Source organism: Coffea arabica, chromosome 6e (assembly GCF_036785885.1).
Source record: "Coffea arabica cultivar ET-39 chromosome 6e, Coffea Arabica ET-39 HiFi, whole genome shotgun sequence".
Classification (NCBI taxonomy): Eukaryota; Viridiplantae; Streptophyta; class Magnoliopsida; order Gentianales; family Rubiaceae; genus Coffea; species Coffea arabica.
This window is the reverse complement of record NC_092321.1, coordinates 28229614-28301702: the sequence shown is the minus strand read 5'-3', so window position 1 is coordinate 28301702 and position 72089 is coordinate 28229614. Positions and strand designations below refer to the sequence as shown.

General features: G+C 39.7%; 3 protein-coding genes, 1 non-coding gene and 1 pseudogene across 4 annotated transcripts; 1 reads left to right on the top strand and 4 right to left on the bottom strand.

Moving 5' to 3' along the window:
* Positions 1-24126: 24126 nt before the first annotated feature.
* LOC113697658 (small nucleolar RNA U3) lies at positions 24127-24350 on the bottom strand. Its single transcript, XR_003449942.1, has one exon. It is a non-coding gene; the product is annotated as a small nucleolar RNA U3 (small nucleolar RNA).
* Positions 24351-28121: 3771 nt separating this feature from the next.
* Positions 28122-29157, bottom strand: LOC113696681 (uncharacterized). Its single transcript, XM_027216059.1, has 2 exons — positions 28994-29157; positions 28122-28449 (listed from the first exon to the last, which is right to left on the bottom strand). The coding sequence occupies exons 1-2, from the start codon at positions 29155-29157 to the stop codon at positions 28122-28124; spliced, it is 492 nt and encodes a 163-aa protein (XP_027071860.1).
* A 7434-nt stretch (positions 29158-36591) lies between these two features.
* On the bottom strand, positions 36592-42277 carry LOC140009833 (uncharacterized). The gene is made up of 7 exons (XM_072056169.1): positions 41951-42277; positions 38639-38782; positions 38074-38556; positions 37404-37571; positions 37197-37286; positions 36858-37088; positions 36592-36615 (listed from the first exon to the last, which is right to left on the bottom strand). The coding sequence occupies exons 1-7, from the start codon at positions 42275-42277 to the stop codon at positions 36592-36594; spliced, it is 1467 nt and encodes a 488-aa protein (XP_071912270.1).
* A 6093-nt stretch (positions 42278-48370) lies between these two features.
* Positions 48371-50467, top strand: LOC113696680 (shaggy-related protein kinase eta-like; annotated as a pseudogene).
* Positions 50468-51004: 537 nt separating this feature from the next.
* LOC140009832 (uncharacterized) lies at positions 51005-52084 on the bottom strand. The gene is made up of 2 exons (XM_072056168.1): positions 51672-52084; positions 51005-51068 (listed from the first exon to the last, which is right to left on the bottom strand). Exons 1-2 carry the CDS (start codon positions 52082-52084, stop codon positions 51005-51007), a joined length of 477 nt encoding a protein of 158 aa, XP_071912269.1.
* Between the last annotated feature and the right edge of the window lie 20005 nt (positions 52085-72089).

The following is a 72089-nucleotide window of genomic DNA, read 5'->3' as shown; positions in this document are numbered from 1 at the left end:
ACGGCCGACAGCTACTTGGGTTAGGCGGCTCAGTGAGACAGGGAAGGGCGAACGGCTCAGGGAGCCAAATACATGAAGAAAGGTATACTGTAGAGCTCTCACTGCTTGACTGCTTCACTGCTATAGTGAAGCTCTTACTGCCTCTCGTGAGAGAGATCCTTGAGTGGAACCGAGGCCGCTGGAAGTTGTTAGCTAATCAACTTGCTTGCAAAGCGGCGTGAAAGCGCGAAGCCCCTTTTTTAGCCGGCCGGTAACTAAACGGCTAGCATGGCTTTCTAACCGGCCTTCTCTTTAATAGAAATTTCAAGGAAAACGACCATCACGTATTGCCGGTGATACGGCAGAAGGATTTTCGGTTACCTTTCTTTGCAACTGTCCAAGAGGGACCTTTCTTTGTTACCGCGGTATGCATCAGAACGGGAGAATAAGAATGAATCCCGCGTCCCTTTAGAAGACGGTCGATTACAGAGACAGGACAGGGGCAATAGTGTAGGATAGATGGAAGAGCCTTAGGACGAAGTAGGGTCTTGTTCCCCGGAAGCAAGTACTGAATCTCTTTAAAGAGAGTAGATTCGTTCAATATCCAAGTGAGAGCACTGAGACTCGGTTGACAAGCTCATTGGCAAGACCGGAGGGGCTAGGTCGGGGGTGGTTGCACCTTGCTTTGTATTTAAAGCAGTGTGCGGCCTCTTTGCAGAAGGCCTATGCTGGCGATAAGGTGAAACCCGCCAGTGCCAGTGTCTCTCACTAGGAGCGCCTCGTCTCATCCCATCTTTCCATAGAAGATTGAGATTACGGAAGGATGACAGAGCTGATATTTTTGTGCAATTGTATTTGTCGTTCTTCTCCTTGTCTAAGATTATTGTCTTAGCCAAGCGAGTCCGAAAATCGACTTTGACATCCCCTGTTGATGATATCGAAGCCGTGACAGAGGTGGTCTCGGGCATGTTAGGGTGTCTGAAGGATCTAATGTTGCGGTATGTACCGCGGGTCAGGGATATTCCGTTGTACCAAGGGATGTCTTTTGATCCGACTTGGCCCTACGCATCGTTTGACGAGAGCAGAAGCGGGCCAAACAACCAAAGTCGAAGGTTGTAGCCTTGCGATCTTGCTTCACTTCTTTCGCTTATGAGCTGGGTGCTTGGGCAGAACTTGTTCAGTTCACGCACTCACGTGGGGAGCAATGGAGTCAAGGTGCTCTGTGGCCGAAGTTTACTCGCTTCGCCCTTACCTACCAGTGCTGGAGCCTCTCCTGCTGATGTCACCACTGGTTCAGGTACTTTCACCAGTACTTGAGTCAGCACCTAGCTATGCCCATGTCGTAGCTTCTGCTGGATCAATGGGATCCCAATCTCAATTTCCTAGGTATGCTTGCCCTGTAGCCGGAATAGATAGATTCAAGGGGCGAAGGAAAGAGAGTTCTTTGAGTGACAGAGATGGAGATTCAACTTCCCCGTGGAAGAGCTCTATGCTATTTATGGAATAGCGGTCAGTGCTGCTTGATTGACTGCTTTCAAGTTTGAACCAAGTCTTGGATTCGGAAGAGAAGTAGGCGTAGAGGATATTGGGAAAGATCCCACATCTGGTTAACTGCTTTAGGAGTGCCGGCTCCAGGCTCGAGAGACCTTCAACAAAGTAGATCCGGCTGCCTTCAACGCAAGGAATGAGAGAGAGGTCGAAGTCTTTCATTAGAGGCCCTTTCTCCTCTTATTCTTTTTCGATCCCAACCTATGTGACACGAGCCAATAAAGTCAATCAGCAGGCCTTTTATCTTCTAAGGGAAGAGAACTCCCGTTTTCGAGGAACTCAACATCTCTTCGAGCTTGGTCTGGACGAGAGCTGGTTCAGATTCGGGTTAAGAGGTCGGAGGGATGCTGGAGAATTCCATTGGTTTTGGCTTTTCGAACCGGTATTTGCTTCTTTTGATTCACGGTCACGAAATCCGCTCAGAGGAAGCTAAGAAAAGAAGCGACATAGGCGGTGGTGACAACGCACCTTTCCTTACTAGAATCGTTGAGAGCGGTGAGTCAGATCTGAAGGTGGAGGAAAGTCAGGCAAATCTGGCTTCTTTGACGAAGAGTGGGGGAAAGCCCGATCCAGATCACCCTTCTCTAATAGGGGCAGTGTCATTTGTTTAGGCCATCGTGGTTGGGCGGGATCCCAGGCTTTCTTTCAATCCTTATTATTAGGTTAGGCGGAAACCCGATCAATCAGAGTTGCTGTCCGGGGCCGGGAAAACGCACTCGAAATCCTTAGGACGACCGGATTGGTTGAAGGCCGCACCAGTCATCTTAATGGCATTGACATGTGCTTCCTTATTCTAATCGGCTAGCGGGCACATAAACTCTTAATCCCTTCCTTGCTTGCGCGTAGTTTGACTAGCACAGGGAATGCCTCTGTCATCCTAATTGAGTGAAGTTCCGTTGAGAGCCTTCGTTCCCACACGGATTGAGAGTAAAGTCAAGGACTTCGGGGCCCTTGCTTGAGGATTCTTCCTAGGGTTCGGTCTCATTTATCAACATTTCAGTGGACTGAATGCAACAAAGCAGAATACGAAGAAAAGCGTCTGAGATGAACAGATAACCAGGGAGGCCGATGGAAGGAAGTAGAGAACCGTGAAACATCAGCACCTGAGAGAGGGGCAGAGGCACAGACGAATGACCAAGCGTGGAACTAGTCCTAGCTTTGAGCCTGACTCCTAGGTTTGACCTGGGACATGGGACAAGGCTGTGCGTTCACAGGGGATGGATGTGATTGATCCTTTGCCCTTCTCTTTTGGTTTGAACTTATCGACGACTCGGCTACCTTTTCCTCTTGTTGACTTTGCGCTTGTGGATGAGACTTGAACCTTCTCGTCTACTCCTCCCCCTTTGAGACGGAGGTGCGCGGACTCTCTACTATCTAATCACTACTTTCGTTGCCAGCCTATCTTGGCATGAGCACTAGCAGCTACTCCTTCTGCCTATGGCCCAAAGCACGAACTCGGTTCTAATTGCATAAGATGAGTTCCTGGTTTTGGACTTGAGTGGGATAAGGAAGGAGTTTAGAGAGCTTTCACGGACCGTTCTTACCTTTTCTCGTACCCTGCCCGCACCCCCAAAGGATGTCAGTCGCTCTCCCTTCTATTTAGGTTCTTCTAGAAACCCGGTAACAAAAGAAGCAGTTTTCCTTTTGGATTATTTTCCATTTCGGAACGCTAAAGCTCGTTGATCCTCTGATGTTACAGATGATGAGTATCTTGCCTTCCTGTTATACTGGTTGTACCGTCACCTTCTGTGCGTGTCTAAAGTCCGGATCACCCCTTTTCTTCCTTATCTAAAGATTTTAGGCTCGGGTAGGATCGTAAACTCATCTGCGAACACCTAACTGCTGAGGTTGGTTCCGAGCCTTAGAGAGAACAGAGGGGCTACACGGGTAAAGAGTATCTTGGTATATGTGTTCCAGAACGACTAGTTAGATTACTTACGGAGGAGCGGAGCCTTGTTATACAGTCGAATACCCTTCCCGTTCAGGACAGAACACTACTATACCTACGGACATTCGCTCTCCCCAGACTATGTATGCCCCCCCATACCAGTAAGCCATTACCTATATTATACCATTACCAAAGCAGCAAACGAAGCTACATACGAGATGCTTCCATCACGTCCGGGCCGCCGCCTGAAGCCGGAGTAAGAGTTGCCCTAAGTCCCATGTCTCGTAGACCCGCGCGCAATCAATATGGAAAGACCCGGCGGATCGTAGCATATGTTCTGCGAGCAACCAAGTCAGTCAGTGGTTGGGAGAAGCGAGATACTAGTAAGGAACAACCACCTTTCGTCGGGCAGGGCAGCCAGCCAAGAAGAATCGTCTTTCCCTCCTATTGACGATAATACAGAGAGAGATGGGGGGGGCTGACATATAAGGCATAAAATATCTTATCTTCTTTTTATATGGTTTTATACTAAACCAACTAGCAAGCCACACCCCTCTCTTGCTAGGAGAGAAATCCTTGTATGTATGAAGTCAATCTATTCAATGGCCATTACGATGCGCATCTCGTTCGATCAGTTGCACGACGAAAAATTACCCACTGATGTACAAGGAGAGTCTCTGGGCTCAAGCATCTAACTCAATTTGAAATCTTCGATCTTTCCATTTTACCCAGTTCATATCTTTCTTTCGTGTGTTCCCGCGAGGAATTGGATCTCTTCAATCTCGGGATTACGGTATCACATCCTCATTTAATAGGTTATTTTTATCATCCCGGTGATAAAGAAGGCATGCAGATTCAAAGTATTGATCTAAACAGACATGAAATGAACAGCTCTATGAGGCCAAATTCCGAGTCAAAGGTGAATTATAAGTAACGAGAAGATCAAAACTCTTGAACAGAAAAGTCCTAGCGCGCTTAGCACTCTGTGCCAGCAAGACCTTGCATGCGTGGAGCTGTAAAATGGTCAGACACTGACATCGATTTCTGGGGAATTGGTCAGGAAGAAAAAGGGGTAAGAGGAAGTCAATTGGTTTAGATTTTTCTCAATCAAAAAGCGGATTTCCGACAACGGATTGTCCGCTGCTGATAGAATGCTTTTTCCAGCTCAAAGGCGATAACTAGTAGATCCGGGGGTACCTAGAAAGCCACTTGCGTTAGGCTTTCAAGCTAACTAGACAGGTAGGCAATCTCCAACGCAGATTCAAGTAAGCCAAGCAACCGTCTTCTCTATTACGCGCATTGGGGCGATTTCCCTAGCCAATGCTCTTCTTCTTTGAGCTTCCCTCGCCGGTGAATGTTCTCGATTCGAAGATAGAGTAGTCGCCCCTTTATTATTAAGATTAAGATTCAGTCGCCAAAGGCCTTCCCTAGAAAAAAGAAACCCAGCGTCCTTAGTTTTTTGGGTATTTATTTCAGAAAAACTGAAACAACTTAAGTTCTTTCGACGTCTGTGTAAGCGTATGATTCCTAAAAACTACCTACCTATACTGGTGATGAAAATCATTCCTTCCCCGCCCTAAGCTAAGGGATGGCAGCCTCATTTGAATACGGTTGCATCTACTTGTGCTGCCGCTTTGACTTTGACGAATGAAAGATCGACCCCCTCACTCAATCGCCGGGAGCCTGTACTGGGAAAGGGAATTTGAACTTTCTTGCAATGAGAAGGAATTACGAATCGAAGGGAAGCTGCAATGGATGGAACAGAGCTCGAACTCGCTCCCAGGGCGAAGAAGTACAACTGGATAAGCTTGTACTGCAAACAAATACGATATGCTTGCTATAGGACTTGTTAAGATTTTCTCACACGGGAGAAGGCGATGTAACAGAACTGGTACTATAGAAACTCCTCCCTCAAAGGGACTGGGATTGGTTCACAACCGAACCCAAAGGAGACAAGAAGGCTATACTGGAACATATCCCTTGTTTCCTTAAACACAGAAGGAAGCCTACTAGCGCTAGACGGAATGACACTAGGGCCTTACCCAATGGTAAACTGGTGAAAGATTAGGAAATCCTACCCCCCCGTGTAACTGAGAGGGAATCATACTACGATCGTCAAATCCTATTCAGTCAAATCTTACGCTGTCAATATAGAACCGTCGGGAGATTTTGGCTATGTTAGGATGGGAAATGAAGTCTCATGCAAAGTTGTTGGCATGGGAGATATTTACTTGGATACGGCTACCGCTTGCTATTGCTACTCTGACTACGAGAGCTAGAAGCCCCACATCTAATAAGGCCGCTGCTTTCATGCTTTTCACTGACTGGCGTTGCTATTACAACTACTGCTAGCTGATCCATTCATGATTTGAATACTCTTATTTTACTACCCAACAGCCCTTGCAGCTCTCGCTGCGCCATCTGTTGTCCGCAGCTTGGCTTGTTAGGGTTTAACCCTTTTCTTGATCTATGATATTGGAAGAGATTGATTGTGATCTCTTAAAGGCGTAAGCGCAACAGTTAGAATTGAATCAAGCTTTTCTCTCTTGTAAGGGTTCCCTTAACAGGAAGAGGTGCCGTCGTAGACTAAACAATGGAATCTTAGTTTGAAAGGAATAAAGGCCAAGACTTCTTTTATTGATTTACCCTTAGCCTGGCATTGAGCCACAGAAAGATATAAGTTTATGGTAGGAGATAGGTCCGTTCGTTCTTTCATTTCTTTCCTCCTTCTCAGTTCCCGGTCCCCTACGAACTAGAATAAGAGAAGAAAAAGATGGCAATAATGAACAGCCCCAATATCACTTCAGACAGATTTGATTTAAACAAGAAAATCCAGTAAGCCAAGGAGAAACCCGAGCTATTAGCTTATCTTCTCTTAGAAATCCTGTCTTCTCCAACTCGAATTGACAGAGTTAGCAAACGTCCCCTCTAAGCTTCTGAAATACGAAAAACTGCGGATTCCGGATGAAATGCTTCTTTTTTTCTTGGTGTGTCTGGATGCGCTTGAAGTCAAGTAGTATAAAACTTGTTCAAACTAAGATGAAAGAAGGCCATTAGGAAAAGGCTTAACCCGTTGAGAGGTGTCCCTTAGTGGATTCTAAACCTTGCGTCTTGCTACTGCTACTGCTTCTGTAGCACTAAGATTAGCAGGGGATTCAATAGCAATAGCAGCTCCTTCTGGGCATCTTCCTTATTTAGCTGCGGGAACGAGTGCTGTGCTTGCCCCGACCGATATCACCATTCATTACCGTGAACCGGCCTTGCCTTGGCCTTCACTTCAAAGTCAGATGAGTCCTCTGATGAACTTGGGTCCATACACTAGTGAAAAAAGGAAATTAGGCTTCTCTTTCCGCTTCTTAACTTCTATCCTTTTTCGTGCTTCGCCCTTCTTTGGCATCCTTCCCTATAAATCTCTCAATCTCGGGAGTTCCTGCCGATTGGTTAGTCCCTCGCGTTTTCTTCTTTCCTTTCTTTTTCACTCTTGTTAGGTTAGGAAGGAGCAAGCCTTTTAGACTATGGAAGGCAAGCCAGCTGAAGAAGTCAATCAAGCCTGCAGAGCAGTCACAAAGAATAGGTTGTATTCACTGGAACAAGAGTCACCTTCATCTCCTCGGGTCAAGCCACTGCCCTTCCATAGTGAAGACTCTTTCCAGGCCTACCGATAAGATTCCCTGGTAGAGCTCCAGATATTATAAGAGAGACATTTCTTTATCTGGTGGGGACAAACCTATAAGTATAAGATCATGGTAATAGGCTATAAGATAGCTAGAAAATAGACTATTCTAATAGTTACTGACTCTAATAATAGTAATAGCCGTTCAAAGGGCAAGCTCACCCCAGTCACTGCTTTCTTCCCCTATCCCTAAACAAATAGTCAGAATAGTGACTAGTCTCAGTCCTACTTACATCCATTGCTCCTTCCTCTCCTTGCTTAGGGCGACTTCGTTCCCCGCTAGCCAGTTTCCTGTAAGCTGAACTATATCTTAGTCATACTCTAAGCCCGTGGCAGTTCCATTCCATCCCGCCTAGTGCCCAGTCATGCATTTTGAGTCTTAAGCTAAGCGCTTTCCATTCCTTCTGCCAGCCATCCAGTTCTAAGGTCAGCCCTGCCCTTTTTGTTGGGTTAGAGCGAGTATGAAGTCAGGGAGGAAGAAGAAGAGAGGGAATGCCTGGCTGGGAAGGAAGTTTACTGGTTCGCTAGAGCCAGGGAACGAGCACTCAGGGATTTGCATAGAAATGGAAGGCAGAACGAATGACAGTGCTTAAGACTTCCACAAGCGGGAATTACACTAGCAACTCCTGCTTCAATGGGACTCGGGGTGGTCTATGCTGCATTATACTTGGTGGTCTTCTTTTTTTTTTCATAACTAATACCACCTCTTTCAAGAAAAATCCTAAGAGAAGAAAAGCATTCTATCTCTTTTGTGTCTTTCTTCTAGGCTGAGCTCCCGCCGCCTTAGTCTTGGTCAGGGAATCGAAGGTCTCTCCCTTTCTTGGCGACTGGTTAAATTAAGAAAGTGTTCATTGTTCCATTTGTGTCTAATGTTCGGCTTAGCGGAATAAGCTTAGTCGATATTGGGTTAGCGTTCAGTGTACTACGGTATAAGATCGAAAAGAATACATTGCTGTTTTTCTCTGCCATATTCTTTTCATAAGCAGAAAGGCAAAGAGGTGGAGAGAACAATCAGTTGGAGCACCCATAAAGCTTGGGAAATTCCTTTTCTTTTGCCGCATTTCGCTCAAAGGGTTGAAGGGAGATAGTGCAGCAAGCTGTTCGCAAGGGCCAACTTGATCCCCTTCCCCAGGGATCTCAGATGAGGGAACCCTGGGAGAGCCGCCGACTCCAACTACCGTCCATGTACGATCCATACTAGATCTGACCAACTGCCCATCCTACCTCCTCTACGTTCTTGACAGCCTATCTTTGTCTCAGTAGAGTCTTTCAGTGGCATGTTTCGGTCCTCTTCCCCATTACTTAGAAAAAGTGAGCCACCAGTTCAGGTACAAGATACTATCATTACCGCCTGGACAATTAGACATCCAACCCGTAATCGCAACGACCCAATTGCAAGGGCGGAGCTCTACCAACTGAGCTATATCCCCCGAGCCGAGTGGAGCATGCATGAAGTAGTCAGATGCTTCTTCTATTCTTTTCCCTGGCGCAGCTGGGCCATCCTGGACTTGAACCAGAGACCTCGCCCGTGAAGTAAATCATCGCACCTACGGTCCAACCAATTGGGAGAGAATCAATAGATTCCTTTTCGGCTCATACATAAAGGCCATCCTTGAGTTCGCTGCTAAACGAAGACGGGAAGGGATTCGGCTCTCAGGTCCATCAACCTTGCAACACTAACCCCTGGGGGGAAGCGTGTAACTGATCCAGATCGGAAGGAGATTCTACCAGGGAGGCCTGAAGCGAAGGATAGGCTGAAACATGGCAGGATTGATTGTAGTTCGCTTCGGATGCCATTTGACAACAAATCGGTAAGTCGTAGATCCCGCTTCGGATGCCATTTGGATGGCCTCCTCGCTAAAGGTTGGAGTGACTGTACCTATTCGTTTCGTTTACGTGGCCTCTGCTATGAGGGAATCCCCGCCTTCTTTTGATAATGGAGGAAGCGTAGGTACCAATTCGTTGAAATAGTCAACTTCTATCACTCCTCTCCTCTTTCTTTCTTTGCTGCAATAGATGAGATTGGGATTGGCCTAGTTCCAATCCTTTTAGAAAAGCCCGTCTTTGCATAACTGCAATTTCCTTTCCTTTAGTTCAAGCGGCATCAACTCTAGAATCGTTTTGCCCAGCCCTCTCTTCAATCCTTCTCTTTCGGAGTGGAGCACTCCTGTTTGTTCCTTTCTAATAAAAGCTTGGTACGTGTTCTGAGCGAGCCTTCGCGTGACGTGAACGGTACCTATGAAGTGGAATCCGTCTGTCTTGTCTTCCACCTCATAAGGGAGTTGCGTTCCGAGGGACTCAAAATCTCCAATGCTATTGTCAAGCTTGGACATACTTAACACTGACCCAATTGAGACCGTGGCCACACCTTGATAAAAACAGTGATGACTTGGATAAATCACCCTGGATACGTGGCTCTTCGATGGGGGAAGAAAGCTTTCAAGCTAGTCGTCTGAGTGTGTGGTGTGTAGTGGATTAGCAGATTGCGGTAGGTAGTTCGAATGGGCTTCTTTCTGCCTTAAGCCTTGCTTGGTTGGCGCTTGCTCAGCTCTAGCTTATCCTGCGCCTTCCTTTTATTAGATTCTTTTCTTTGGCTTTCAAATAAGGAGGATGAACATATTTTTACTTGGAAACTTGGCCAAACCATTCCGAGTATTACTAATTAAGTTCACAAGAAACCTTTCAAATCATTCTTTTTAAAATGTTTGTATGATTGCCAACTCTAGTATAAATATCAAGGCCAACATATGGACAAGTCTAGCAAGTAAGCTTCACTTAGAAATTCGAAAATGGTGGCTAAAAGCCAAGTACAAGTCTTGACCGTTTTAATTAAGGTAACTTGTTAAAAGTGTAAAACTTTGAGGAAATGAGAGATACATTAGCGAGAGAAGTTCAATAGGGATACATTTGAAATCAAGAAAGTGGAAAAATCAAGGTAAGAGGTTGGAAGTTCTTAAAAGTTCATTTATTAAGAAATCAGAAATTTTCAGCTTTACGCGACAATACTTGGAAAAATCAGATCTTGAGTTTGGTAAGACCAAAAATTGGAAACTAGATTCATAGTACTAAAACTTTCCAAAAGACACTTTTCTCGGATTCAAATCAGAAAGCATTCAAATCTCAGCTCGAACTTACTGTTTATTATAACAGGACAGAAACAATCTTGATTTTTCAGTAAAGTTTGAAAATTCGAAAAAATTCACAGAAATTGAATTAGACTCTGAAATTTATAGCACAGCAAGAATTTCAAGTAAAGTTTCAAACACATCAAGCGGAACTCAATTTAGATTTTCGAACAGCAAGATACAACAGTTTTGAGAAGGCTGGTTTTTTCCAACCTGTTCAGCAGATTTTCAGTCACCAAGCTTCGACACAGTTTTGAAATCAGGCCATAAATAACTCTATACAAGTCCAAATTGGGAATGGTTTATGGCGTTGAAAACTAGGTTCAAAATTCTATAAATCATCAGAAGAAATCGTTGTCAAATTCATTTCACAAGAGGGACGAAATTGAGCCACAAGATGCAGCTGTATGGTTTTCTAGGATAAACAGGTGAAGTAAATCAGTCCACTTTGCCGGATCGCTACGGCTCGCTCAAAATGAATTAGTAGGGGAATTTTATACCGTTGAAAATCTCTTGGTGTCTAGTTTCAAATGCCATAAACGGTACTTGATTTTGACTTTTGTACAAAGATTTATGCTCATACAAAGTATCCTTAGTCGGCTAGCCTGGTAGCTATTTTCCAGATTTCTTCCTTTCATCAAAACCCAAGTTTTATGTAACCACTTGAAATAATTTTTGAAAAACAATTTTCACACACATAATACAACATATAACAAGCATTTTAGCAGCCATATAAGCAACAAAAATTTGAAATCCAAGCAAAACAGCAAGGTAGCAGATTCGGCCAGCACTTCTCATGAGTTTCTTCCAATTTTCTCTCCACTTATCAAGCCAATATCAAGTCACTCATCACAACATCAACAACAATCAAGCAAGAAACCTCAAGTCCACTGCCTAAAAGGCCACCTCAAGACCACTAGCCTAGGATGTAAAGCAAGGAAGCAAGGAACAAGGTTTCCTCAAGTCCTCTAGCCTAGATTCTTTATTAGGGTTTCAAACCCATGTAATTCAACCACTAATCTTTGTAAAATTTAAAGAGCAAAGAAGGATGAACTTGTTACCTCTTCAAGTTCTTGAACCCTAGTTGAATGCAAGACTTTCACCAACACTTTCACCAAAAATCACCACAAGATTGCACCTTCCTTCTAGCTAGAGCAAAAACCCAAAGTTTTGATGGTTGGATGAAGATCTTTGAGCAAGATTGAAGAGCAAAAGATGAAATTTTTCTTCCCCCCTTTGAGCTTCTAATTTTCGGCCAAGAGGATGAGAGAGAGTGAGGGAGTGAAATGTTTTGATTTTGTGGTGAAAAGTTGGAAGAAAACTAGCCTTATGTGTGGTGAAAAAAGTCAACTTCGAATAGTGGCGAATAGTGTCTTGCACTACCAATTTCCCTCTCGTTTGCTACACTTAAATACTAATCCTCCAAGGTAGTTCCTCTAACTCTACAAATACTCATACTTACTAGTCTAATATTAATTCTACAAATTTCCAATTAGTCGTGCCGGCGCGACTTTTGAAAATTTTTTGATGCGTTAACGATAAAAATATAATTTAAGAAAAATTCATGCTAAAATAATAAAATTAAATAACACCAATGCAAATAATTTTAAAATAAGTAAAAATAAAAATAAAAATACGAGTCCTCACAATGAGTCCCAAATATCTCAGAGCGTTTGAATGGAGCATAAGTGTTGTTGGGTGTTTGCCTTGTAATGTGAGGCGAACTCCCAGACGTTTGGAGCGTTGGGCGTTTTTATATTTTTCGTGTATTTTTAAATTTTGAACTTTGATTTTACTATTTTATCTTCCTTATCTTCGTTTGCTGCCCTTATTATTGTTTAATAATTTTGAAGAATGATTCCATTTATTTTCTCATTGGAAATAGTTTGAGAAAAATACAAGATAAAACCATTCATGACTATGTTTCCTTTTTTTTTGCTTTTCTTTGATTCAATAATATAACTATTTTTTATTAACATGATTCTAGATGACTATTGTATGAGTTATAGTTATGTTGTGATTTTACTCATTGGACAACAACAATATTTTTGTAATTTTCTTAATTTTATCAATTTTTTATATTTATTAATGACATATACACACACTATGTATATACATATACATATACATATATGTGTGTGTATACATATTATAATGTTGTAGTATTATTTTATATTTATTTTTTATATAATTAAAAAATCAAAATTTGTGGGACTTGTGCCCCAAGCCTCGGGGCTTTCGCTCCGTTTGGACAGACATAAAATGCCCAGTCCAACGCCTTCACCTTTTAAAATATTGTTGACTATCACTGTGAATTGTATTATGGATGATACTGAAGTACATTTGAAATGACGATGAGGTTTGATTTTCTCACATTTGATATACTTTTTCGTTTTTCCTCCCCTGCTCATGTAATCAGTTCAAGAACTTTCTTTCTTTCTTTTTCTGAAAAATTGGACTCAGTAACTGCATGGACTAACATTTAAATTCCTAATTGACAAAAGCATTCACAGAATGTAACACAGAGATATGCATCTTTTATGAGGATTCTTTTCACGTATGATATCAAAAATTTCTTCAGGAAAAATCAAATAACCGAAAAAGGTTTTTGAAACTGATGTGCTCAAACCTTCAGGTTTACAAAACAATTTGAGTTTGCCGGCAAATACAGCAGTTTCTCTACTGATTAGTCATTTTATAGGCTAATTCCTTTGATTGTTGTTTGAAAAAAAAAATTACAACAATAACATTCTGACAGAGTTTTGGTACAAAACTATGACACAGCCTGGCAACCAAGAGAATTTTTGTTTTTTAATAAATGTTTGGCAGCTGGACTGGTTCAGCCTAGCATCCACTGGAAATTTGTAAAAAAATTCTGCTGGGCTGTCAGCCCGACAGCCTGCAGCTTCTTTTTTTTTTTAACTTCAAGTAAGCCCGGCAACCATGATAAATTTCCAAAACATCTGGCAGGCTGCAGTTTTTTTTTTAAAAAAAAAAATTCAAGTTAGCCCGATAGCCTTTTCTTTAGTGGAATTTTCCTCATCAATAGTAGTAGTTGCAGCAGCTTTGAAATGATAAGAAGAAAAAAAAAAAAGAGTGACGAGAGAAGAAGATAAGGGTGTTGGGGGACATGTGACGAATGAGAGAAGATACACTACTACTAGTCTACTGCTTCACCAATATACTCATTTCCCTTCTTTTGTTCAATATAATCTCCTTATATCTCTCTCTCTCCATTTTACCTTTATCTTTTTTCCACCACCTCTGACCTCCTCTACGTCTCCTCACTCTCACACTCACGCTTGCACACACCTCCCTCTCCACTTCTGTCCCACTGCATTTTCACTTGTCCCTACAACTTTTTCATGTAAAATTTTTTTTATATAAAAGTCAAAAAGGTTTTTAAATTTTTTTAAGAATCTATAAGTAGTATTAGTAGGACAAGTATTACCCAAAAAAAGAAAAAAAAAGAAGAAGAAGCTACCGACTGCCACAGTACTACTCCGTCCCACTACTACCATGTTACAACCTGCATCTGCATCTGCATTTGAGTTTCCCACAAAAAAAGGGATGAATATTTGTATTCGGTTGTTTGCTATGCACTGTGTGAGGACCCGAAAATTTTCTTATTTTATCGTATATTACTAGCTTATTTAAATATTTATTCACCCGTTTTCTCCGAATAATTTATTTCAACCATTTTAAATCCATTTACACGAAACAATGTCTCACTTACGTTTTTAAAATGTTTCGTTAGAGAAATTTATTTTTCGGAGGCTCGTTCGGTAAGAAATAACGAGTACACGTTTTTCAAGATAAATTCAATCCGAGAGTGCATTAGTCTTGGAGAATTAAGAATGAATAATAATAGATAAAGAAAAGTTAATTGAGGCATTAGTGGTGAATGAGTTAAAAAAAATAATTTCGCTTTATCGCGCGTGAATCGAAAATTCACGTATATCGAGCCGGAACAGCTAAGTAGAGATTAAGAAACTTATTCTAGACTACTAAGAGTGAATAATTGTAATGTTAAAGGAAGTACATTAAAGATATAGTGCACAAGTGAAACGAACCCGAGAGAAAACGGACACGAAACGCGAGCGCGCGAAACTTTTGGTAGTTGACTTTTGAGACAAACTTTGGCCCCAAGTTTCCAAGCTTCCAAGGGAAGCTTTAGTTATCAGCCACCGTCTCTCTCTCTTCTCATTCTTGCTGGCCGAAAGCTTCCAAGGGAAGAAGGAGAAGAGCCTCTCTTCATTTCACCTCATTTGAGCTTCCATTTTCACTCAAATTTTTCACACAAACTCACAAATACTTGGAGATTCACTTACTCTTGGTGGAGGACCTCATCTTTCTGGTTTTCTTAGGAGCTTTTGGGACCAAAAAATTTCTGATTTTATTCCAAAGTGTAGGAGGTAATCATCCGATCACTTAATCTTAACTTTAGTGGGATTATTTTTGCTGGGAAGCTTGTAGCTTCAGGGTTATTGTTGTGGTTTGAGTTCAAATGTTGGAGTGGGCTCTATGAAATCCCACAATGGATATATTGGACTGATATGGTGATAATGAATGTTTTTTGAGGTAATTATGTGTTAAACAAGAGGATATTAGTTAGAAAAGTGAAAGGAAAATCGAAGGAAATTTTCATAGGAAGCTGACCGAATTCTACCCTATTATTTCTGTGCACTTGGTTTTAATTTTTGGTGATCAAATGATTGTGAAACTGATGTATATATGTTGTGTGTGGTGTGTATAAAGTTTCTACCAAAAATCATTTGGATTGGTTGAATAAAAATTGAATTTTGGCAAGAACAAAATCTGGAAAATGTGTAACAGTGGTCCTCTGGCAGTGTTCTTTGAACGAACATATCGCTGTGCCCAAACGTCGGAATTGAGTGCCGTCAGCTGCATTCAAAACTAGACATCTGTAGTTTTCTAAAGGTGTATCATGCACCTTCTAATTCGAACCGAGTCATCTGTGGTAATTGAGCAAATTCTGCTGTCCTGTTTCATTGTCAAACCGAGGGAAAGCTAGAAGCTGAAACTTGTGGCTCTGTTTTCTCTCACTTGCCAACTGAATTTCAAAATGAGTTGTTCTGATGAATTGTAGCCTTTTGAATCTAGTTTTCAACGCCATCAACCATTCCCAATTCCAACCTGCATTGAGTGAGTTATGGTCCAAGTCCCAAACTGCAGCAAATCTGGAAAACCCTCTTTTCATGCTGGCCGACTGGTTTGGTTGCTTGTGAGAGGTTTTATTTTGAATCTTGGAAAAGTGTCTTCTAATAACTTTTAGTACTTTGAAACAAGATTCCAACGGTATAAAAATTTCCAATTTTGGACCTAAGGAGTGCAAGATATGACTTTTCAAAAATTGCTCCTTAAATCTGAAATTTTCGAACTTGATGAGAAATGAGTTTTTGGAAACTTTTCTCTACCCTTTGATAATGATTGATCGTTTTAAACTCGATTTCGTGAAGAAAATCAGTTTTTCTTGTGTTAATAAATCCTCACTTTTGAACCTTTATTTTGAGTGGTTAAGGTTCGTGTTTGAAGTATCAACTAGTCAAATTAAGTGTGCCTTGTTTCTTGATTAATACGTGATTATGAGTGAAAAATATTTGTTAATTGTCCAGGCACTCAAGGAGATTTCGAAGGGAATCTTGGTGCGGACACCTAAAGCTTTGTTTGTTCACTTCTTTTGAATCGGTGAGTGTCAAGTGCATGACTTGTTGTGTTTACTTGATTTATCTGCTTATATACGTGAATATCACTTGATGAGATGAGTGTGCACTTTATCACACTCGCTCTCCTTTACTCGAACTTTACTTACTTTAAACTTGATTTTCAAAGTCGATTGGAGTGAATCTCGTCAGGAAAAAAAAAATATACTTGTTTACGCGTGCATGTCGTGTTGTCGAGTGGAATGAACCTCCTAGACTTATGGGAATGCCCAATTCTCTTTGCCAATCTTGCAACTCGAACTGGCATGGGCTTGGTCGAGAAGCTGGATAAACCAAGAGAATAACAAAACAAAACTTGATCTTTTGAGATCTTGTTCGGCATACTCGTCGAGTATAGCCTTTTTCGTGCGTGTTTGGTTACGAATCCGAGAGGGTGGAATGTTGGCTGGAGGTAGTAAGTAGAGTTTCTACGGACTTCAAAATCTACCCGGGTGACGGAGTGTTAACTCGTGGAGGTAGTGGATCGAGCATTGACAAAGCATGTGGAAATTAGCTCCTGAGAGCTCTTGTATCCTACTCAAGTGTGTTTAAATTGTTAATCGTGAATTTCTTGACTTTATCGCTTTATTTATGGCATAAATGTTATTGATACTTGAACTATGTGCTTGCATGACTTTCTTGGCCTCACTGAGTATTGGTTCATCCCATTAGTTTGTTTTTCATAACAGGAACCAGAATGGAAGAAGTTAAGGAAATGCCGACTTCAGGCACTTTTGTATTAGTGTTTTGATTGTAATCGACTAGACACTTTTGGATGTTGTATATTTTGGAAAAAGTGATTGTATATTTGAAATTGTGATGTAAGATTGAATATTTATGTATGGAAATGATTTCGTACCTTTATTCCGACTTTCATTGTTAGTATTAGACTTTAAGTTTGAATTGGAATTGTCTCGAGTCCTGGCGAGAGTTGGGCAGGCGTCCCGCGGATACCCTTGGGTTCGCCCTTGGGAGAAGTGGGGGTGTCACAGTTGGTTTCAGATCTTTGTAGTGTATCTTAGGCTAAAAGTTTGGGATGCCGGACTGTGGGACTGGTTGGAAAGTAAGTGACTACTTGTAGGGATGAAATTCAAAGCCTAGATTTAGAAATTTATTCGGGGGAATGTGTTAGAGACTTTAGCCTTGAGAATAAAAATGAGATAACTTAGTTATTCCTTAAGCGATGTTTGAGCGTGTTAATGACTTTAAGTTTCTGACCTGGAAAATTGTGGTTGTTTTGCAAAGATGGATAATGGAAATGGACATGCCGCTAATGGTAACGGTCATGCTAATGGCCGTGTAGAGCCCCTTAGGCCTATTTACTACCGAACTCGTGGTGGAGGAGCTCGTGTGCGCTACTCGCCTGCTACTAGGTACTCTCGATGTCCGTGTAGGGTGACGTACGCGTACCCTAATGACTTAGTACTGGCCCTTGACGACGAGCGTCGTCAGTTGGTGGATACCAATAGAGATCTACTTCAGGAGGTTGAGGAGTTTAGTCATATGGTGAACGCTCAGGGTGATAGGATTGCAGAACTTGAGGGAACAGTAATGGATGAGGGGGCTAGGGCTGAGGCCGCCCGTGATGAGGTTCGGAGAGTTAGAGCTCGACTCATTAGGGTAGTCGAGGAGGTCCGGGATCGGGTTTCCAGGATTCTAGCTGACACCTCTATGTTGATTGATGAGGTGACGGATACAGTACAGAGTCCAGTCCCTGAGGGCACTGAGGAGGATCCAGAGAAGGACCCTGAGGAGGAAATTCCACCTGATAGCCCTACCGTGGACTAGACCTAGAGTGAAAGACTTTTGACTTTTGGTTAGAAAATAGCTGGGGTGATGCTAGTGCCAAGACCATTATATTTTTGTTTGACTGTGTGGCCTACTTTTGAGGCACTTGATTTTACTTTGGTCGTATGTGACTAAAAGTACTTTTATAGTGTGCTATATTTTTGTAATACCCCATGACTTGCTAATTGTATGAATTTCAAAGTGTTAATGTATGTAAATTATTGTTATTTCCAATGTTTTCATGATTGGTCCTTGTTTTAAGTATTTTCTTGCGTAATTACTTTTATTTCCTGCGCTAGGCATAACTAGGATTATGGACGGACGAAGGAGTGGTAGAGGCCGTGAACGAGGGTCTAGGCAAAACCAACCTCAAGGGGATGAACAAAGATCGGCAACTGGACCGACCCAGGGACAAGAGAATGTAGAGGGTAACCAAGTGGCTACTGTCATTAATAAAATGACTGATATCCTTGAACGGTTAGCTGAGAGACAGGGTCCAGGACAACTTAACCAACCTGGGGGACAGGATAGAGGGAAAGATAGAGCTTTGGAGAGGTTTCTGAAATTTAATCCGCCTAAATTTATTGGAGGACCTGACCCCGAATTAGCGGAGAATTGGCTAGAAAGAATGACCAATATTTTCGCCGCCCTAGATTATGCGGAGGAGAGGCGATTGACTTTTGCTGTCTTTCAGTTTGAGGGTGCAGCACGCGCTTGGTGGGATATGATAAGGGGAAAATGGAAAAGAGCACAAACCCCTTGGACTTGGGAAAATCTTTTAAGAGAGTTTAATAAGAAGTTTCTCCCACCCTTAATTCAAGAAAAATGGGAGGACGAATTCATAAAAGTGAAGATGGGGGCGTCTAGCGTGGCTGAGTATGAAGGGAAATTTACTAAACTTTCTAGGTACGCCTCGGAATTGGTAGCCACTGAGAGGAGAAGGATAAGGCGATTTGTACAGGGAGTTAACGTGGAGATTCAAGAGGGGTTAGCTGGGGCCCGAATCTCTACTTTCACCGAAACCCTAGAGAAGGCGCAGAGAGTCAAAAGTGCAAGGCTGCAAGTTAAAGATTTTCATGCCAAGAAAACGGGAACTCCTAGTCATCCTCTTGGACAAGCAGATAAGGGTGCCCCACCTTCTAAAAAGGAAAAAGGAACGGGAGGAGTAGAGACATCTAGTACACCAAAAAGGACTCAATCAAGAAGAGGCCGCAATGGACGAGATCAACCGAGGGAGACACCTCCAAGTGGTCAGGCTGTGGCTACTCAAGTTATTTGTGGTTATTGTCGTAAACCTAACCATACAGAGAATGAGTGCTGGAAGAAATCAGGAAAGTGTTTGTATTATGGCAGCACTGAACATTAGATCGCGAACTGTCCGAGTATACCAAAGGAAGGAGGTGGTGCTCAACGGCCAGACAAGTCGGTATCTAAACAATCTAGTGGTGGAGGAAGTCGATCTAAAGCGCCAGATAGGATTTATGCATTAAACTATCAACAGGTCTCCGATCCCGCAAAGGTCATTGAAGGTATGATTCTTGCTTTCCATTGTTTAGTTAAGGTTCTAAGTGACCATAGTACGACACACACTTTTGCAAAACCCTAGACTCATGCGATAGAATCAAAGTTTGACTGCTAATTGGGTGAATAGAAATTGTGAGATATGGGTTGGAGAGTGTAAGTTATTGATTGATCCAATAAGCGTGACTATTAAGGGGTATGACTATTATCTTAAGTGAGAATTTCGAGGACGAAATTCTTTTTAAGGAGGGGAGGATATGAGAACCCGAAAATTTTCTTATTTTATCGTATATTACTAGCTTATTTAAATATTTATTCTCCCGTTTTCTCCGAATAATTTATTTCAACCATTTTAAATCCATTGACACGAAACAATATCTCACTTACGTTTTTAAAATGTTTCGTTAGAGAAATTTATTTTTCGGAGGCTCGTTCGGTAAGAAATAACGAGTACACGTTTTTTGAGGTAAATTCGATTCGAGAGTGCATTAGTCTTGGAGAATTAAAAATGAATAATAATAGACTAAGAAAAGTTAATTGAGGCATTAGTGGTGAATGAGTTAAAAAAAATAATTTCGCTTTATCGCGCGCGAATCAAAAATTCAAGTATATCGAGCCGGAACGGCTAAGTAGAGATTAAGAAACTTATTCTAGACTACTAAGAGTGAATAATTATAATGTTAAAGGAAGTACATTAAAGGTATAGTGCACAAATGAAACGAATCCGAGAGAAAACGGACACGAAACGCGTGCGCGCGAAACTTTTGGTAGTTGACTTTTGAGACAAACTTTAGCCCCAAGTTTCCAAGCTTCCAAGGGAAGCTTTAGTTATCGGCAGCCGTCTCTCTCTCTTCTCATTCTTGCTGGCCGAAAGCTTCCAAGGGAAGAAGGAGAAGAGCCTCTCTTCATTTCGCCTCATTTGAGCTTCCATTTTCACTCAAATCTTTCACACAAACTTACAAATACTTGGAGATTCACTTACTCTTGGTGGAGGACCTCATCTTTCCGGTTTTATTAGGAGCTTTTGGGACCAAAAAATTTCTGATTTTACTCCAAAGTGTAGGAGGTAATCATCCGATCACTTAATCTTAACTTTAGTGGGATTATTTTTGCTAGGAAGCTTGTAGCTTCATGGTTATTGTTGTGGTTAGAGTTTAAATGTTGGAGTGGGCTCTATGAAATTCCACAATTGATATATTGGACTGATATGGTGATAATGAATGTTGTTTGAGGTAATTATGTGTTAAACAAGAGGATATTAGTTAGAAAAGTGAAAGGAAAATCGAAGGAAATTTTCGTAGGAAGCTGACCGAATTCTGCCCTGTTATTTCTGTGCACTTGGTTCGAATTTTTGGTGATCAAATGATTGTGAAACTGATGTATATATGTTGTGTGTGGTGTGTATAAAGTTTCTACCAAAAATCATTTGGATTGATTGGATAAAAATTGAATTTTGGCAAGAACAAAATCTGGAAAACGTGTAACAGTGGTCCTCTGGCAGTATTCTTTGAACCAACATATCTCTCTGCCCGGATGTCAGAATTGAGTGCTGTCAGTGGCATTCAAAACTAGACATCCGTAGTTTTCTAACGGTGTATCATTCATCTTCTAATTCGAACCGAGTCATCTGTAGTGATTGATCAAATTCTGCTGCCCCGTTTCATTGTCAAACCGAGGGAAAGCTAGAAGTTGTAACTTGTGGCTCTGTTTTCTCTCACTTGCCAACTGAATTTCGGAATGAGTTGTTCTGATGAATTGTAGCCTTTTGAATCTAGTTTTCAACGCCATCAACCATTCCCAATTCCAACCTGCATTGAGTGAGTTATGGTCCAAGTCCCAAACTGCAGCAAATCTGGAAAACCCTCTTTTCATGCTGGCCGACTGGTTTGGTTGCTTGTGAGAGGTTTTATTTTGAGATTTTGTTGTCAACCAACTGAAAATTGCTTATGAAATGTTTATTGGACCTTGGTTTCACAAATGACCCAAAAATTGGACTGATTTCATGATACAAAGTGTTTGAAAAGGAAAGAGAAGCTTGAGTTGGCAGATTTGTTTTGAAAATTTCACAAACTTCAGTCGTTTTGTTAACTACCTTCCCACGTGAGGTTTTGCTTGAAATTTGGTAGAGATATAGTTCATATATGGAAGATTTAGTGTACCAAATTTAGTACATTTTTAATGCCAATTCGATGGCCAAATAATACTTCAAAGATAGCCTTTCAAATCTGGAAAATGACTGAACAGTTTATAAAATGAGTCCAACTTTGAACTGCTATATCTCAATGCTCAAAACTCTAATTTCAGTTCCGTTTATTGTGTTTTAAACCTTGGTTGGAATTCTAATTGATTTACAAATTTCAGAGGCTAGTTCACTTTCTGTGAATTTTGCCGAATTTTCAAAGTTTGCCGAAAACTAGGACTGAAACTGTCTTGTAGTGCGAATCAGCCACTTTAAGCCGAAATTTGAATGTCTTCCATTTTGAATCTTGGAAAAATGTCTTCTAATAAGTTTTAGTAATTTAAAACAAGATTCCAATGGTATAAAATTTTCCAATTTTGGACCTAAGGAGTGCAAGATATGATTTTTCAAAGATTGCTCCTTAAAACTGAAATTTTCGAACTTGATGAGAAATGAGTTTTTGGAAACTTTCCTCTACCCTTTGATAATGATTGATCTTTTTAAACTCAATTTCGTGAAGGAAATCAGTTTTTCTTGTGCTAATAAATCCTCACTTTTGAACCTTTGTTTTGAGTGGTTAAAGGTTCATGTTTGAGGTATCAACTAGTCAAATTAAGTGTGCCTACTTTCTTGATTGATACGTGATTGTGAGTGAGAAATATTTGTTAATTGTCCTGGTACTCAAGGAGATTTCGAAGGGAATCTCGGTGCGGACACCTAAAGCTTTGTTTGCTCACTTATTTTGAATCGGTGAGTGTCAAGTGCATGACTTATTGTGTTTACTTGATTTATCTGCTTATATACGTGAATATCACTTGATGAGACGAGTGTGCACTTTATCACACTCGTTCTCCTTTACTCGAACTTTACTTACTTTAAACTTGATTTTCAAAGTCGATTGAAGTGAATCTCATCGGCAAAAAAAAAATATACTTGTTTACGTGTACGTCGTGTTGTCATGCGTGTCGTGTTGTCGAGTGGAGTGAACCTCCTAGACTTATGGGGACGCCCAATTCTCTTAGCCAATCTTGCAACTCGAGTCGGCATGGGTTTGGTCGAGAAGCTGGATAAATCAGGAGAATAACAAAACAAAAGTTGATCTTTTGAGATCTTGTTCGGCATACTCGTCGAGTATCGCCTTTTTCGTGCGTGTTTGGTTACGGATCCGAGAGGGTGGCATGTTGGCTGGGGGTAGTAAGTGGAGCTTCTACGGACTTCAAAACCTATCCGGGTGACGAAGTGTCAACTCGTGGAGGTAGTGGATCGAGCATTGGCAAAGCATGTGGAAATTAGCTCCTGAGAGCTCTTGTATCCTACTCAAGTGTGTTTAAATTGTTAATCATGAATAACTTGATTCTATCGCTTTATTTATGGCACAAGTGTTATTGATACTTGAACTACGTGCTTGCATGACTTTCTTGGCCACACTGAGTATTAGCTCATCCCATTAGTTTGTTTTCCTTAACAGGAACCGGAATGGAAGAAATTAAGGAAATGCCGACTTGAAACACTTTTGTATTAGTGTTTTGATTATAATCGACTAGACACTTTTGGATGTTGTATATTTTGGGGAAAGTGATTGTAAATTTGAAATTGTGATGTAAAAGATTGAATATTTATGTATGGAAATGACTTTGTACCTTTATTCCGACTTTCATTGTTAGTATTAGACTTTAAGTTTGAATTGGAATTGTCTCCAGTCCTGGCGAGAGTTGGGCAGGCGTCCCGCGGATACCCTTGGATTCGCTCTTGAGAGAAGTGGGGGCGCCACACACTGGGGCCATGTAGACCTTTTTTTCACTTTTGATGGCTGGCAGATTTTTTGGAAATTTATCATGTAAGCCCGGCAGCCTTGAAGTTTTTTTTTTTAAAAAAAAAAGACGCTGCAGGCTGTCGGCCTAACAGCCCGGCAGCTTTTTTGCAGATATTCTAGTGGCTGAAAAAATTCTCTTGCTTCCCGGGCTGTGTCGGCCCGACAAGCATAGTTTTGTACCAAAATTTTATCAGAACGTTATTGTTGCGATTTTTTTTTTTTTGAACAATAACCGGAGGAATTAGCCTATTTTATAAAAGAATCTCAGAAAGCGTTCTACTACCCTCTTTTAGAGGATAGATTGTGGACTTTTAAACATACTAACGGGTTTACTAGCATCTAAAATCCCCATTAGCACGTCCAAAATGCTTGCTACTGTCTTAGGTGAGATATTGTCTCTGTTACAAGTTCATTAACCAATGATGCACACTTAAATATGTGGCTACTGATGCTTGTCTAAATTTCCTACAACAGTTAGCTAAAATTTCCTGAGTTCACTATGCTGTAATTTCCTAGCAGACAACCAGGGAAAGGAGTAGTAATTGATAATGCTTACAATCTTGAAAGGATATTTGCCAAAATTTCCACGTTTTCACTTGCCTAAAACTAGTCCTTAAAGGGGAAATATTGCAAGCTCGGTCAAGGAGAAATTTATGGTTGGCTGTTGAAACTACAATGTGAAAAACACTCCAACAAATTCAACCTTTCCTGTTAATGCCTAATTACAGTTGGGAATTTACAGATTTCTTTTGGGCTTCTGGCAAGAAGAATTGGAGAAATTTTGCTATAAGTGAGCAAGGAAAGCTTTCTGCTAGAAACCAAATATATTGCCCGTCTTCTCCGACCTTTGAGGAAGACCCAGAAAGAAAATTGCTAAAAGAGATGGGAGAGTCTGTCAGACAACCGCAAGACCACCCCAACCAATGCCAGAGCGAAGGGCTGGGAACGATCCTCTACTGCCCTGGGAGCTCGGAAGCCGAGCAACAAGAGCTGTTAATCACGTTCTGGTCAAGCGGTCATATTTCATCCGCCAGACTTGGTTTCCTGTCTCCTTAGAACTCAAGGACACAGAGGTACGAGCCTATAGAACAGATCCTGTTCAAGTAAGGTCGTGACCTTTGTGGCGAGATCTATTTCTTATAAACTTTGCAGCGCTCTATGTAGTTGTCGATGTGGGATAGCAATCAGGAGGTATTTTCGTGCACAAGTGAGATAAATAATCCAATTCTTCAATGACCAAGGTTTAAAAAAAAACAAAGAGGGAGAATCAGATGCTTAGTCTTTGTTTGGCATTTGCAGCAATGTCAACTTGATTAACCTGATTCTTCCGCTGATCTAACAAGAAATAACTAATGGTTAAAAAACTCCAAGTAATTAATGCAATTATGGGTGAGAGTTAATTATAAAAATATCCATGAAGACGAATGACTAAAGTTAGAATGGATTAGATTTCCACGAACAAATTATCCCTAAAAAGAAGCTAGCATTGTGTAGGTGCAGCAACCTATAAATTCTCTACATGAAAACAATTACTGCAAAATAAGAGAGGGGTTATTATTAAAGAATAACGAGCAAAGGTAAATCAGGAAGGTAATAAATGGAATGTTCAAAGAGTTCATTCTTGTTCACAAATTCAGGGAATTAAAAGCAACGGAATGTGTGGAAAATACAATTTTGTCCATCAGATGACATTGTTGATTCTATTTTGACACCCAAATTCCCTTTTTGGGTTATAAGGACAATATTGATCCCCTAATTAACATTTAATTATATATCTTGATAGAGAACTCTCTTGACCTCTTTGCATTGCACATTCTATTAAAATTTCCAAAACAACCCCAACCCACGTCAATGACCCGCCCGAAAAAACCAACTACAAGATACACGTGAGAAGCACGTGATGACATCTAAATTTCTGGCTAAATACTTTTGGCGCTGAGTCTACTATATTGAAAACTCCAGAATTTGAGTATTTCAATTTTCAATTTTCAAATGACAATTTTGTAGATTGATCCTCGAGTTGCCATAAGATAATAGAATTGAGATGCTACTTTATCTTTAGGTTTATCGACCGAGTTTTAACAAGCCTGAATTTATCCCTCTTAAATGTCGGGTATTTCAAACCAAGCTGAGTCCAAATTTTCAAGATGGCAAAATGAATTGTGGATTACAAGGTGAACTTAGACTTGCACAAAAATGTCCCTTAAGCTTTCAACCTAATCAAGGTCATTAGATTTACCGCTCTTGAGGTCGGCCAAACTAGTGACCAATCCTTCAGATTTAGCCAAAATAAAAATTGTTGAAGGTAGAAAAATGATAAATGTATTAAATAAAAATGTAAATAAAAACAAAAATGATTCAAATTTAAAAGATACTACCAAAAGATAAACATAAGATCTGGTAAGAATAAGGGATAGAAAAATAAGTCACTCCCACTACTATCTTCGCTTTTCCTAATGTTGTGGATGCAATCAACACTACTGCCGTCACTACTGTTATGTATCTACCATTACTACTATCTCCTTTTGCTCTTTCTTTTTTCAATTATTTGATCTTAGGTAGAAAAATTTGTAAGATACTTGTGTGTACATATAAATATATATGTATATGTTTGTGTTTGTGTGTACTAATTTGTCCAACAACTTGGCCATGAACGCAGTCATAAATATTCTAAATCGTGAGATCATTGACGCATCCATGCCTAGTATCTTTACCATATATACTTGCCTTTTCCTATTTCAGCTATCCAGCAATTTAATAAGCTATGGTAGACAGATGTTGATGAATCTGTCTTTTCGTAATATTCATTTGGGGATTCGCAGCCACATCACATTGTAAAATGCTCAAGAACAAATAATTCATAACCGAATCAAGTATGGGTATTAATGAGGTTCTCATGTTCTGTTTCTTCAACACTGTTTTACTCTCCATCCTTTGGACTTTCATTAGGTTCCTTCGTAAGGTATGGTGGATTCCTAATCGAATTAGAGGATCATGAGTTCCAAGGGAATCAAGGGCCCTGCTTTTAAGTTTCTTCCCTATGGAAACTCTAAAGAGATCACAAACATGAGAAGTTAATCTATGAGCAGATCTATGGAGATATCTCGCTATATCAAAATTCAGCCTCATATTCACTCATGGACAAAAATCCATGGTAAGTAGCAGTTCTGCCTTAACAAGTTTCGTACGTTTGTTTCCGAAACTCAGCAGAAAAATGTACAATTTTCTGATTTCCTGCTCCTGCACTGTAAACCAACTGAGATGAAAATAATTAACTCCTGTAAGCTGCAATAAGATTCTGTGGCAAGCTAGTTCAAGTTCGGTACTGATTTTTCTTCTAAAAGTTGCTTCATTCTCAATCTTGCTTTCATGGTTTTCTGTTTCGGCTGACAGGTAAGAACTATATATTAGTTGGCGTGGTTCACAAGCCCAATTAATTATGATAGATGCAGAGCTAATCAAAGAATTACTAACCAACAGAGAAGGTGCTTACCAGAAAATGGATATGGAAGGCATTGCAAAGAAATTATCAAAATAATAGGTGGGGCGCTCATAACAAATGAGGGGAAAAAATAGGCAAAAGTACACAAACTGGCTAACCACTCATTCCTTGCAGAGAGCCTAAAGGTAAGCCTTCTTCTATGTTAATCACATCACGAGTCAAGAATAAGAAAGCTTGTTGTCCTATATATGAAAATGGGAAGTGAATTTGGCATATAATATTGCTCGAGTATTTCCCTATACATGATTTGCTTCTCATAAGAATAACCTTTTGCACAGAGCAAGGTACCAGAAATGACTGCTAGTGTCGAGGCGTTGCTGGAAAGCAAAGGTATCAGCCCCTGTCTTACGCCAAAAAAGCTCCTCTTGCCCCCTGCCCTATACCCCGGCTTCTCCCACTCCTACCCTGCTCTAGTACCCCCACGGATACCCCCATAAGTGACCACTACCCTTTATATATATATGAAAAATAATAAAAATCACTTTGGACTTTGAAATGAAATCTAAATCAATAGAGATTGCATTTTTATAAATAATATCCAACACAAATAAAAAAATCAAATAGATTTAACATACAAAATCAATTTCTTACCACAAATACCATACATTGTCGGGAAAGAGCATGCTCTTTTATCACAATAAAATACCACATTATTTATTTTAAATTACGGTGTAAAAATTCACATTAGCAATATAATATATTAGATAAAAGATGGAGGCCGAGGCGGGGCCACTCACGTTTGAAGCAGTGTTAAAATATACATATGCTTATGCAATAAAGTAACTAAATAGCAGAATATTGAGATGAATTTATAGTTAAAAAATTAAAAGCCTCGAAAGTTGACCATTTACAAACCAGGAAATGTTGAAGGTAATTTAGAAAGAAAAATATTCACATAAGTGATCAAAGTTAAAACTACAAACGGTATTCATTTTGGGGGGGCAAAATTTATATTTTTGAACGTGAGGGTGATAGAGTATTATCATGGCTAAGTGTTATTAACCCTAAAAACAATGGAATCGAATTTAATATAGTATGTGGCCAATGTGGCAAAGATAGAGAACAACTTAAAACACGAACAAATCATCCTTATACCTAGCTAATTAAAAATCTGAAAACTATACTCGAACTCGATGGAAATAAACCAAACGCAATAGACACAATCCATTACTAGTACTAAAGAAAGACTCATGACACAATCACGAGGCTGCCCACAGCATTGTTACTTGATCCCCACTTATGTAATTCATCACACATTAGTCTCCTCCTTAGCCAGCAACTTTTTGAGTTCATCTTTTTCTTCTCCTGTCAAACTCAAATTCTTTGGGTGGATAACTTCAAAGCTGACAAATAAGGAGCCTGTATCCCCAATACCGTGCCAATTAACAAGGCATGCCTTCGTTGGGAATCTCTATAACACACCCAGGTTCTATCTTCGGAACAGTTAGAAGACGCTTATCCAATGTTTCGATTGTAAGGGCTTCACTGGTAACGTATTCCATCAGCGGAATTTTCCTTATAGCCCACAAATCGTTGCCCTGCCTGTGGAATTCAGCATGAGGCTCTTCTATCACGTCAACGATCACATCCCTGGGGACCTTTCTGTCGTCTAGAATGACCCTGCGCGGATATACAGTTTTCAGGCCGTTCTTTGCACTCGCTGGGATTTCCACCACAAGCGTCTCCGGATCCGCATTCGGTGCTATCACGCTACAAGTTCAATGTAAATGCATTAGATTATTTTTGGGTTGGAGGTTATTTGGAAGAATGTTTAGACATCGTTTGTCATAGCAATTTGTTGATATGATATATCTGAGAAAAAATGTTTTAGAAATCGTGCTTTGTCAATAACAAGCAATACTTCTTAGAAATATTTTTATTTAAATAAACTTTTTTATTTGTAAATGAGAATTCTTGAACCAAAATCTCTTATTTAAAATCCTTTCCTCCTCGCTACTTAACCCAATCCTTCCCCATCTAAATAATCTTAAAACTTAATATGTACGTCGGAAAATAAAGAAAAAAAGGAGATAGTAAATCTAAATGTACGTATATATACATATTCACCAATTCGTTTTCAAATTGATAGTAAATCTAACTGATATTATAACTCACCAATTCGTTTTCAAATTGATTCTTTCAGAAAATCAATAATCCATATCAATGATACACAATAAATTTTATGATAAATTTGTCATATTAATTTAGATGTAGGAATAAGGAAAGATGTTAATTACAAAAAACATATTCATACCCAGGATCAGGGAGGAGCTTCATGCGTCCTCCGGGAAACTTGATCCTCTTTTCCACTCCATTGTAGAGCTCGTCTAGAGTGCACCTCAATGGGCACCAAACCGGAGGTGGTGCTTTCCTATGGCTGATGCCCTTGTCAAAACCTTTCGAGCATAACTTCCCCATGGTTTCTCTCAACATTTTGCCCTCCACAAGATTTGGACAGAACTGCCACAAGGGTTTATGCGGTGGATACCAATGACTCGCTAGGGTAGTTTATATAGGCTATAGGTGAGAGAAAGGTGAGAAACTTGCCATTACTGTATTTTTGCTCAAAGGGAAATGTATATGTTAAGTATTTTTTTGCCTCGTAATTCTTGACTGGAAGGTGCCTTCGGTAAGAGAAATTTTCGCTAAAATTACTTTCCCAAAGAAAAATCTACTTTAAAGTTATAAATTGGCGAAAGCAAAAGTTAATTGGCTGCTGACAAAAATAATTCTAGAATAACCTAGACTCCAAAACAAAATCTATTCTTTTTAAAAGATTTTGGTTCCATTATTGGAAGATTCTGTGTTAAATTGAATATGGAGAGGAATGGGTTGAACCGTGCGAGAGCAGCTCTCGAGTTTGAAATCTCCCATCTACACTAAAAGAAAAAGTTGAGCAATTTTGGGTTGTTTATTAGCTATTTAATTGCTAGGTACGATCTAATCATAGAAAGTGGAAAAATCTACTTTAAAGTTATAAATTAGTGGAAGCAAAAGTTAATTGGCTACTGACAAAAATAATTGTAGACTCCTAAAAAATTTATTCTTTTTAAAAAGATTTTGGTTCCATTATTGGGAGATGCTGTGTTAAATTGAGTAATTTTGACTTGTTTGTTAGCTGTTTAATTGCTAGGTACGATCTAATCATACGAATATGCACTGTATATTGTCTTGATTAATCTTGATGAACATTCTTATTAATTGATCTTATGTTAGTTTCTTACAAGGCTTCATGTTATGCTAGTTTCTTGTGCCTGAACCCTTGTAAGTAGGACAATAATTGCTGCAATTATATTTTATACACTTTCTGAATTTAAATCTCACTTTTCTAAAAAAACTATTTCTTAGAACTCCACAGAACTACGTCACAAAATATCAACCGTGTAGATGATAGGGCTAAAATTCATTACTTTCGGATATTTCTTGGTGACTTTTGACAACCATAATTCCTATATAACTCATAGCAACCGAACCTTGAGCAGTTGATTGCTTTTTTTTTTTTTTTTCGGTCAAACGGTTGCTTACACGATGTTTTTTTTAAAAACAATTTTCTCTTTGTCATCCATATAGTTAGTAAAATACCATATGAGTATAACAGATACATATGTTACAATTATTTTTCTTAAAAGTTTAACTAAAGTTAGAAGTTTTCAACAAAAGCACGCACAAAAAATCGTGCATGAATAATAAGAATAAGTTTGAAAATGATAGAACTAAAAACATTAATTTAATTGTTTTATCTGTGTTTTTTTTTTTTGGGTTTGTCTTCTATTGGTGCCTCTTTCTTGCATGTAGTTAGTCATAAGTCTTTTTCCTTTTTTCTTAAGATCAAAAAATGAAATTTAATATGTAAAATAAAATTTTAGATTTCCAACTCATGTTTAGTTTCTAAGCATACCCTGATAAAGTTTCTTTCATGTTCTTCACTTACTTTTGAAAATCACCCCTAAAATTCTGTTCAAGTTGGACATTGACTTTAATAAGCTTATTTTCCTAATGTAACACTTAATCATACTACTACATGGCCTCAAAAAAGAATAAAAAGGCTTTTGACTCAAAAGAAATGATGTAGTAAAATTGATTTAGAGTTATTTCCTTGAAGTAAAATTGACATAAAGGAGATACTGAAAAAAAATGCATTATAAGGAAATAAAACTCCAGGATTCTTTTCTTTCACATTTAGTATTTAAAATCATAAAAACAAAGAAATTATAGTTCTTAAAAATCAAAACCAAAGAACTTATAATGATTCGAATAAAATAGAAGATAGAAGGTAAGAAAAACTACTCCTATGCCGATTTTGTAAATAACAGTTAGGTAAGATCCCTTCTCTATTGCTCTTATCATTGTATTCTAATAAGAAATAAGGTGTGTCTAATGGGTGCCCATTTCGGCACTCATTAAAATATATTTTAAATGTTATGTTTTTTGAAATGTAAGATTAATTAGAGAAAATATGTAAATACAAAAGAGGGTAGGTAAATTTAAATAAAAAAAGTATATAAATGCAATGGAGAGTAATAATTGATAGTATGTGTATATACATAGCAGGATATGTAAATTTTATGCTTGTTAATGAGTATCCAGTAGGCACCCATTAGAAGAACCATGAGAAATAATCAAGGTAGGTATTAACATTTTTTCCTAGCCCATATAATATTTAACAGTACATTTATTTTTTAAATATAAAAAAGCATTAAAAATCTGTACCAGCGGTTCAAGGAGTTTTGGTTCCAGTCTTGCTTTCTGAAATAGATGAGCATGCCATCACAAACTTGTCCAAAATACACCTATCATCAATTAATTTTAGTTCGGTATAATCTTTTTTTTTTTAAATTTAGACTATTTCTATCATTCCAAATTCTTAAAGTTATGAATCGATTACTGATTACGAAATATTTGTTTCATTCCTTATTCAACGGATAGTAAATTTGTTTAGTTTTCTTGCTCTCATGGATATTGCCTTTATATGAGACATAGTAATTCTTCCACTGAAAGAATTTTATTTCCATAAGGAGTTCAATTTCCAAACCTCTTTTATTCTTACAAGAACGTTTTACATAAATAGACTCAATAGTTGTTAATAAAGAAATAAGCGTTTGAGTCATTGGGTTTACAGTAGGGATAATTTCAAAATGTGAAAGTTAAAACACTAAATCTACAAATCTAACGTTCTCTTCTTAATATAATATGAATATAGGTATATGTATTTGTTATGTGCGTGAGATAAACAAAAAAAGTGATTAAAAAATGTGTAAAAAGTAATTCATGAAAAATGTAATATTTTTTTCCAAAAAAAAGGCAACAATCCAAGCAAGGCCAAAAATTTTAGTGATGGAACGAGAAATAGTGTGAAGATCTCTGAGTGTTTGTATCTATCTTTCAGAGAGAGGGGGTGGGGAAGGAGGAAGAGGCAAAAAGGAGTTTGGGAGCAGTCAATAAGGCTTTTTCTTTTTTGGTTATATATATATATATTCAAAATTTGCACATATGTTACATATACCTAACATTGATAGTGTATATACTGACATAGGATTAATCATATATATATATATATATATATTCATCCATTACCAACTCTAACCTACCAAACTCAGCCGCACAAAGGAAGAAACTAAAGAAGGAAAATAAACTTACAAAAAAAGCCCTCATCACTGAACGTGTTTAGTCTTTTTATTCTTACTCTAATAAACTGCTCCTTTCTATATCTTGAATTGACTTTTATGTGGAGTTTGAGAATTCATAGCTTAGTTTATTATTATTCTTTTTTTTTTTTTTTGCAAACCGCATACACAGAGGAGAGATGTCATGCTTATTTTTTATTAATCAACGAAATTGTGAATATACACATGATAAAATAAGAATAACACGATGTCCTATTCCCTTTACGATCATGAAAATAGCTAAATTAAATGTAAGTAAGGGAATTCATAGCTTTGTTTAAATACATATTTGGATGACTTTGGTGATTCTGGATTCCATTGTCGAAAACCACCTGATCTATTAAGTAGCACACAATTTATTTGTCCATTCAAGCGGGGGTTGAAACTATGCAAGTAGATTGCTCGCAAAGACAAAAGGTAGAAAAAAAATGAAAGTAGAAAGCTAGCAAAGACAAAAATAATTTACCATACAGCTACCATTATTTCAAACCAAATTAGCTCATCAATTAATCTGCACTCTCTCTTAACTTCGACTAAAGCCTTTCAATAAGCTAACAGCAAATATGTTAAAGATACTGGACATGGATTCGTCAATGATCTCGTGTTGTTATCTACATTATCCAGATGAGACAATAGACATGTCTCCGTGACAGAATGGCACTTCTCGTAAGGAAATTAACACCACTTCTTTAGTTGTGTCCATGGTTAAGAGCTTCAAAAGACGTATCATTCCATGGTGGTCCATAAAATTAAGAGTTTTTCTAACCCGTTAGGCACCATCAACACAACTAAATTTCACATAATTTGTAATGTATATGTACATACTAATAATTAATACCTTTCTTTGCATTTATATACTTTCCTAAATTGACCTTACATTTTCAAAAATCCAACACATAAAATACATTTATTGGGTAGACACCTGATGCGGGTGCTGAGAACGCGATCCAAACTGAGCGCCAAGGCCGGTTCCAAACTATCCTGCAAAGGGATGAACAGCGGGACTAGCTCCCCATTGTTACTCCGACGGTCAAGTTAGACAGAGTTTTCAAGAAGTGATAGGAAGCGGTTGTGTCGTGTAGTGCTATAGATGTATGAATGCGTACCTTTCCTGGTCCCTTCACTCCTTGTTTGTAGAGTCTCGTGGGATGATCCGGAGGGAGAGTCCTAACGGAACCCTACTAGGTTGCAAGAGGTGGAGTCCTATTTGGATTCTACCTCTCTACCTCTGGCCCTAATGGGCCTGGAGTCCATACCCTGCTCGAATCCCAGGAGGGCCGTGGCTGAAGTCTGAACTAGCAGGTCGGCGCTGCCGAGTAGACTCATCCGAACTAACACGTGTCCACAGCAGATTGGCTCCTCCACATTAGCCTCCCCTTGAAGTCTAGAGTCATCGCACGGTCGTATGAATCTGGATCAAATTTCAAGGAAGGTGTCAGTTCGGCGTGGGGCCCTATTGATCAGTGCCACGGTCTCTGAGGCCGTAGGTAACAGCCACATTGGTCGGGGGTAACCGTCACTTCAACCATCACGTCGCTTCATAACGACGGTTACCAATATTAAATTTGAATTTAATTCAGGTCTATTCGTATTCCCACTCTGGAGGCTCCTATAAATAGGGCCCACCAGATGTCATTGTCACTCTTCCTTTCTCATTTCGTCTGCTCTTCTCCACTCTAGCCAGTTCGCACCTTCCTTGAGCAACAAGAGTCTATTCGTGCTCCCTTCTAGGCACCACCTAGCGCCCGAGCTGTCCTTTTCCTTATTACTAGTAAGTCCCCTTTCTCTTCTCTTATGTCTTCATCCGACCACTCCGATATTACTAATTCTATTCCTAAGCGTAGGGTAGCCCGACCTGTCCCCGTAGAGATAATTTCTTCTTCCACTTCCCCTTCCAGCTCATCCTCCCCTAGTTCGTCAGGGTCCGATTATAACCCTTCCCCTGCTCATTCTCCTATTCAAGCAATGAATCTGTCCGAACAGCCTATTCAGCCTGCCGCTGGGGCTTCTGCCCAAGCAGCCCCAGCTGAGGCTATAACAAGGACCTCTAAGGGGACAGGGGTCGATTTTGGCGAGGTCGACATGATTTCCCTGATCTTGGATCAGGGGGACGTAGACGAGCTGGTAGGGAAGTATGATATTCCTGCTCGGTTCGAAGCTTGAGCTGCTCTTCTTGGGGAGGTCGGCACCCCTGGGTTTGTGGCGATGTACAAGGACCAGTTCATAGCCGGCATCCGCCTTCCTATCCCTCATTTTCTTTTTCAAATTCTTACCTTCTAGGGCATCCGAATAACCCAACTTATTCCTAACGCTATTCGCTCCATCCTTGGCTTTTTCATTTTATGCCAAATTCTCGAAATTCCTTACTCCTTAGATTTATTTCGATCAATCTTTCACATGAATGTCAGTGGTCACATTCCGGGCTGGTTTTACTTTGCTCATAGGAGCGGAGTAAAACATCAAACCCGTGAGTTGTTCGTTGGCGCTCCTTCTTCTATTCGGTCTTGGAAGGCCCAGTTCTTCTATGTGAAGAACATAGGCTTTTCTCCCCCGACCTGGAGGGAGGAGACCCAGGTCTCTGATCCTCTTCCTTCGCCTTTTCCCGAGTTCGAGCTGGACCGTCTGCTCAGGTCGGACGTCAAGTTGAACATGAAGGAGTTCAATAATGCCCAACTTTAGGCTGCTGGCTTGGTCCCAGCAGACGCGTCTGATCCCTCCAGCAAGACCCGACCTCTTTCACCAGATGAGCTGGCCATCTGTAATTTTTTTTTTAACTTGTGACCCCTGCTCGTTCTTGTACTGATCATCATCCCTATTTCTTGCAGTAAAGAGATTCTCGCAGATGCTTTCTGTTGGCGAGGCCGATAGTTCAGGCACGGCCACACCTGCGCCATCCACCACACTGATCAGCTCCATCTCCCCTCCCCCTCTCACCCAGCGCCAGCTCAGTCAGCCCCTGCCGAGAAGCGGGAAAAGAAGAAACGGAAGAAGTCAACCGCCAAGAAGGCACGTACAGAGGCCACTCCTTCTCCTACTCGGGGAGAAGATCCTGCCCCCGATCCTACTCAGCTCGGGCACTATGGCATCAATACTGCCGAGGAACAAGCCCGAACAGAGCCTCCTCCTAACATGTGGCAATACTGAAGTACTACACCCTACGACCCCCAGACCAAGCTACAGACGCATTCCCATCCCATGCACTTCTGTCCGGAATGGGGATTGTCCATCAATGACCGAGCTTAGTATCCACACGTAGCTTGGGCATGGCTCCAGGGCTCCATCCTTCCACGTGACCACGATTTTATCAAGACGACGTCCAACTCTACTCTGCTTCAACACTACTATTTGGGTTCAACTCAGGTCAGTCTTCAGTCACTCTACTCTTGTGATTCCCAGCTGAACTCCTTTTTCATTCTTCTGCTCTTTTATGATTTTGTACAGGTGCAAGTCGAACTGGCTAAGCATTTTGAAAACATGAGCGAAGTGCTGACCCAAGATGCGGCAACCAAAACTAAGTTGACCGCCCAGCTTGAGGCTGCCACTGCTGAGGTGGAAGCGTTGAAGAAACAACTATCTCAAGTCCATATGAACTTTCAGCTGGAAATTAATAAGAATTCTGTTCTGACCACTCAATTAGAGACTGAACAGAAGAAGTCCACCGAGTTGGCAGGTCAATGCTCAGCTACGCAGGAGGAAGGTCGAAGGCTGGGCGTGCGAGACTTTCTGAGGTCGGATCAATTCATGGTCGACCTGGTTATTCTGAATACCCCCATTCTTCAGCACGGCTATGCCCAGGCGCTGAACGAAGTGCAAGCACTGAACCTTCCTAGGTTTGATATTGGAAATTTCCCCTACTATAACCCACAGGCGGTACATCAGGTCGACCAGCTTGTAGAGGGGTATTCGCGTGGGTGCAGGCTTGCCGACCTGGTCGCTGATCCTATGCTACCTGTGACCACTCTGGAGCCCGAGCAGGAAGAAAAGGGGGAGAACTGAGTAGGATGTAGGGTGTAGGATGTCGAACTGAGTAGGGCCAGTTCATTTTTGTATGTTCATCCTTTTGTTGTAAATACGCTCATCGTGAATGGAATTTTCTTTTCTTCTCAACACTTAGCCAAATTTTGACATTGCACTTTAATTGAAGTAGTGTCCGAACAGCCTTGAACAAACCAAACTTCACTGTATTTGACTATTCGAGCTTTTTAAGCAAACACTTCAGAAAATAAACAAAGTAAATGAACTTTTCTAACAAACGATTCTTAAGTTCGAATTATGCCAAGTACGTGGGACCTCATCTCCGTTGAGGTGAGCTAACTTATAGTACCCTACTTGGTCTGCCTCTTTTATTATGTAGGGACCTTCCTAGTTCGGACCCAACTTATTCGTTCCTAGGGTCCGACTTACCGAGTTTTTCTGTAGAACTAGATCCCCCGGTTTAAAAGAGAGATGTCTCACCTTGGCGTTGTAGTGTCGAGTGATCTGTCCCTTGTATTTGGCCATCCTTATGGCTGCCTCTTCCCTTCTCTGCTCGAGCAGGTCTAAGTTAAACCGCATTCCCTCCTCATTGTTTTGAGTTATGAAGTTCTGTATCTTGTTTGATGATAAGCCAATCTTCGCCGGGATTACCGTCTCCGCTCCATAAGTTAAGGCAAATGGAGTTTCTTGAGAGGCAGTTTGGGGAGTTGTCTGGTAGGCCCAGAGTATGGTAGGTAGTTCATCCAACCAGCCTATTGTTCGCGTAGATTCTATACGCATTCTCAAACCGTGCAAGATGGTTCTGTTTACGTTCTCTACCTTCCCATTAGCTTGAGAGTGCCCTACCGAAGTGAATTGTTGTTGAATTTCGAGCTCCGTGCACCAGTTTCGGAAAGGATTATCCGTGAACTGTCAACCATTATCCAAGACCAGAACTCGAGGTATACCAAATCAACAGACTATGTTCCTCCAAAAGAACTTCTATACTGACCTACTACTGATGGTGTTGAGTGGTTCGGCTTCCACCCATTTAGTGAAGTAGTCTATTGCCACCACCAAATATTTGTATCCACGTGGAGCACAAGAAAACGGACCGAGCAAGTTGATTCCCCATTGGACAAATGGCCACGGGCTCTGAAGGGAGTCATCTCCTGAGTCGGGACATGTTGAACTGGCTCGTGTAGCTGACAGGACCTGCATCACTTCACCAGTTCAGCCGAGTCCCTGAAGATAGTAGGCCAATAATACCCGGACAACATCCTTTTTTTGGCTAAAATTCTTGAACCAACGTGGTTTTCGCAAATTCCCATATGTGTTTCGCGCAGGATATAATCCCCTTCTTCAGGCATTACGCATTTCAGCCATGGACTTAGGTACGACTTTCTATATAGCACTCCATTTGTGAGCACATATCTTTGCGACTTGAGCAGGAGTTTTCAGGTCTTTCCCCTGTTTAGGGGAAGTTCCCCATTAGACAGGTACTTTATGATGCGATCCATCCATGAACCCACTACTTGGATTACGGCAGTGTTCATCTGTTCATACGCCATCTTTTTCATGACTTCCACCAGTACTTCTTTGGTTATGGAGCCAAACGAAGTCGAGGCGAGTTTAGATAGGGCACAACTCTTTTGTTCTGACTCCTGGGAACCTATTCAAGAATAAACTGATCGAACAGACTCTTCAGCTTATGTACCTTGGCAGCGTATCTCTTAAGTGGCTCTTCTTTGATTTCGTAGTTTCCCAGAACCTGGTTCACTATCAACTGCGAGTCACTATAGACTTTCAACGATTCGGCTCCCATATTTTGAGCCACTTCCATCCCCGTGATCAGAGCTTCATATACGAACTCGTTATTCGAAGCTTTGAAGTCAAATCTTAAGGTGTAGGCCAACTCTTCTCCCATAGGGCTAATGAAGAGGAGCTCGGCTCCATACCCCTTTTTGCTGGACACTCCGTCAACGTATAGTGTCCAAGTCGGGATGGCCCATTCAGGTATTTCCCTGGTCTGTTCGGTGTTCTGCAGCCCAAAAAAAACTCCTTCTGCTATGAAGTCAGCCAGTGCCTGGGCTTTTATAGCCGTCTGGGGCCGAAAGTCGAGATCGTATTTGGACAATTTCACAACCCACTTGACCATTCTTCCTGATGTAGCAGGCTTAGACAAGATCTTTTTCAAGGGCTAGTCGGTCACCATCACTATAGGATGAGTTTGAAACTATGACCTAACCTTTCGAGCTGCGTGGACGAGCATCAAGACATACCGTTCTACCGCTGATATCGGACTTCAGCTCCCTGTAAGCCCGACTGATGTAATACATCGGCTTCTGGACCTTGTCCCCCTCTCGACTCAATACTGCGCTGACTGTCTCCTCTCCCACGGCTAGGTAAATGAACAGAGATTTGCCCTATTCGGGAGAAGTTAATGTCGGCAGTTCGACAATGTATGCTTTCAATTTTTCAAATGCTTTTTGGCACTCCGAGATGTGATGACCCCACCTTCCCCTAGAGTGTACCCAAGGGTTTGGCGGACCGCCTGCCCACCTCTCGCCAGGATTCACTCACTAACGTTCTTGAAATAGCCGTTCAAGCCTCGAAATTAACATAAAAGTTCCATTTTCAACCAACAATTCAAACTTAGTTTACAATGTAAGAGTAAAACATAGGATTACATTTCTAAAGATTCCAAATACAACCCATCTACAAAAGTACAAGTACGAGAGATTATATACACTAGTTCATGGCTACTTGCTCCAACCTCTACCCTTGTAAGAAAAATAAAACTAAAAGATTGAGCTAAAAGTCCAGTAAGGTTTCTAAACAAGCAATCAGGTAGGGAAACCATGGAAACATTACATTTAACAATTTGCATACTTTGCACAGTAATATCCAGTCATTCAAGAAATAAACATTCAATCATTGGAAGGATACGTGCTCACTTGGAGCCATTTATTCATTTGCCAACCATTTTCCTTATCCCTCCGACATTAGAAAACATTTGCAAGTGAAAACTCCTTCAGTGTTCTTGTCATTCATTCATTGATATCATTGCATTGAATTCACTAGCCAGTTCTCCACCAGATTTCGTGGTAATACTCGAGTATACCAAACATTGTCCCAGAATCACCAGCCGCCTGACCGAGTCTGCTTCTGGCTCGAGTCGACTGGCAACGAAGGGCAAGGGCCCAGTTCAGCCAAAAGGCTTATATTCATACACAAGTAGCATTCAATCATTGAAAATTCACTTTTCCTTGGGTCGAGTGCGATAAAGTACACACTCACCCATCGAAAATCCATTTATCAATCATTGAAAAGTATTTAATATTCTAGCAATACTCACAACATTTCACATAGTCATTTAAAACATACACATGCAAGGAACACTCACCTTTTAAAATAGATCAAAGCTAAACGTTCGACTCCGGATTGTGCTCGTTTCCACCGTTAAACCCTAAAAGTAATCAAAACAAGATGTCATGGTTCAATCATTCAAAACTTAGGTTAATAAGGTGCTCACTTTAGCCTTAATCATGAGCCATACGCGTATCTAAAATCGGCCCATCAAAACTCAAAACTCAAAGACAAACTTGAAAGCCAATCGAAGAATGTCCAAGTGCATTCTAGGGCTATGAAATACACTTGTTTAAAACCACAAAATCATCCAAAATCATACCAATTAAAGTTTAAGACCTAGAAAAGTTTTCTCAAAGTTTTTCAAGTTCCAGTCAATTCATTTGGCAAAATTTCCAGTTTTGGCGATATTTTTTGAAAAAGTATAACTTGAGTTCTACAGGTCGAAAAATCACAAAACTTACACCATTAGAAAATAGACGCGAAGTACTAATAGACTTTAGAAGACATCTTCATGAAACTCAACTCATATGTTTGTCAAATGTTCAGTTCAAAATCACTGTTGTCTCATGTGCAAAACAAAATAGTTATGGTTTTTCAAGAAACTTTGTAAATTTACTGGTATTTATAGGAGTTGAACCAAATCCTGAATTTTATATCGTTGAAAGCCCTATGAGTCTAGTTTCAAACACAACAAATGAAACCCAATTCCAACTTTCCTATACGAAGTTATAGTCAATTTTCCAAAGCTGCGCAGGGCTTCCTGCGAAATTTTTCCAACAAGCAATTAGTTTGGAAAACTAGGTTTTACCCTCCTTAAATCCCTTTGTTTTGGCTCAAAATCAACATACATATAAAGAACAATGTTTTAACAAATGTCTTGAACAAGAGTATATCAAAATCACCCCAAAAATTTTGAAAAGAAAGATAGAATTCCCTCTCTCCCTCTCGGCCAGCCATAACAGAAAATTTCCAGCAAAATCTCCAACAAAACTTCCAACTTTCTTACTTAAATTCCATGGTAAATGCACTATATCTTATAACTAACATGTCATGAGGCTTATAACATATGTGCTTGACAAGAAATCCATCACAACTCCACATATATACAAAGTTTCAAATAACTACATCAAGGCTGGAAATTTTACCTCTTCAAGCTAGAAATTGCACACCAAGACCAAAATTCACATATCAAAGCTTAAAATTTCATATCAAAGCTAGAGCATCTCTTATCAAAACTAGAAATTCATCTCAAAGCTAAAAAATGAACAATAAAACTGGAAATTAACCCAACCCTAACAACAACTTCACCAAACCCTAGCAAAACCATGAAATTACCATAAACATGCTTCCTTGAACTTCAATCATAAAATATCTTGCATAAATCTCAAGAAACAAGTAGGAATTTTACCTCAAAACCCCAAGGTGACAAGCAACTTGAGAGTTTCTTCTTGAAATAACTCCACCAAAGGCTCACCTCCAAACTTAACTCAAGGTTTATCGGAATGGATTAAGGTTGGTCTTTGGATTCTTCACAAATCAAGCAAGGAAATCAAGATGGAAATTTGGAAGTTTTTCTCTCTTCTCTCTCTCTCAATTTCGGCCTTCACAAGAGAAAATGAAAGGCTTGTGTTGTGAAATTTCAAGATAAAGACTAAAGGAAAGTCTTGGTCAAATATTGGCTTGATGGTTGACAAGTGACGGCTTATGGTTTCCTTCCTATCTCTTTGTCTCTCTTGATTTATATCTAATCTCCAAAATATCCAGGGTTTCTCTAATACACTCTTAACACTTCTAATCACATACTCCCTCTAGTACCACACTTGTTCTCATCCACCACATATAACGCACACATCTCACTAGTCGATCAAACTACCATAATACTTTACGAAACTTAACATGCATCAAAATTATAAAAGGGAAAAGAGAAAAATCTTGAGTTAACCTTTAAAATCACCATTAAATTAAGGCTAGCAAATAAGCAAGTAAAGTAAACTAAAAGGAAATATAAATTAATTTTTTAAAAATAGAAGAAAATTTAAAATAATTTCCGGGTCCTCACACGAGGTCCACTCAAATTGGGAGCCTTTTCTCAAAGCTCTGAAGAAAGGGAAACCCCGAGCTACCGATTTTGATAGGAACTTGTTCAAAACTGCCATCCTACCGGCTAGTCGTTACACTTCCTTGATGTTTCTGGGCGGTGCCATATCCATAATGGATTTTACCTTATCAGGGTTGACTTTTATTCCGTCTTTGGATATCATGTATCCTAGGAATTTGCCCGACTTCTTGGGGTTCAATCTCATATGCGACCTTCGGAGAATATCGAAAATTTCCCTAAGGTCTGGGATGAACTGCTCCTGAGTCCTACTCTTGATCAGCATATCATCGACGTAGACCTCCATATTATGACCTAGCTGATTTTTGAATAGCCTGTTAACCATTCTTTGATACGTTGCTCCCGTATTCTTTAGTCCGAAAGGCATGGTGGTGTAGCAATAAGTGCCGTATGCGGTGATGAATGAAGCCTTCTCCTGATCCTCCTCAGCCATGGCTATTTGGTGGTGCCCTTTGAAGGCATCCAAAAGCAGAAGACTTCATATTCCATAATTGAGTCCACGAGTAAGTCTATTCGGGGCAAAAGGTAGCAGTCCTTTGGATAGACCTTATTCAGGTCGGTGAAATCTACACACATTCTCCAGGCCTTGTAATCCTTTTTGACCAATTCTGGGTTGGCAAGCCAGGTCGGATAGTAGACCTCTTTCACGATTCTAGCCTCCAACAGTTTGTCCACCTCTTCCTTAATGAACTCATTTCGTTCAAGCACGAAGCTCCTCTTTTTCTGCTTTACTAGCCGGACATTAGGGTCCACATGCAACTTGTGAACTGCCAGTTCGGATGGAATCTCGGGCATATCATCCGCACTCCAGCAGAGATTCCAACGCCTTTCTGGTCAATTCGTTCAGGTATGAGCTGACTCGTATCACCCGATCCGGCCGCTCTTTGTTAATCGGGATTTCGAGTAGCCCTTCATCTGTCTCCAGTCTTTCCTTCTTCCCGGCTGGTTCCCAGGACTCTAAACAAGTCGTTTGAGCTACCAACTTTTCCTTACCCTTGAGAGTTGCGATGTAGTAGGCCCGAACCACTTCCGGATCCCCTAACACCTTAGCTACTTCCTTGGACGTGGAGAATTTCATGCTAAGGTGCAGAGTTGAACACACAACTCGGAGTGCGTTCAAGGCAAGCCGCCCCAAGATCATATTGTATGATGATGGCTCTTTGACCACCGCGAAATTTATTAGGACAGTTCAGCACCTCGACGGCACCCCCACCGTGACCATGAGAGTTATCATTCCCTTAGGTTTGATCGTTGGGCCTGCGAAACCAATCAAGGGAATTCGGACTGGGATGAGCTGCTTGTCTTCTAACTGCAATTCCTTGAAGGTCTTATAGTATAGTACATCAATGGCGCTCCCATTGTCTATGTATACCTTTCTCACCTTGTAATTGCATGTTATGACCTCTATCACAATGGCCTCGTGATTATTGGAGGTAAGGGGAATCGCATTTTCTGGTCCGTATATTATTTCTTCGTACACCACAGTCCCCACAGGTCCTAAGAAGCACAAGTCAAACTTGCCTAAGTCATTTCTAACTTAGGCTCTGATACCAACTGTGACAGCCCTACCATTTCCTAAGGCATACCAAAGGGGTCAGCAGACTGCCTGCCCAACTCTCGCCAGGACTACTAAGACGGTTATACACAACTCGAATCGTTCCGGAATACATTAGCGCGCTCAAACAAATCAACAATCTCGAAACGAAAAATTGAAAATCGAAACGGAAAGTGAATAGAGACTGCCACGTCACAATCCGGCCGGATTGGAGGCAGTGGCTGAAAACCAACGGATTCAAAAATCCATGCCAATCCGACCAAAAACTGGCCGGATTTCTTCACAGAATTTCCCGCCAAAAGTTTTCCTTCTTCGTTCAAATTCCGAACCTGTCCAAAACCCAATCAACTACAAGTAACTTCATATAATCCTTTACAATGGACATTTACAAACCAAAATAACACATGAACATGACTAAACACGTTTATATACCATATTCGTATATTTACAAATCAAAAGGGAACATTTGATTCAAGATACATTTAGGGTTTCCAACCACTGAGGAGCTATACAAAAATATCTAGACTAGCTCAACTCATTCTTCAAAATCACAGGTTCAAAAGGTTGTTCCCTGTAAGGAAAACAAAATTAACGGAGTGAACTTTCGCCCAGTGAGGTACCATCACTCAAGCATTCAAGGAGCACATAATCATAATGATACTCAATTCAAATACGTTCATCAAATGCACAAAACTAACACCACATAACAAATGAGAGTAAAAGGATACGGACGGCTCTCAAGAGCTCTTTTCCTCATTTGCCATACTTGATCTCATCTCATCGACTCTCCGTCAATATACAAAGAATAATCACAACTGTAGACCCCACTTTACTCCGATTTCCGTCCACCACACATTCCCGTTACCGGGCCCGAACACCAAGCAGATCAGAAATGGTAATACTCGAGTATACCGGAATCAAGGGTCTCATACCCATAGATTCCCCACAACGGTCCCCATGGCTTGTCAATTTTCCTCGACCAAGTCCTTACTGGCTCGAGTCAATTGACTTCCAATGAGGTTGAGATCAGTGGTAACAGTAATGGTCATTGGATACGCGTCCAAACGACATCAGTTCAAGTATTATCAAGAAATTTCTATGTGATACAGCAAACAGTCAAATAATCCATAGAATACGAGAGTGATGAAGTACACCCTCGTCTCATCTGGCATAAGCAATAATCACAAACAATCCAGTCACAGATTTCAAGTACAATAAAGCCATGAAATAACAATCACGTGAGTAGTACACTCACCAATTCAAGCAAAGTAAAGTCACAAATTTCCGCCCGACGTATGCCTTGAGTCACCGGCACGTCCTATAACAATCACAAACGCAAGTGAGACTCGCACACGAGTCATAAACCTAATCAAAGCGACTAATGCATGGCCAAAATAGAACTTGGAAACAAAATACGGAACAAGGGGTGCCAAATATTTGGACAACCCCTAAAGGCACCCATGTCCACTCACAACAAGCCAATTACCATAAAATCACCTAAACTTAAAAATTGGACAGCATAACCCCTAAAATTTCAGATTTTCCATCCTACAATTAATCATTTATATTCATCCAACACCACCACAACTACAATTACAATTCACAAGCCATTCAATACACCTTATTAGGGTTACAATGCCCTTTAATCAAAGCCAAATCAAGAGTTCCACAACAACCCTAGAAAAGCCCCAAATTGAAACCCTAAATCTGAAATTTCCGCGCAAAGTTGAAATTTTTCGCAAATAACTACAATTAACACACCAAAGCTTCACTTTACACCATATCAAGCCATCATCCATGGCCAACCAACACTTATCATATAAAATAAGAAAAATCATGAATAAAATCAGAAATTTATCAAACTCCACTAAAAGTCATCAAATCTTCACAAAATAACATTTTTAGCTACCACAAGTCATTAATAAACCATTATTAGAAACAAACAATAAATTTCTACACACCATAACTTGACACCTCAAGAAAGGTAGTAGCTTAGGTTTCTTTCTTCCAAAACAACTCCACCACCTTCTACAATCCTACCTAGCAAAGGATTTTTATGGAGTGATTTCAAGTTTTGGTGGTTGAATCACAAAATTTGTGCAAGAAATGGATGAAGTAGTTGAAGCTTTCTCTTCTTTTCTCTCCTTAAGAGTTTCGGCCAAGAGGGTTGAAATGAAGATGATTTTTGGGTCAATTTTGGTAATTTAGTAAAGTTGAGGTAAGATGGTCAAAGTCCAACTTGAATAGGAAAGTGACACATGTCACCCTATAGGTTTAAAGTTATCCTTTTGTCTCTCCAATGTTAATCCATCTAAATAATCTCTAATTATCTCTTAACACTTAGGAAATTAATCCCTGTATATAAAACTTAACCTAATTGGTCGAATTTATCACACTTATCGCATTAGAGGGTCCCACGTCCGATATACACTCCTAATATCTCATGAACTAATTTATACTAGAAAAATGATTTAAAAACTATATTTACTCATAAAAATTATTTAAAATTTTTTCATAATAAATAAAATATTGAAAATGTGTGCAAATAAATAAAATAATGGCTAGAAAATTTCGGGTTCTCACACTTTCTCCCCCTTAGAAAAATTTTGCCCTTGAAATTTCTTACCGTGATTCATAAATAGATCAAGGTATTTCCTTTGCATCTCCTCTTCCACCTCTCAGGTCGCCTCCTCTACCCCGTGATTTTTCCACAAGATTTTCACCAGAGGGATTTGTTTATTTCTCAGCTCCTTAACTTTTCGGTCGAGTAGCTGTACAGGTTTCTCCTCGTAGGTGAGTGATTCGTCTATCTCAATCTCCTTCGATTGTAAGATGTGAGTTGGAGCGGGGTAATACTTTTTGAGCATCAAGACATGAAAGACGTCATGAACTCGGGACAAATTTGGTGGCAACTCGAGTCGGTACGCCACTTTCCCAACTCGCTGAAGAATTATATAAGGTCCTACGAACCGAGATTGAAGTTTCTTTCCTCTATCCGTAGTGACACTTCATAGTGGCGTGATCTTAAGGAAAACACGGTCTCCAACTTAGAACTCCAAGTCTTTTCTTCGATTGTCCGCGTAGTTCTTTTGTCGATTTTGAGCTGTTTGGATTCTTTGACGTATTAACTTGACTATTTCTTGGGCATCCTCCATCCATGGAATGGTGGTTGGATCTAGAACCTTCTTTTCGCCTACTTCATCCCAATAGATCGGTGATCGGCACTTCCTTCCGTAAAGCGCTTCGTATGGTGCCATTTGGATTGATGAGTGGTAACTATTATTGTAGGCAAACTCCACTAAGGTCATGTGTTGACCCCAACTACCCCTAAAATCTAAGATGCAAGTTCTTAACATATCCTCAAGGGTCTGAATCACAACAAGAAATTTGGTTATTAGTGACAACATTTCCTAGTGACGAAAATTAGTCGTCACAAAATGGGGCCCATTAGCCACAACACGAAAAGTTGTCACAATTGACTGAAAGGAGCAAAGGCATCAGTGATGACCTTGGATTGTCGTCACAGTTGAACTCCCGCCACATCGCGCCAAACTACATTAGCGACGACTATCTAAATGTTGTCAGTAATAATTCCCCTTTCTTTGACAACTTGGTTGTTGTTGTCACTGATAATAATGGAACTAGTTAGTGACAACTTTCTCTTGTCACGATCTGATTTAAAATATTTATATACTATAGCAATTGTTATTCTGTATTTGCTCTCTAATGAATTTTTTAACTGTTAGGAACTCAAATTTTGTCATGTAAATTAATATTAGTGCAATAATTTAAAGTGAAATTAACCATTTGAAACAAATCATCTCTCCTTATTATAAAATAACAAAACAAAATTCTGGAGTATTGGGCAAAAATAATGGAAAGAAAGATAAATAAGTTGTAATTTAGTTCACAATTTTGAGAAAATGATATCAATATTAATATCGGATCAACTATTTGATGTCATAAAAAAATTAACTATTTGAAGCAGGACCAAGGTGCATTTACCACTTGTAGTATTGCAACATAATTTTCTCACCCATTATGAATATTTTCACAAAAATATTTAAAAGTAGCAAATAATAATATATTAGTAAAATATTATATGTACTAAAATGTTGGAAACTAAAAAACTTTGTTTGAAATTTTGGTACTGAACAAGTAAGGAGGAAATCTAAGGAATTGAAATTTTATTCAAAGTCAATAGTCTGAGGAGAGGCGCAGAATTGATATTGACCACTTAGTGAAACCAACCATCAGTGGTCATGTTTATTCATTCGCTCTACCGAAACATCACTACCAGCCAATAGCCAACACTTAGAACCAAATAACACTACTCCTCATCTCTGCCAAAACATCTCCTCGCCATCTCCTAATTGATCTTGGCTCGGCAATGAGCAAATAGAAGACTACATTTAGCAGCAACTCTCGACAAAAAAAAGGTATGCCGATTCTCTTTTTCCTCTCTAATTTTCCCCCAAATGTTTTGCCCTAATTGTTTTTTTTTTTTGCCAAAAATTTCAGTCCAGTTTTTTTGGGCTTCATTTGATTTATGGATGGAGTCATCTCCTCATTTTGGATTCTACTTACTTGTGGGTTTTACCCTTATTAATTTAGCTCGTATCTTGGCTCGGCAAAATCTCCCAATGGCGGTTTTTGCAGCCACAGCGGGTTTAGCCTTTTCTCTGATGATTATATAGCTCAGAAAGAAGAACGAATGAGGCAGCAGTAGAGGAGGATTTCTTCAAGGGTGGTTGCCCATCTCTGCTTTGCCTATGATTTCGCCATTGGTTACTAAAAAACCAACAGCCCTTCGAACAGAGCCAGGGAAATATATGTATATATATGTACACAAACACACGTATGCATATCAACATGTGTGTGTGTGTGTGTTTAACAATAACAGGGAAGAAGCCCTCGTTGCGAGTTTTCTTTTTTTTCTTTTCTTTCTTTTTGGCGACAGTGTAATATGAGATGAAGGTGGTGGTGGAAGGATTCGGCGTTTATGGAAAAGAGGCGGTGATGATATTTGTTGGGCATTATCTCTGAGCAAATCAAATCGGACATTGGAGACGAACCGACCCGTAACTTGGCTAGGCAAACTCAGCAGTTGGTCTCGTCTCATGTATGAGCAGCTGCAGATTTTGCAGCCATGGCGCAGTCAATGTCTCTGTACGATTCATAAAAGAAATCTGAGCCTCATCTTTCTGTTGTTTTTTTCTTAAAAAAAAACATTTTTTAGTATATCATTTTGAACCCAAGCAGGTAGAATTGTGGTTCTTGTTTGCTTATTAACTGGTTGAATTGCATTTGTTGATGCTGCCTATTTTCATTCAGTAGCACTAAGGTTGCATTTTCTGTACATCCAATATTAGCTTTGCTGACTCTGCTTTGCATTTTTTGGAATTGTTGAATAATCATATTACTTGTTGGATAACTACATAAGACTTTGACATGATCTGATCAATTTTGCTCAAGAGATTATTGAAAACTTGTTTCCACTGCTTGATTCATTTTGTAGACTGTTAGTTACATGGCAGAGAGGGTTGTGGGGACTGGATCTTTTGGAATTGTTTTCTAGGTATGTGGATTACAAAATTATACTAATCTTTCATTTGCTAATCTTTTTGCTTTAATTTCTGGGGTTATGCATGCTCATGTAGGCAAAATGTTTGGAAATTGGAGAAATTGTGGCTATAAAGAAGGTTTTATAGGACAGGCGATACAAGAATCGTGAATTGTAGTTAATGCGCACAATGGATCACCCAAATGTGGTGTCTCTAAAGCATTGCTTTTTTTCAACTACTAGTAAAGATGAGCTTTTTCTCAATTTAGTAATGGAGTATGTCCCTGAGGCAATGTATCGGGTTCTAAAGCATTATAGGAACATCAACCAGACGATGCCACTGATTTATGTTAAACTGTACACCTACCAAGTATGTGGGTTGCTTCCGTGCTAGTATATTTGCAGTGTTCTATAGTGCTTGAGTGAAGCTAAATTTGTAGTTGTTTTTCAGATTTTCAGAGGTCTAGCGTATTTGCATAATGTTGCTGGAGTATGCCATAGAGACTTGAAGCCCCAAAACGTTTTGGTATATATTGTCTTCATGTTTGACTTCAGTATGCTTGTTTCTTTTTCTTTTTTCCTTTCCTTGACAGTCATTGTTTGTCTTTTCAGGTTGATCCTCTTAGTCAACAAGTGAAGATTTGTGATTTTGGAAGTGCAAAAGTGCTAGTAAGTGCAAATCCTATAATTTCAGTGTTCTTTCCTTTGCCCTTTGCTTTGCTGTTTCTTTGTCAAGTTCTTCTGTCTTCGGTTGAAATGTACTGATACACTACATTGGTACATAAGTTTTTTGCTGCTGAAGCTAAGTGCCTCATAACCTATTGCATGTTGATGTACTATGAGCGTCTTTAGAACCTTATTTCATACTTATGCATCACCTGAGCTTCTGTTAAACAGTCCAGCATCCAGGGGCAGATCTAGATTATGGCCTGTGGGGGCACCTGTCCCTGTTGGCCAAAGGAAACCTTCAATTTTGCATATAGAAATTCAATAAACAATTGTTTAGCTTTGAAATTAATAGATATGCCCCTACTGATAATTAAAGAAAAAAAAATTTTTTGCTCCAAAAATTTGTAAAATGTCAATTTATATGTGTTATAAGTGATCTGATAACAACTCTTTGTAAAAGAACAAGTAAAGAACATAATTCATCACTTTTATGGTAACTACATATTCATGTGTGGATAATCTGTCATATTTATATACTTCTGTATGTGTTTATTTATAGGAGTTTAGTCTACTACTGTTTCCAATATGTAATAGTTCATAGTTGATGACATTTTTCCCAGTGTTCCATTATGAAAGTTTTAGGCTTATTAAAGGCACTATGCTGCTTATGTAAATTTATGGAACTTTTTTATTCCTATCAATGAGTGTGCTCATCTATTTGTGATTATTAACCTACATATCAGGTGAAGGGTGAAGCAAATATCTCGTACATTTTGGAGGCTTGGAAGAAGATTAGCAGTACAGCTTACATGTCGACTCAAAAACTGTGGTTATAGCGTTGTCTTAAGTTTAGAAAATGTTTCGGTAGCACAGAAAATGTTTTGGGACTTGTAATATGTTTTTTTAGTGCAGCCTTGACTTATATGTCAAAATTTTCTCTACTGAAATTTATCAAACTATTTGTAGTGTGATGTTGCACTTATTTATGACATTTGAATATTTAATATGTTATTCTGGCATTTCCTATTGTAACGAGTGCCTACGTTTGTTATTTATTAAACATTGCCGATGTTTTCAATTTTTAGATATTATTGTAGTAGAAAAATCATCAAACTACACATTGCAAGGTGTTGTAAATGAGTAGTATTTCTCCAGGCAAGCTGTCTTTATTGACAATTGTTGTTGTCAGTCAATCAAAATTGTCCATTGATAAGGGGTTGTTGCCACAGTTGATAAGGGGTTTATTGACAACAAAGTTGTCACTAATTAGTATATACACTCACTACCGTTGCTTCATGCATCATTGACAAGAAAATATGTCGTCACTAAAGTTATAGCTTTTACTGACGACATATCTTGTCATAAAAAAGTTTCTATTCACTGACAACTTTAAGGTCGTCACTATATACTTTTACCGACGGAGATTCAGTGACGACCCTGCGACAACCGAAATGTTGTCAATAAAGTTCATCAGTGACGACTTTTTGCTTTTTTGTGGCGAAAGGTAGTTGTCACTGATGGCCAAAATTCTTGTAGTGAATGGTTCGCTCAGATTGCCCATCTGTCTGGGGGTGATAAGTGGTACTAAGGTTGAGTTTGGTCCCCAAGGTTTCTTGAAACTTTTGCCAAAATCTAAACACAAAACGAGGATCTCTATCCGAAACGATACTCACAGGGACTCCGTGTAATCTTACAATCTCATCCATATATAACTGAACCAATTTGTCCATGGAATACTTCATGTTTACCGGTAAGAAATGGGCCGATTTGGTTAACCGATCAACGATCACCCAAACTGCATCATGTCCTCATTGTGTTCGTGGCAAACCCGAAACGAAGTCCATTGTTACGTTTTCCCACTTCCATTTGGGTATCTCAAGGGGTTGTAACAATCCAGATGATTTTTGATGTTCTGCCTTAACTTGCTGACAGATGAGACAAGTTTGCACGTATTGAGCAATTTCCTTTTTCATATTGTCCCACCAATAGGCCCCTTTCAAGTCCTGATACATCTTACTACTACCCGGATGGATTGTATACTTTGACCGATGAGTTTCCTCCAAGATTTCCCTTTTCAATACTTCATCTTTGGGTACCACCACTCGATTTCGATATCTCAAAACTCCCTCAGGATTTAGATTAAAATCAGGCATTTCTCCCTTTTCCACTTTTTCCCCCCACTTCCGTACCATCGAATCTTCCTTCTGAGCCTCTTTAATTCTCTTCAGTGCCTCTTTAATTCTCTTCAGTAAAGTGGATGTCACCCTAATGTTACAAAAAATCACCTTCTTATTGCCAAGACAAGGATTCCATTCACTAATTGATGTTAACAAGTCCCACTCCTTAATCATTAACCCCGCAACTTGAGCCTTTCGACTTAAGGCATCGGCCACTACGTTAGCTTTCCCTGGGTGGTAGTTGATAGTGCAATCGTAGTCCTCCAGAAATTCCATCCATCGCCGCTGCCTCATGTTCAATTCCTTTTGCGAGAAGAGGTATCTAAGGCTCTTATGGTCAGAGTAAACTTCGAAAGTTACGCCGTACAGATAGTGTCTCCACTTCTTCAGAGCAAAAACAACTGCAGCTAACTCTAAGTTGTGGGTTGGGTAGTTTTGCTCATGAGTTTTCAATTTCCTAGAGGCAAAAGATATCACATTCCTATTTTGCATTAGCACACACCCCAAACCTTCCCTCGAGGCATCAGTAGAAACAGTAAAACTATCTATTCCGTTAGGTAGAGCTAGTACGGGAGCCATGGTTAATCTTATTTTCAATTCTTGGAAACTAGTTTCACACCTAATAACCCACACAAAACAACCATTTTTCTTTGTCAGGTGGGTTAAAGGGCCGGCAAGTCTAGAAAAGTCCTTAATAAAACGTCTATAGTACCCAACCAACCCTAGAAAGCTACGAATCTCAGTGAAATTTTTTGGCCTCTTCCATTCCGTCACTGCCTTTACTTTCGCCGGGTCAACAGAGATACCTTCTTGTGAGATTACATGCCCTAAGAAAGAAATCTTCTCCAGCCAAAACTCACACTTACTAAATTTTGCGTACAATTGATGCTCTCTTAGGGTTTGTAAGACAATTCGTAGATGCTGCTCATGTTCCTCTCGGATTTTTGAATAAACCAAAATGTCATCGATAAACACAATGACAAATCGGTCCAGGTAGGGTTTAAAAATTCTATGCATCAAATCCATAAAAGCAGCAGGGGCATTGGTTAATTTAAAGGGCATGACTGCGAATTCGAAATGCCCGTATCTAGAATTGAATGTAGTCTTTGGTATGTCCTCCTTCCTAATTAACAATTGATAGTATCCCTATCGGAGGTCTAACTTCGAGAAGACCACTGCTCCTTGCAACTGGTCAAACAATTCATCGATATGGGGCAGTGGTTATTTATTCTCAACCGTTACATTATTCAACCCCCGATAGTCTATACACATCCGCAAACTCCCATTCTTTTTCTTCACAAACAACACAGGGGCTCTCCACAGAGATCCACTCTCACGAATAAACCCTCGTTCCAATAGATCTTGTAATTGTAACTTTAACTCCCTAAGTTCGGCTGGGGCCATCCGATATGGGGTTTTAGAGATAGGTGACGTTCCCGGTAACAAATCAATTTTGAATTCTATCTCTCTCTCCGGGAGTAGGGTTACCAACTCGTCAGGAAACACGTCTGGATATTCCTTCACCACATGCACATCTTCTACCTTCAGTTTATCGGTAGGGGTATTGATTAGAAAGGCTAAGAACCCTTGCGCCCCTCTACATAGCAATTTTCTAACCCGAATACCCGAGATCAAAGCAGATGAGCCTAACCTACCCCTTATGTCTAACCTCAAGGTCGCCTCCCCAGGAATACGAAATTCTACCACTTTTCTCTTACAATCAAGTTGAGCATTATACCGAGCTAACCAATCCATACCCAAAATTACATCATACCCCTTAATGGACAAGGTTATTAAGTCTCCTAACAATTTTCTCTCTCCTACCCAAACTTCACAATTCTTATAAACCATACTAGTGAGTAGACGGTGTTCCCCCGTAGGAGTGCTAACTTCTAGGTCATATGGTAAACTAGCAGGTTTTATATCAATTCCACACATGAAATCGGGGTTAACAAATGAATGAGTGGCACCTGGGTCTACTAAAACTTTCGTAAATCGGTAGAATACAAGGATCGTACCTTCTACGACCTCAGAAGAGTCAGGGACCTGTTGGGGTTCTAGCGAGTACACTTGAGCTGACACTTTAGGTTTGGTCCTTTCCACCTTAGCCGATCCAGAATTGGTCCTCGTCGGTTGCTGGCATCCCTTTCTGTCTCGTGACAAAACCGGGCAATTGGCTATTTGGTGGTCTGCACTCCCACAGTGCAAACACTTTCTTTCCTTCCTCCATGTGGTTTGGCTTTCCACAATACCCACAGAGACCGCGAGATGCAGAAACCGAACCTCCTTGAGAACCTCCCCTTTGGCCTAGCCCAAATTGGCCGTTCCTTGGCGGGCCCCTCTCCACATTCCTGGCTGCCTTCCTCCTCTGGTCCCCCTTCCAAACTTGGGAGGGGTACCTTTATTCCCCTGCCCTGAACTACTACCGGGAAAGCCTTGCTTCTTATCTTGGAAGTTCCTTACTTGTAGCCTGGCACTTTCCACTCGTTGAGCCTTCTCCTCGGCCTCACTAAAAGTATTAATTGGGGCTACAGCTAGGTCCTTTTGAATCTCCACATTCAGGCCCTGAACGAAACGTCTTATTCTCCGTTGTTTGGTCACAATTAATTCAGGGGCAAATTTGGACAATCGAGTGAACTGGCTCTCATACTCGGGTACGGTCTGGGTCCCCTGGTGGAGCCGAATAAACTCATCTTCTTTTCGTTCTTGAATCAGATGAGGGAAAAACTTAGCGTTGAACTCCCTCATGAAGTTCACCAATGTCTTTGGTGTTTGTTCTCTTTCCCACTTTAAGCGAATCACGTTCCACCAAGAACGGGTTGCCCATTCTAGTTGAAAGACAGTGAAAGTTACCTGCCTCTCTTCCGTGTAGTGCAGGGCAGCAAAAATGTCCACCATCTTTTCCAACCATCTTTCGGCCACATCCGGATCTGGCCCGCCATTAAACTTTGGTGGGAAAAATTTCTGAAACCTTTCGAGGACCCTATCCTCGCTTTCCACAAAATTATCAGGGTTCCCAGGGTTTTCGGGTTGGGGACTAGGGTTTTGACCCTGATGCTCTACTACATGAGCCAACAAGTCGGTCATTCGTTCGATGGTTGCGGCTACTTGAACATTCGGATCGACCCTAGGTTCAGGATTCAGTTCACGTATTGGTTCTTGGTTACCCCCTTCATTCGAGGGTTACCTAATTCCACGACCACGACCCCGTCCACTACGGGTTCCCTCCATCGAAATTAACCAATCTAGGGCCAAAGCATAAATATAATATTAAAGATAGCCGTAAGTGTAAACAAGGAACAGGAAATACTCACAAATCAAACACATATGTACACATAACACATCCATATCAAACAAGTTACACAATAACAACCAGCTAGATACCAACAAAAGAAATTCCATGAGATAACGGAGTCATCAAAAGTGATATGTATAAAGCTAGTCCAAACATACAAAAACGGCTAGCTAAAAGTTCATCCCCTAACCTACTCCTCCCATGGAATCAAAACCTAACCCAAAAGAGTTCTAGCCTAGTTCCCCACGGAACCCATTGACTTTCCCCCTTGGCTAGAACTAGGGGTACTCCTTTCTCCAGGTGTTTCATCACTAGAAGCCTCCACTTACGCATTGGCGCCAATCACCCCTTGGATTAGCGCCTTGCACTCGTTAATGATACCGTCGGAACGGTCTCTAACTTCCCGAACCACATTCGTGAAGCAGTTGTTAACCACTTGCAACTGCTTCCTCAGAGCATTCGTGCGCTCTTGCTCCATGGCTATATCCCCCTGGAGCTCCCAAATCTGATCAGCTTGCAACCTCATGATGCCCCTCAGTCTAAGAGTCTCAGTGTGATCCCTGGCGACGGAACGTCTAAGCCTCCTTCATTCATCTAGTACCGCCACGACCACATGGTCCGCATAAGAGTAATTCTGGCAACGCCTACGGCGACGGGTCCGACTAGCGGTATACCAAAGTCGGATCGGACCTCCCGGCCTCTCCTGGTAATCAATGACTTGTGGGCGCCTCCAAGGTGGCTCACCTCCGCCCTCTCCACTCGCTCCAGCTATAACCTAAAATGATAGCAAAGGTTTACATCTTAGACAATATAATCACACTTAACAACGTCTTAACACAGTCCCCACAGGTCCTAAGCAGCCCAAGTCAAACTTGGCTAAGTCATTTCTAACCTAGGCTCTGATACCAACTGTGACAGCCCCACCTTCCCCTAAGGCGTACCAAAGGGGTCAGCGGACTGCCTGCCCAACTCTCGCCAGAACTACTAAGACGGTTATACACAACTAGAATCGTTTCGGAATACATTAGCACACTCAAACAAATCAACAATCACAAAACGGAAAAACAAAAATCGAAACGGAAAGTGAATAGTGACTGCCACATCACAATCAGGCCGGATTCCTGGCCGGATTGGAGGCAGTAGCTGAAAACCAACGGATTCAAAAATCCATGCCACTCTGGCTGGCAATCCGGCCAAAAACTGGCCGGATTTCTTCACAGAATTTCCCGCCAAAATTTTTCCTTCTTCGTTCAAATTCCGAACCTGTCCAAAACCCAATCGAATACAAGTAACTTCATATAATCCTTTACAATGGACATTTACAAACCAAAATAACACATGAACATGACTAAACACGTTTATATACCATATTCGTATATTTACAAATCAAATGGGAACATTTGATTCAAGATACATTTAGGGTTTCCAACCACTGAGGAGCTATACAAAAATATCTAGACTAGCTCAACTCATTCTTCAAAATCACAGGTTCAAAAGGTTGTTTCCTGTAAGGAAAACAAAATTAACGGAGTGAGCTTTCGCCCAGTGAGGTACCATCACTCAAGCACTCAAGGAGCACATAATCATAATGATACTCAATTCAAATACGTTCATCAAGTGCGCAAAACTAACACCACACAACAAATGAGAGTAAAAGGATACGGACGGCTCTCAAGAGCCCTTTTCCTTATTTGCCATACTTGATCTCATTTCATCGACTCTCCGTCAATATACAAAGAATAATCACAACTGTAGACCCCACTTTACTCCGATTTCCGTCCACCACACATTCCCGTTACCGGGCCCGAACACCAAGTAGATCAGAAATGGTAATACTCGAGTATACCGGAATAAAGGGTCTCATACCCATAGATTCCCCACAACGGTCTCCATGGCTTGTCAATTTTCCTCGACCAAGTCCTTACTGGCTCTAGTCAATTGACTTCCAATGAGGTTGAGCTCAGAGGTAACAGTAATGGTAGTTGGATACGCATCCAAACGACATTAGTTCAAGTATTATCAAGAAATTTTCATGTGATACAGTAAACGGTCAAATAAGCCATAGAGTATGAGAGTGATCGAGTACACCCTCGTCTCATCTGGCATAAGCAGTAATCACAAACAATCCAGTCACAGATTTCAAGTACAATAAAGCCATGAAATAACAATCACGTGAGTAGTACACTCACCAATTCAAGCAAAGCAAAGTCACAAATTTTCGCCCGACGTATGCCTTGAGTCACCGGCACGTCCTATAACAATCACAAACGCAAGTGAGACTCGCACACGAGTCATAAACCTAATCAAAGCAACTAATGCATGGCCAAAATAGAACTTGGAAACAAAATATGGAACAAGGGGTGCCAAATGTTTAGACAACCCCTAAAGGCACCCATGTCCACTCACAACAAGCCAATTACCACAAAATCACCTAAACTTAAAAATTGGACAGCATAACCCCTAAAATTTTAGATTTTCCATCCTACAATTAATCATTTATATTCATCCAACACCACCACAACTACAATTACAATTCACAAGCCATTCAATACACCTTATTAGGGTTACAATGCCCTTTAATCAAAGCCAAATCAAGAGTTCCACAACAACCCTAGAAAAGCCCCAAATTGAAACCCTAAATCTGAAATTTTCGCACAAAGGTGAAATTTTTTGCAAATAACTACAATTAACACACCAAAACTTCACTTTAGACCATATCAAGCCATCATCCATGGCCAACCAACACTTATCATATAAAATCAGAAAAATCATGAATAAAATCAGAAATTTATCAAACTCCACTAAAAGTCATCAACTCTTCACAAAATAACATTTTTAGCTACTACAAGTCAGTAATAAACCATTATTAGAAACAAACAATGAATTTCTACACATCATACCTTGACACCTCAAGAAAGGTAGTAGCTTAGGTTTCTTTATGTGAGGACCCGTACTTTTCTTAATTGCACGTTTTCTGCATTTTCTTTATTAGAAAATTTTTCTAGATCAATTTTATGAGTAAATATAGTTTTAAAATGATTTTTCTAGTATCGGTTAGTTGTTGAGAAATTAAGAGTGTATACCGGATGTGGGACCCACTAGGGCGAAAAGTTCGGAAAAATTCGACCAATTAGGTTAAGTTCCGGATACTGGGTGAAATTTATCGGGTGTTAAGAGATAAGTAGAGGATGAGATGTGATTGATGTGAGAGGAAACAAAAGGATAGAAATGCATTTAATGGAGTGACAAGTGTCACACTTCCATTGGTTGAAGCCTAAGACAACTATTCACCTTTTTGACCTTTCTTTACCATTTGATTAAATATCTCAAAATTGACCAAATATTCACTCTTTCTTTCACCATGTTGGCCGGCCATCTTGAGCTTAAGAGGGAAGAAAACTCTTCAAACTTTTAGCTACCATCTAGTGCAAATCATCCAAACCAATTGCTGAAATTTGTTTCTACTCCATAAAATCCCTCCATTTGGTGCTAGTAAGTGATTTTGTGAAAGTGTTCAAGGAAGCTAAGGTGTCCTACAACTCCTTCTCTCTTGTTTACTAGGTAAGTGGTGATTGAACTTCCTCCTACACTTAATGAAGCTTAAGATGTGCTTAGTGGTAGCTAAAGTGCTGAAATTTGTGGTTTATTTCTTGGTTTGAGATGAATTGGTGAAGTTTTTATTTTATTGATGAATTTTCTGGTTTAATGTGATCATGATGTTGTGATTATCTATGATGGTTGGTAATGAAGGGTAATGACTCTAGTAGGTGTATATGATAGATAATTGCAACCAATTTTGGATTTGGAAGGAAATGTGAAAAGTTAGGGTTTCATATCCCCTTTTCTGTCCGGTTTTGTATCATATGGTTAGAGGCCGAATTGGCCTTGGATTAAAACATTAAAGTTGTAGGTATTGATGTGTTTGAAGTGCCTGTAAAATTTCAGGTCATTTGGAGTAGTGTAGAGTGAGAAATGTCGATTTTACTGTTGCTGTTCTGGGTTCTTCAGGATGGCCGAATTGCGTTTGTAATTGGCTGTTTTGACTGGAATTGCTTTGGATTTGGTGGTTGAGGTCTTCTTATGAAATGTATATTGATGTCCTAGCTACCATATGCCTTTGGAATTTCTGCATTTGGACCTGTTTAGACTGAGTTGTACTGATTACAGCATAGTGTAATTTGTAAACCTGCAATTACGGTTCTGGTTTGTTATTTGGCATATTTGACTTAGTTGTGTTGGGATTTGGACTGAGTGACCTTCTACATTGTTATAGCCCTGGTTCTTAGCTTCGAAATGGTGGGTCTTACACCCTAATCCGATAATCGTAACGCCAATGGTGCCAAAACCGCAAAATGGTGTCACAAACTGTTTTTATCCGGAAATGTTTCTAGCTTGATTTTTGTATTTATATGACTTTAAGCCTAGTGAACGGCTTTTGGACATGAGATTATTCTATATGAGATGTTGGGACTGTTTTCTGGAAAATAGGTAAACACAAGGGACATGCCGTCCGTTCATCTTCTTATAATGTAAGCAAGTTAAAGTGATTTTGCGAATGTATTTTGTGACGAATTGGACGTATTTACTGAAAATGTTACCTGCTCTTTCAAAAGGTGGCCGAGGGCTAAATTTCTATTTGAACCTGTATATTTCCGCTTGGCAAATAAAATGATCATTTTACCATTCTAAAAACCTAATACCTCTTTAGGTTGGTTTATGAACCCTAGTAATTCCCATCCACGGATCCATATGCTCTATTGACACGTTAAAAGTCATTTTATACGTTTACTCGCGAGTAGTCGGGTAATTCTTGATTTCATCCAAATCATGCTAGATGGATTGTAATGTGTTCTTTGTTTACTTTTAGGTTTCATTGGTGATTGAGAAGTGGACGTTATTTTGCGTGTATAGGTGAGTGTTCCCTGTTTGATATGTTTCATGATTATATGGATGGTATGAATGATTGATAACATGTTATATGCTTTCAATGATTGTTAAAATGAGTTTTCTAGGCAAGTGTGTACATTATCGCACTCGGCCTAAACGATTGTGAAATTTTCAATGATTGAATGATTGAAATGTTATTTGTGCATGAATGTAAGCCTTTTGGTTGAACTGGCCATTGCCCCTTGTTACCGGTCGTCTCGAGCCAGAAGCGGACTCGGTCGGGCGATTAGGGACCTGGGTGAACGTTTTGGTATACTCGAGTATTACCTTGTAGGTTGGTGGAGGTTGGTGGAGCCTGGTGAATGAATGAATGAACGAATGAATGAATGAGGGTTTTACTTATATACAAATGCATTTTCAAATGATTGAAGGTATAAGGGAACGAAAGGAGAATGAATGAACGAATGGCTCCTTGTGAGCACGTATCCTTTTAATGACGGTGTTTATCGCTTTCTTTTGTATTTGAATGATTGGTAACATGAAATGAATGCATTGAACTTCTTGTTTGCTTATGTGTTAGGAACCTCACTGAGCTTTCCAGCTCATCCCTTTAGTTTTGTTTTCCTTAACAGGAGAAGGCGTGCAAGGACGAGAGCCTGTATAGACTAGCTGGGTCTAGCCTTGGTTTTCTTTTGTCATGGTTTTCGCCCTAGTGCTTGGCACGGGCTGGATGTATAGTGATTTGAGAACCTCTGTATATTTGACGGTTGTACTTCTTCTTGAGATATTATTGTATATACGTTTTGTTTTAAGTTGGATCGTGGTTAGATGTTCTTATGGTTGCTTGAAGTGATCGACTGAGTCCCGGCGAGAGCTGGGCAGGCAGTCCGCCGAACCCTTTGGTTCGCCTTAGGGTGAGGTGGGGCTGTCACACTTTTTTCCAAAATTACTCCACCACCTTCTATAATCCTACCTAGCAAAGGATTTTTATGGAGTGATTTCAAGTTTTGGTGGTTGAATCACAAGATTTGTGCAAGAAATGGATAAGTAGTTGGAGCTTTCTCTTCTTTTCTCTCCTTAAGAGTTTCGGCCAAGAGGGTTGAAATGAAGATGATTTTTGGGTCAATTTTGGTTATTTAGTAAAGTTGAGGTAAGATGGTCAAAGTCCAACTTGAATAGGAAAGTGACACATGTCACCTTTTAGGTTTAAAGTTATCCTTTTGTCTCTCCAATGTTAATCCATCTAAGTAACCTCTAATTACCTCTTAACACCTAAGAAATTAATCCCTGCATACAAAAATTAATCCCTGCATACAAAACTTAACCTAATTGATCGAATTTATCACACTTATCGCACTAGCAGGTCCCACGTCTGATATACACTCCTAATATCTCATGAACTAACTTATACTAGAAAAATGATTTAAAAACTATGTTTAATCATAAAAATTATTTAAAAATTTTTCATAATAAAGAAAATATAGAAAATGTGTGCAAATAAATAAAATAATGGCTAGAAAATAAGAAAATTTCGAGTTCTCACAAATACACTTTTGTAAGTCCAAAACTACACTCATGTGTCAACCAAAAGAAGCACTACCTACTTGTCACTTAAATATATACAAATAAACAAGTGCAATACAACAGAACCAAACTTGGCACTCGTGTAATGATGAACACTATATATACTTGCCACCTTACAACAGACATCCCCAATTATCCATACAAATAACAACACTTAACTCTAGGATACCTTCATTCTGCTATATTGTCTAATAATTTTATATTTAATGCTTCATATCATAATTAACTAACAAAAATGTTCTTTCTGTTGTGAAATTAATAAAACAAGGATTGAAATAGTAGAATAAGAAGTAGAGAGAGAATAGAGAAATATTCTTGTAATTCAACTGATGAAAGGTGTTCATGTGTTACAAAGAGAGGCTAGGACACATCTATATATAGGTAATATAAGATCAAAGATACATGAATCCTATTAAACACTCATTCATGAATTTAGTACTTCAAGTACATCAATTGAATAGCTCCATAAATGAACTAAAAGGATTCATCCAATGTATCTTCTTCATTCAATGTACCAATGAATCTGATGGATAATTATGAATCAACCTTCTTGGCAATAACAATGGATATCCACATCTTTAGTTGTTTCATAACACTCCCCCTTGGATGTCCATTACACAAAGAATATACCTCGTTAAAACCTTATTAGGGAAAACCCAGTGGGACATAAACTTTAGTGAAGGAAAAAGAGTATACTATTCTTATGTATTAATTTCTCCCCCTGATACAAATATCATTTGAGATCTTTTACCTGACACATTCCAATATTCTTCACCAATTTCTCAAATGCTGCAGTTGGCAATGCCTTGGTAAATAAATATGCCAAATTATTATCTGATGGGATTTGTTGCACATCAATTTCACCATTCCTTTGCAAATCATGAGTAAAGAAGAATTTTGGTGAAATATATTTCGTTCTATCTCCTTTAATATATTCTCCTTTCAATTGAGCTATACAAGCTGCATTATCTTCATATAATACAGTTGGAGGATTTTCTTTCTCGGAGGATAACTCACAACTCTACCAAATGTAGTGGGTCATTAATCTTAACCAAACACATTCTCGACTGGCCTCATGAATTGCTATTATTTCAGCATGATTCGATGAAGTAGCGGCTAATGGCTGCTTTGTAGATCGCCAAGAAACAGTTGTACTGCCACATATAAATAGATAACCAGTTTGAGATCTTGCTTTATATGGGTCAGATAAATACCCAACATCAGCATAACCAAGCAATTCAGGCTTAGATTTACTTGAATATAATAAACCAAGATCAATTGTTTCTTGGAGATAGCGAAAAATATGTTTAATACCATTCTAATGTCGTCCTGTAGGCAAGGAACCTTGCTAATAAATTCACTGTAAATGATATATCAGGTCTTGTACAATTAACAAGACATACTAGTGCATCAACTAGACTGAGATATGGTACTTCAGGATCAAGTATCTTTTCATCTTCCTCTCGCGGTCCAAAAGGATTCTTATTAGGATCTAGTGATCTGACGACCATTGAAGTACTTAATATATATGCCTTATCGTTTTATTACCTTCCGGGTATAAATAATTTAATGGACAAAAATTCCACCTTTCAAATGTTCAATTTGCAAACCAAGGCAAAATCTAGTCTTTCCAAAATTTTTTATCTCAAATTCTTTCTTCAAATATTAGACAACTTTTTGGAGCTCTTCAAAAGTTTCAATTAAAATTATCAATGAATATTTACATTCGACTGGCTTGACACCCTTTAGGTATTTTGGACTACATGTCCAAAGATCTTTTATTATGCCAATAAATTCGATGCTAATGGAATCACATCTTTCTCTTCGCGCCCAATCATTTTTATGCTCAACCGATATTTTCATGATTCTCATTCTTTCATAATATCAAGTGCTATATTTCACTAGGCTCCAATCAAATTTTTCATGATTTCATTCTCGTCAGGAGTTGGCTCTTTATGAGCAACCTCTTCAGGAGGTTGAATTTTGTCATGACATTTATTTAATCTCCGGAGATATTTGAAATCTATTTATATCTTATTTAAGTAGGCCATCCTTAAAATTCATTTGTAGCACTTGTGTATGTCCTTCAGGGACATCAATTTTAAGCAGAGTATTTTTTGTAAGAATATTTGATTTAATGACTCTTCTAGAGTCGATAAATAGATCTAACAATTCATTTGCAACTTTCTACGAATGAATAATATTTTGAACTTTCAATTCATATTACTTTGAGGATCAAGGAAATCCAACAATATTTTTTTCAAATGATTTCCTTTGAATTGATCTTTTCTTCCCCCTAATGTCAAAATCGTTGTTCATTTGAATATGAAATCATTCAATAGATCACCCATCAAAATTTCATATTTAATAGTAAAGGGTGATTCATGCAGAACATAGATTTTAAATTTTTTTTGGAGCCATATAATATATGTATAAGGGATATGTATAATACTTGTCGACTCTCAAATATTCTCACTTTTGTCAAATCATAAATTCATTGGGATCAGTAAACTTCTGGTTTACTGTGGGTGATGCTTTTGAACCAAATGAAAAATGAAGACAACTATATTGATAACCATTTCTCTCTCGAATGGTTATTATGTTATAATCAACCTTTATCTCACTTGATTTCTAAACATGATCTTTATTATTGTCTCATTCAGTGTCTCAATTTGATATCCATTTTGGTGGATATAATTAAATTTCGATAAACTCTTCAAGAATTATGAGAGTGTGGTGTTTTATTTATGACTTTCTTTTCTCCACCAAGGAGAAATATAGTAGTGGCTCTTCTAGAGCTCTCAATCAATTTAGCACTATTACTGATTGTATTTGCCTCTCTTATTTCCAAATAGAAATATGGTGTGTATTGTAGCACCGTTAATGAGAAACATATGGTTGTCACCATAGTTCTTATGGGACAAATATCATCATCATAATCCTCTGATCCCAAATGTTTGACATTTATTTCTTCTTCAGGAAGAAAAGTATAATTGCTATCATAAATCAAATCGATCATCATACACCTTTAGGGTGCTCAAAGAAATAAGCCATGTCAAGATGCTATTATAATTTTGATTGATCGAATGTACTTCAGGACATTTGTCTTCAGGATTCTTATTTCCTTATCCTTATTATTATTATCCCACTTCAGGTGAAAATTTTTGCTCTTGCCATGGTAAAATACATATTTACCAAAATCATAATCATGGCCACAACCATAACCAAAAAATTGAACTTTAGTTGCATTCACTTCTGGGAATGGACTAAAGCTAGTAATCAATAGACACAGAATACTTTTGAAAAAATTTTCTCTCAATATTGCTACTACAAGAGCATATTCAAGAAATATGTAGAGAATATTTTTTTCAACTAAGAAGTAATTCTAAGCATAGCATAATTGTGTACTTGAGGCCATAAGTAAATTTATCATACCAAACATTTGAAATAATGACCATTTTCAGGTGGCCAAATCTTTTCTTTAAAAAAAATGACCATCTTCAAGTGGTCAAATCTTTTTCGTTTAAGTATTTCATTGGAGAAGTGGATCCTCAAGCATAATTTTGATAAAAATAAATGGACATAATTGAAATAAGAAATATTACCTCAAAGATGCAGAAAAATATATGTTTGTTTTTAGTGTTACTCAGCAGTAGCCACTTGTACTTTGCTATCATTCCAAGATTAGTATAAGCAATTGAAATAAGTTTGTGGGAAAGAAATTTACCTCAATAGTTCCTCAAGGGTTTGCCCGAGAAAATGCCCAACTGTTGATTTGACACTGGCAGAATCTCAGCAGAGTCTTGTGTTTCACTTTCGCTCAAGGAGAGTAGAGGCTCCGTTTTCACCTTTTGCTCAGAAGTAGTGATGTGAAACCCCGATCTAGACAACCAAAACACCATGGCTTAGGCAGCGGAAACTTGACCCAACTAATCCCTAGAAGTCACGAACAATTTTGATATTATCTCAACCCGTAACTACTCGAATTAACGAACCAAATTGGAGGTAGTAGAACGCCACAATCAAGGAGATACTCGATTGATAAGTTCGGGTGAATAACTTGAGAAGATTCTCAAGTATTCAAAGGAAACTCTCTTGCCAAAGAGAAAGTGAAAACTCACTAATTGTATTTAATAGCCAAAAACTGATCCCAAAAACAAAGAGGAAGTGGGGCTATTTATAGCCCTTACAAGCATTAACCCTAATCCAAAAATTGACCAAACTACCCTACATACTTAAGGAAGATTTTGGGCCTCACTTACTAACAAATGGGCCGCAATTAAACTAGCTTAATTACCTAGACTTTCTAAAGCGAGAAATAACGAAAATCAACGAGGAAAATCAAATAATCCTACTAAACTCAAGTATTCGTGCAATCAACTGGTCTTCACTTGAATCTTCCAATTCCCCATGTGCTTGAATGGGCCTTGGTCTTTATATTCTCATCATTCCCCTCCTCTTAAAGGCGATTTGTCCCCAAATCATGACTCTCTTACAAAACAAAAGTGATGAGAGCATGTGTATAGTCACCAAGCAGCCTGCATGTCGCCTTCTTAAGCGAAGAATGATCATGACATCCTTGTGTGGAACAAGGACAACTCGTGGTGGTGGTAGATACATGTTGCGGACAGCAAGAATTCCATGACAATGGTCACACAAGCGACGTCTCAACCCTATGGGTGGATCGTGAGCGGACGCCCGGTGAACCAAGGTTTGGTTGGGCTGCGAGTTGTACGTATCAAGACGTGCAAACACTGCATCAAAGGTCAATGTAACTCGACTAGTGTTGGTTGGAATTACTTGACCAGCACTCTCTTCGCAGATCTCTATGGTTGCGGGTATTGCACACTGCAAGATGAATGATATCTGACCACGAACAACCTGCACAAATGAAAACACGTTAAACACCACCAAGGTGGAACGATCCAGCTCCCCGTGCCCGATGTTGTCCTCAGGCTTAGCGAGCAGGATCAATGTTCGCCCTTTCTTTTCCTTGCCTTCTAATCGATCCAACTCCCATTCCCTCTGTAAAATATTTTGGTCCTCTCGAACTTGTGTAGGTGAGAGTGGAACAAGTATGATCCTTATCCCTTTATGCATGAACGAGTATTTGTTGGAATGACCTTCATAAGTAACCTCGCGATCAAATTGCCAAAGTCTTCCAAGAATAAGATGGGCAGCTTGCATAGGAACCACGTCACACACCAACTCATCCTCATATCTCCCAATGTTAAACTTCACAGAAACCTGCTTGGACACTCGCACTTCGCCGCAATCACTAAACCATTGAAGCTTATATGGTGTAGGGTGATCTTGGACAGGTAGGTGTAACTTCTTGACAAATAAGGCACTGGCGACATTGGTACAACTTCCTCCGTCGATAATCAAGCTACACACTTTCCCGTTAACTAGACATCGGGTATAAAAGATGTTGGTACGCTGCTCTTCTTCATTTGTGCGTTGAGCACTCAATGCCAACCTTGTAACAAGGCCTAGTCCAACTGGTTGGTCAGGGGCAATTATCTCTTCTTCCTCAACCAATGGTGGCATGCCTTCATACTCATCCTCCTCATTCGTTAGCACTTCACCACTTGGAAGCATGAGCATGGTCCTTCGATTTGGGCATTGGGACGCGATGTGACCGAAACCTTGACACTTAAAGCACTTAGTGTCGCGGTTTCTTGGTTTAGATGCCCCTAAATCAGCCTTAAATTCGGCCCTTTGGGTCGGTGTTGAAGATGACGAACCAGGCACCCATGCTCCATTCGAAACCCCACTTGCCTTAGCGGACTTTTGCTCGCTCGTGTGGGTAATCTCGCCTTTATACTGCGGAGTTCTCCAATTTCCAGATTGGTCGTTGGAGCTTTGGTGGGGGATACCCCTCCTCTTGAGCCTCCTTTCCACCTTGATAGCTTTGTCCAATAATTCATCCATGTCAAGGTAATGTTGGAGCTCCACAACATCTGCAATTTCAGCGTGTAGTCCTCTCAAGAAACGTGCCATGGTTGCTTCTATATCCTCCCGAACATCAGCCCGCAACATGGCCATCTCCATCTCCTTGAAGTAATCCTCAACCGTCATACTACCTTGGGTGAGAGTTTGCAATTTATGGTGCAAATTCCTGTGGTAATACGCTGGTATGAAGCGCTTCCTCAGGATCCTTTTGAGTTCTTCCCAAGTGCGAATGAGTGGTTCTTCATGTCTCCTTTGTCTGGTGCGAATCTGATCCCACCAAACGGCTGCGTATTCAATGAACTCAATGGTTGCCAACTTCACTTTTTGGGACTCTGAGTAGTGGTTGCAGTCAAAGAGCATCTCAATCTTCCTCTCCCATTCCAAATATGCTTCAGGGTCCGACTTGCCTGGGAAGGTAGGAATTTTGAGCTTGATTCCCTTTAGTTCATCATCCCCTTGATTAGGGATGCGTTTATAATTCCGGAATCGATTTCCATCTACCATGTCCTCCTCATTGTTCGAATCACCTAACTCCTCCATGTATGGTTGTCTCTTGGAGGCATTCTTGCCTAGGGTTGATTGCTCCACCTTATCCTCCAGTGTATCAATTCTCTGAGCCATGCGATCAATGGCGCCTGTTAATGCTTCAAGAACATGTTTCATGTCATAAGGGTCACTTGTCGCATGAGTTTGAGACATGTTTATAGAGTACCTGCAAGGCTCAACAACCAAACTACCCTACAAAAATTGACCAAACTACCCTACATACTTAAGGAAGATTTTGGGCCTCACTTACTAACAAATGGGCCGCAATTAAACTAGCTTAATTACCTAGACTTTCTAAAGCGAGAAATAACCAAAATCAACGAGGAAAATCAAATAATCCTACTAAACTCAAGTATTCGTGCAATCAACTGGTCTTCACTTGAATCTTCCAATTCCCCATGTGCTTGAATCGGCCTTGATCTTTATATTCTCAGGAACGTGGGCCGCTGTACTCTTCTGCCACGTGGGTGAACGTTATTTAATTGAACGTCATCGTTTTATGTGCAATGAGATTGTTCAATTTATCGATAATAGACAAATATCTAAACGAATTGCACAATTAATTGAACCCCTACGGTTTATTACACGATAAGAAATCCCATATTAAAATGGCAAGCGCAGCGGAACATAAAAAAATAATTGGGCCTCATTCGGCCCAATGGACCACTTAGATTGGGGGCTTGACCCCAAACTTGAAACTAGGCTGAGGCTGGGCCTTGTTGGTTGACATAACTGTTGATATTGATTGGGCCACGACATGGCCCAATTGCTCCGCAGAAATATTGTAGCCCACTTGGGATGCTGATGGGCCTGGATCAGATCCACGATCTGACCCATCATCACGATGGCCCAATCCAATCTCAGACATTGAATGCCGGATCTGGCCCAAGGACATCCCCGGTCCGATTAAGAGTTGATTGGTGCTGGGCCTGACTATTGCGGACGTGGATCGACAAAGTGCAGGCTGCTTGGGAGCATAGTTGCAGTGCCACATGTCCACGTCTTCCTCGGTGAAGAGATGGGAGAGTATATGTACTCTCGGTGATCGGAACTGGACATTGTCTGGTACTTTAGCGGTTGCTAGCTTCATGTGTGCCTTTATCTTGCAGAAATTGATTCCACTCTTGATGTTGGAATCTTCGAGCTTGTACTTGGCTACCCACGGGCACTTGTCATCGTTCAATGAGGAATACGAAGTGCCGTAGTAATGGAGGATGATCGGACATGTGACCGGAAACACGTATTCGGCCTGCAACTGATCCTCCCCTTCGACTGAGCACCCGCACCTTCCCGGTGCTGTTGATCGGAATCTGGGGAGTATACTTGATTTCACAGTGGTCGATTAGCATGGAGAGCCTGCGCACCCTCTGGACAATTGTCGATGACAACGCAGGGAACAAGATTCTTATGGTCTGAGCATCTGATGATGCTCGTGCTTCCGTGACATTTGATTTATAGTAACCGGTGATGGACTGGTCTGTTGGAATCTCCATTGAAATGTTCACGTGTTGCTGAAGGTGATGGAGGAGAGATGATGAGGAAGGGAGTGTTTGTGTTGTGTTGATGAAACGGTGTCGGTTATATAGAATGATGTGGTGTAGGAACTGTTGGAGAGCTCTACCCAGATGACGTCACCCAACCCAATAGAATGACGTCACTCAACCCATTGCAAAGTATCCCTTGTATTGGGTAGACTGGGTTGAGTACACGTGGCAGATCGGACGGTCCGAGCGTCTTATAATATTACAAAGACGCTCGGGACGGACACGTGGACGGTGGATAGGGGGGCCACGTCACCCTCCAAGGGATAAACGGACGCTTGAATGTGCTTGCACTGGCCTTGGTCTTTGATGAGAATATAAAGACCAAGGCCCATTCAAGCACATGGGGAATTGGAAGATTCAAGTGAAGACCAGTTGATTGCACGAATACTTGAGTTTAGTAGGATTATTTGATTTTCCTCGTTGATTTTGGTTATTTCTCGCTTTAGAAAGTCTAGGTAATTAAGCTAGTTTAATTGCGGCCCATTTGTTAGTAAGTGAGGCCCAAAATCTTCCTTAAGTATGTAGGGTAGTTTGGTCAATTTTTGGATTAGGGTTAATGCTTGTAAGGGCTATAAATAGCCCCACTTCCTCTTTGTTTTGGGATCAATTTTTGGCTATTAAATACAATTAGTGAGTTTTCACTTTCTCTTTGGCAAGAGAGTTTCCTTTGAATACTTGAGAATCTTCTCAAGTTATTCACCCGAACTTATCAATCGAGTATCTCCTTGATTGTGGCGTTCTACTACCTCCAATTTGGTTCGTTAATTTGAGTAGTTACGGGTTGAGATAATATCAAAATTGTTCGTGACTTCTAGGGATTAGTTGGGTCAAATTTCCGTTGCCTAAGCCATGGTGTTTTGGTTGTCTAGATCGGGGTTTCACATCAGTTGGTACCAGAGCTAGTCGACAACCACCATGTTATATCTTTTTTTTTTTCCGTTTATTTCGAGTCATATATGTTAATCCCAATCTGTTCGTTTGTTTAGAACCAAAAAAAAAAAAAAGAGTCACTGTTCACCGGTACTGTTCACCCAACAATGTTCATCATACTGTTCACCGACACTGTTCATCGTACTGTTCATCCGAATACAAATCTGTCCAGCCTTGTTGTTTGTGTTATCCAACTTGTTTACTTGGTTTTCAAATCTGGATTTTGGCAAAACTTGTTGGAATTTTGTGAATCTTGAAGAGAACTTACAATAATCTTGAGCTTCTTGCATTCTTGATCATAATCTTGAAATTTCTGAAGTTCCTAACAACTTCCTTGAAAGTTCTTGAAAGATCTTGGAGTTCTTGGTAGTTATTATTTGTGGACTTCCTTGTTTTGTGTCGTGGTTGATAGTTGTAGTCAAGAAAAAAAAAACAGAAAACCAAAACGAAAAGAAAAAGAAAGAAAAGAGGAATCGGTTGGCAAGAAAAAAAAAAAGGAAAGGAAAGAAAGTGGCAACCGAATTGTTTTGAATAGGGAACCAAGTCTGATTTGTGCAATCTTTCTTGGAGTAGAATTTGGAAGTTACCAAAAGTTGTTTCAAGAAGATTACCAAAGGTTGTTTCAAGAAGGTTACCAAAAGTTGTTTCAAGAAGATTACCAAAAGTTGTTTCAAGAAGGTTACCAAAAGTTGTTCAAGAGGAAAAGGATTTTCAAAGGGTTTCCAAAAACTAACTTGTTTCCAAAATCAATTAGGAAACTAAGTAAAGCACTTGGATAACTCTTTGTACTCACTTGGACACTCTCTCTCCTACCTTTTTAGGAAACTTTCCCAAACTCTCTCATCCATTTTTTTTGGAAACTTTCCTAAATTCTCTCATCCATTTTTTAGGAAACTTTCCTAAACTCTCTCATCCATTTCTTTTGGAAACTTTCCTAAAGTCTCCCATCTATTTTTAGGAAACTTTTCTAAATTCTCTCATACATTTTTAGGACCTTTCCTATATTCTCTCATCCACTTTAGGAAACTCTCCTATATTCTCTCATCTACTTTAGGAAACTCTCCTATATTCTCTCATCTACTTTAGGAAACTCTCCTATATTCTCTTCCTAGATTTTAGGAACACTCTCCTACACTTTATCCTATATTTTCTCCTATATTTTCTCCTATATTTTCTCCTAGTTTTTAGGAACACTTCCCTACACTTTCTCCTACATCTCCGTGATTACTCTTGAGGAAGAAGTTGGTGACAATTATTTGGGCTTGAGCAGCATTTCTCAAACTACCTAACCCAACAGGTAAAAGTGTTTGGTAAGTCCATTGGAGCGCTTTGAGTGACATACACGAGGGTGAGTGATACACTAAGGGAGTGAGTGAGGCAGTTTCTACTAACTGTTTGTTGAGCCTTGCAGGTACTCTATAAACATGTCTCAAACTCATGCGACAAGTGACCCTTATGACATGAAACATGTTCTTGAAGCATTAACAGGCGCCATTGATCGAATGGCTCAGAGAATTGATACACTGGAGGATAAGGTGGA

What these genes read in the sequence shown, in the direction of transcription:
- LOC140009833 (XM_072056169.1), bottom strand. Translation starts at nt 42,277, where the DNA reads ATGGCTGAGGAGGATCAGGAGAAGGCTTCATTCATCACCGCATACGGC. An exon ending in TAAAAGTCAACCCTGATAAG is followed by an intron (nt 38,783 to 41,950) that starts GTAAAATCCATT and finishes TCTCCCGAATAG; the next exon opens with GGCAAATCTCTGTTCATTTA. An exon ending in TAGACTACTTCACTAAATGG is followed by an intron (nt 37,287 to 37,403) that starts GTGGAAGCCGAA and finishes AATGGTTGACAG; the next exon opens with TTCACGGATAATCCTTTCCG.
- LOC113696681 (XM_027216059.1), bottom strand. Translation starts at nt 29,157, where the DNA reads ATGGGGAAGTTATGCTCGAAAGGTTTTGACAAGGGCATCAGCCATAGG. An exon ending in AAGCTCCTCCCTGATCCTGG is followed by an intron (nt 28,450 to 28,993) that starts GTATGAATATGT and finishes TTGAACTTGTAG; the next exon opens with CGTGATAGCACCGAATGCGG.
- LOC140009832 (XM_072056168.1), bottom strand. Translation starts at nt 52,084, where the DNA reads ATGGAATTTCTGGAGGACTACGATTGCACTATCAACTACCACCCAGGG. An exon ending in GAGGAAACTCATCGGTCAAA is followed by an intron (nt 51,069 to 51,671) that starts GTATACAATCCA and finishes CGGTTGTCGCAG; the next exon opens with GGTCGTCACTGAATCTCCGT.